Genomic DNA, 65,000 nt, shown 5'->3' with positions numbered 1-65,000 from the left:
CATCTTTTGATACCAGTTTGGTTTACCTTGCTTCAAGGTCAAGGTCACAGGAGCTCTTCAAAGTTGGATTGTATACATATTTTGAAGTGACCTTGACCCTGAACTATGGAAGATAACTGTTTCAAACTTAAAAATTATGTGGGGCACATGTTATGCTTTCATCATGAGACACATTTGGTCACATATGATCAAGGTCAAGGTCACTTTGACCCTTATGAAATGTGACCAAAATAAGGTAGTGAACCACTAAAAGTGACCATATCTCACGGTAGAAAGAGCCAATAAGCACCATTGTACTTCCTATGTCTTGAATGAACAGCTTTGTGTTGCATGACCTTGGATGACCTTCACCTTGGGTCAAGGTCACATTGTATTTTGGTAGGAAAAATGTCTAAAGCAGTTCTTAGTGTATGATGTCATTACTAGGTTTAGTTATTTGACCTTGACCCTGAAGGTCAAGGTCATGTAAAGGTCAAGGTCAAGCATGTGAGTCGTATGGGCTTTGCCCTTCTTGTTTTTGTTTTGTTTTAATAAACTGAGAGAGTAAGAAAAAGACAAAAAGAGAGACAGAGCTAGAAATACAGAGAGACAGACAGAGAGACGGACCGACCGACAGAATTAGTGCGAGATAGAGATAGAGAGACACACAAACAGGGACAGACAGACAGAGACCGACATTTTGAGAAGAATGAAGAGAAAACCAGCAGTATTATATGCATAGTCTTAAGCTGTGTTTCCATATCGCGACGCGATGGCAGCACGATAGTTGCGGCGAGGTGGCGGCAGCGTCAAAACCGATCGCAACAGTAATATCAAAGAACGCATGTTTCCATATGTGCGACGCGACGGATGCTTCATCTGGGGATTTAATCAAGTTTGAGTGAATCCTTCTTGAAGGTTTTTCTTTGTATTCATAAATTATGAGTAATCTAAGCTTAATTAGTTTGGACAACATTTTGGATGAAATTATTGCTGCTGCAGGAACATTGAATTGGCAAGTCTGTAACAGTAATCGTCTCTCTGACCCCCCCCCCCCCCCCTTGCTTGCTGAAAAATAAAATTAACTCTCTTCCCGTCCTCTGTCACATCCTCTGATTCTTTTGCTGTATCTTTTCCTCTTTTTTTGGTAAAAATTGTATCTTGTCTGTCTTACATTTATAACAAGGGGATAAGCGATTCTCTGACCTTGACATAACGTGAAATAATAATTCCTATCTAGATGTACATATTTATAACCACATTTAATATAAGCTTAGCTTATTGTGTGGTTACAAATGTTTATATCGCATATATATGCAAGTTATCCAAAGAATGAAATTGTTTTGAGACCTATAGCACCGTTAGTTTGTCAGAACAGGAGGTGGTCCATATCAGGCAGTTGTCCATGTTAGGCTATTTTCCCTTACGATCAGGGTGTGCTTATTGCGTGTCTTATGAGAAACAGACCGCGTGCAGAAACACACACACACTATGATGTGTTGTCGTATTATTTTTGCTTTGGTCAATCGTAGGACCCTATTCTGAGGTCTCAATATTTTCCCACGGTCTTCCCAACGCATGCGATGTCACTTTCCATTGAGCGTTTTTGCCACCATTTGGCAAGGAGTTATCAGCTGAGATAAAACGACTGTAAGTAGAACGCGAAAATCACACCTGGACTCGATCCGACCGACTGGTTCTTGTATACGCAAGAGCACTTGATAGTCTCTGCCGCGGATCATAAAATCGTATAATCTGCTGATTTTCGCATCCCGAATCTACTCAGCTTCGTCCCAATAGGCCCACTTAAAACATCACACGCGGAATTTAAATTAGCTAAGATGGACAACTGGACACCACATGTGAGAACCACGCACCAAGACATTGTCAGCATTGAGAGAATGTTTTCACGGAATTGTTTCACGATTCTGTGACACTGTTATATTGCGGGGTTATGATATTTTCTTCGTTTCTGATTTGAATTCATGTAAATGAAATCAAGTTAAAATTAAACACTATTGTTTTTTTAGAAACCAATGCGGACCCTGAAAGAAATAACGTTTCACTCAGATAAATTTTATCCAGCCTGTCACGTTTTTCATTTATACATTTTGACAGAAAAAAGAAAATAACAAAAGAAAAATTAACACATCTGTGTGGGATTAAAATCAAACGTCGATTTGTGTTACTAAAGTTACTGACCACCATGTGCATGCGAACATTTGCTGCCCCCCCCCCCCCTCCACATCGTAATCGTATCGGCTCTGTCTCATTTTGCCCACCACCCCTCCACCTCTCCCCAGGACCCCCCCCCCCCCCCACCTTCCTTTTCAGTAAATAGCCCTTCAGTCGGAGCGGCAGTTGTCGCCACGCATCAGACTTTTTTTGAATAATTATGTGCGGTTTTTAGTATCTCCTTTACAAAGCTGATCTGATAATTAACTATCTTTTTTTTTGCAAGCAAACGACAAATTCGCCTCAAAAAATGTTATTGACAGTGCATATAGAAAAGGTAGCAAAAAAACTTGCGGGGACAAAGTGGGCGAGGGAGAGCCTGGGTGGTCAAACGGGGGCTGTGCCATGCCATATGTCACCTGCTGGTTAAACGAAAGGTTTAAAGGAACAGATATCGCAAACAATATTTTGATCTTTTGATCAGTCAACCATCAATTTTGTACATCAACCCCAACAGTGTTGTTGTCCAAAAATAAAAGAATTGCATTCTGTCCTCAAACTGAACGGTAGTTCAAAGTTAAAGGGATATTGACCAAAGTGCTTTTGAGGAACAATAAAACACTCTCCCCAAAATAAACACGCAAAAAAACACCCCACACAAATAAATAAATAAAGAAAGAAGCAAAACAGATTTACAAGGAAATTAATTATGTTCATGGTATGCTAGCGCTGTTTTTATTTTATTGTATAATAAGCATGCTGATACCGGGATGCAGTATACGTTAAATGTAAATGATATAATGCTGACTATCTAAATGTGAATCAAAAAACAAGAAAGGTAGGTTTTTTAATTTTTTTTTTAATTTAAATGTGAACCAGAAAAGATGCATTTCTTTTAAATTGATGGCGCCGTCAAAAACAAAAACTAAATTCTTGGTTACAAAATCAAATGAATCTTAGTAGTCGATAGTTTAGTACTATTTGTCACTTTATTAGAGGTGGTTTGACTGAGTTGCCGACTTCTCCGCTTTAATTCCTTTTCAGTTTTATCTGTACACTCTTTGTTTTCATGCGATACGTGTAACACTTTTCCCGACCTCGCACATGATGGACAGCATTCATTGGAGCGATATGTTTTCACCGGGTTTTCGCAAAATTGTATTTCATGCCACGCTATTATCGATTACCTCAAATTAAAAAAGAAACAAAGAAAAACTCCGGACAAGCGCACAAGGTAGAACCAGCGGTCAGTGCATGGGACTGCAAAAGTGCACGTGTGCGTATGCGTGTGAATACTTTTTTTTTTAAACTAGTTAGTGTCAATATCGATCGAATGTCATTTCGATCACGTTTCAGTTTAGCGGACAAGCGTAATCAGATTCAACATACGCATACACACTCACATAGTCGGAAGAGTCGTCGAACAGGGAAAAAAATGACAAAGTAAAATATTGTAAATTGAAAAATGTTTGTGTAATTTTGCGATGAGACAGAGACAATCTGGGAAGGAAGTTTATACCCAAGTAATACTATCGAACGGGTTAGTCCGTAAGCTGCGGACAAATATTCTTACTCAAAGAGAAAAATGAAACAGGATTTTTTCAGTAAATGTAAGCTTACAGGGCTGCCGATGGGGAAAGACTGAACCACCTAAACAAATAGCAGTTCACATCGGTTGATGATTCTTCAGTCCCACAGAACTTCGGTCCATTAGGAAGTAGCCCTGTTGATTTGCTAGATTAACATCACATCGCTACCCGAACCGATTTTTATTGAAAATAAACACTTTTTTAAGCTCAGATATAATTTATCTGTAAGTTACATCACGTCTACAGTCGTTGACACAATCTAAAAACTCTATCAAATTACTCCGCCAAAGTTCCGACAAACTTACTACACATATATGCGTCGTCTGCATGTGTTGCGCGCGCAGTCCGGGGCGTGGCTTATTAAAAAAAAAAATAAAAAAAAACCGTATTAGTCTTTTTTTTTTTTAAGAGTTAAATTCAGATAGCACTTCATTTGGACAGCCTTGAGAAAACGGCCGTACAATACGTGTATATCTTCTTTTATCGAGAAGGAGATTAACAGCGGTGGGGTTTCAGTCATGCTTTCTAACGCCAGCTTCAATTTCAGATAATGTTAGGAGATTTCAAAATGCAAGGGGGTGGGGGTATAGAGTGGGTGGGGGGGGGGTATTTTCTCTGAATCGTTTATAAGGAAGGAATGTGTTTTTTAGACCCCAATCGTCAATGTTGAAGGTCCGGTATTAAAACTTGCCCAGTGTCTGACAAAATTAGACTCAGTTTAAAATTACCCTTGACAATTTGTGCGTGAGACAGACTGATTGCTGAACGGAAAATGGAATCACTCATGTGGCGCAGTGAAGTGTAGCCAAGTACCTGCTATGTCCTTCAGCAGAAGTGGCGGAGTGCCTGTCATCTGTTTCTCATTTAGTGGCCTCACAGTGGCCGAAGATTGGATTTGATGTGACTTTTAGTACACACTTGTGAGCGTGATCTGGTAATTTCCCTTCGCTTGCGTCTGACTTTCCCGTCTTAAGCTAACATACGAGAACAAACATAATATGCAAAATTGCAAGGATCGACCTCCTTGCATGAAAAGTCAACAACACTTTGTTATTTTCTCATTGTATAGAAACCTAAAATGTGACAGCAGCCCACAGGGTTATCTGTGTTCGTACACGCCGAAGTCTGTTCACTCGAAATCGTTCCGACAATTATGTTTTATGTTCAAAGATATGTTTAAATTCAAATTCCAACGACAAAAAAAAGAGAGATAGAGAGAGAGAGAGAGAGAGAGAGAGAGAGAGAGAGACAGACAGACAGACAGACAGACAGAGAGAGAGACAGACAGACAGACAGACAGAGAGACAGACAGACAGACAGACAGACAGACAGACAGACAGACAGACAGACAGACACAGACAGACACAGACAGAGAGAGACAGAATCAAATGTAAAGCGAACTGTTTAAACCTGTTGCGATAATTAATGTACAGTACTGTAAAAATAAACTGTACTCTTAGTGCCCGACCCGACTCCCCAAACCTACGTCGCGGTTATCTGACGCTCTCTCTACGTCGTGCCTCTGCGTGCCTCCACTACAGAGAAATGGAAGGTGAAAATCTTTGTGTCAGTTTGACTCTTGATTTTAAACAAGTCGCGTAAGGCGAAAATACAACATTTAGTCAAGCTGTCGAACTCACAGAATGAAACTGAACGCTATGCAATTTTTCAGCAATTTACACTTCGTTATGATCACTGTAGCAGTATGTGTGATCGAGTCCAAATGTGAAAATTGCCTGAAAGACCCAAGAAACAAAATACTAGCTGCGAGCTTGATTGCTGTATGATCACTGTAGCGATACGCGATATATGTGTTTGAGTCCAGATGTGTAAATTGCCTGAAAGATCCAAGAAACGAAATGCTAGCTGTGAGTGGGTTAGGGGGAAGAATTTACCCGATGCTCCCCAGCATGTCGTAAGAGGCGACTAACGGATTCTGTTTCTCCTTTTACCCTTGTTAAGTGTTTCTTGTATAGAATATAGTCAAATGTTTGTAAAGATTTTAGTCAAGCAGTATGTAAGAAATGTTAAGTCCTTTGTACTGGAAACTTGCATTCTCCCAGTAAGGTTATATATATTGTACTACGTTGCAAGTCCCTGGAGCAATTTTTTGATTAGTGCTTTTGTGAACAAGAAACAATTAACAAGTGGCTCTATCCCATCTCCCCCCTTTCCCCGTCGCGATATAACCTTGAACGGTTGAAAACGACGTTAAACACCAAATAAAGAAAGAAAGCTGTGACCTTGATTGCTGTATGATCACTGTAGCAATATGTGTGTTGAGTCCAGATGTGTAAATTGCCCAAAAGACCCAAGAAACAAAATACTAGATGCGAGCTTGATTGCTGCATGATCACTGTAGCAGTATGTGTGTTGAGTCCAGATGTGTAAATTGCCCGAAAGACCCAAGAAACAAAATACTAGATGCGAACTTGATTGCTGCATGATCACTGTAGCAGTATGTGTGTTGAGTCCAGATGTGAGAATTGCCTGAAAGACCTAAGAAACAAAATACTAGTTGCGAACTTGATTGCTGCATGATCACTGTAGCAGTATGTGTGTTGAGTCCAGATGTGTAAATTGCCCGAAAGACCCAAGAAACAAAATACTAGATGCGAACTTGATTGCTGCATGATCACTGTAGCAGTATGTGTGTTGAGTCCAGATGTGAGAATTGCCTGGAAGACCTAAGAAACAAAATACTGGATGCGAACTTGATTGCTGCATGATCACTGTAGCAGTATGTGTGTTTGAGTCCAGATGTGAGAATTGCCTGAAAGATCCAAGAAACTTCTCTTCTTCTTCTTCTTGGCGTTCGCAGAGGTTACACAATCAGTCCAGCACTGGTGATAAATGTTGTCGTTTACTCCAACTCCTGTCGACTGCCGTATAGTTTGGTCTGCAAGGGAGTTGGTGACGGCCACACTTCTTTTCGTTCCTCATCTAGTAAGGGACATCGCTGTAAGATGTGTTCCGCTGTTTATCCAAGAAACAAAATATTAGCTGCGAGCTTGATTGCTGCATGATCACAGTAGCAGTATGTGTGTTTGAGTCCAGATGTGAAAATTGCCTGAAAGAAACAAAATACTAGCTGCGAGCTTGATTGCTGCATGATCACTGTAGCAGTATGTGTGTTTGAGTCCAGATGTCATGAAATGCCTGAAAGACCCAAGAAACAAAATACTAGCTGCGAGCTTGATTGCTGCATGATCACTGCAGCAGTATGTGTGTTTGAGTCCAGATGTGTAAATTGCCTGAAAGACCCAAGAAACAACATACTAGCTGCGAGCTTGATTGCTGCATGATCACTGTAGCGATGTGTGTGTTCGAGTCCAAATGTGAGAACTGCTGAAAAGATGTTAGAATAAGAAGCAAAACAGAGAAAGGTCCGACTAATTTTACTGGATCTGTGAACTTGACTGTATGATCACTGTAACAATGTGTGTGTTCCGAGTACTAATGTGAGAATTGCCTCAAAGTGGAAGAAAAAAGAACAAGAGAAAGTGTTGTCCACAAAAAAAAAAAGAGGAAAAAAAGCAAATTGCGAAAGTTGCCATGGATAATAATATGTTGACACTTGAACATGTCGCTTTACGGGTAGAAGTGTGCATGTTGTTGAGACAGAGAATATAATACATCTGTCTTGTTTGTGTAAGTGTCATGGGTTTTGTAAGACCAGAGATAAGAGGATCTAAGTTGCTGAGAGTGAGCTAAAAGTTGTTGTGATATGTTCAGAGGGGGTGGGATCCCCTACCCAGTTGTGTGTGTGTGAATTATATGTCCTAATGTATCCCTCGTTGCAAGAAAAAAAAGCACTAACAGAGAAAAGTATGTACCTTGCTGCAGAAGAACCAAAATGCTTGTTTTGGAGTGAAAACTATTTTTATAAGTTGGTAGGGGTAAAGGGAGGTGCTCATATGAACTTAAATGAAGTGAAGTGGTTCCAAGTATTTGGACGTTTTTGGATTTGTTGCATTTGCTATCACAACATGTTCATATACATCATTCCATTTTCAGAAATTCCCGCAGTGGGGCACTGCGGTTATGAAATTAAAGGCCCCTCCTGTTTTTGGAACCGCAGGAGCTTTCTAGTTTGCTGTTAGGTAGATTTTTGGTTCCTCTTTCCTGTCATGCTCTCTTTTTCTTCATGAATTCTTTTCTTTTTTCTGCCTTCTTGCTCATTCACCTGTATTTTTTCCAAAAATCTCTTCTCTTGCCGCTTGTCTCGCGATTCATGTATAGTTTAATCTGTTAGTGTTCTGATGTAAGTCCAGCAGTAGATAGGTTAAGCCTATTTTAACATACTGGAAACTGGTAATCTTCCAGTAGGTATTAATTTAGTTTTACTAAAGCCTGCTGGGACACAAGTAATGGGTTAGTGCATTTGTAAACAGGAATCGCTTGACAAGTGGCCCCCTTCATCCCCCCCTTCCTCGTCCTGATATGGCTCTGCGTAGTCGGCTGGACGTTAAGCAACAAATAAACAAACAAACTTCTCTTGCCGCTTGTCTCGCGATTCATGTATAGTTTAATCTGTTAGTGTTCTGATGTAAGTCCAGCAGTAGATAGGTTAAGCCTATTTTAACATACTGGAAACTGGTAATCTTCCAGTAGGTATTAATTTAGTTTTACTAAAGCCTGCTGGGACACAAGTAATGGGTTAGTGCATTTGTAAACAGGAATCGCTTGACAAGTGGCCCCCTTCATCCCCCCCCTTCCTCGTCCTGATATGGCTCTGCGTAGTCGGCTGGACGTTAAGCAACAAATAAACAAACAATTTTCAGAAATGCATGTAATTGCCTTTTGAAGTACAGTAGAGGATAGATAGCTTTTTCATCACAGGATTTGCAGTACTTCAGGCAAACAATTGCTTATAATATATTACAGAGCAGTGATGTAAGTAGTGATCTGATGTGTTCCATGTTAAGATTGTCTTGTTTTTAAACTTCCTCGTAAGATGTTCAAAGTTGTGTGAAGGATGTTTGTATTGTCATTATTATGTGCTGTCTATTTTAACTGGCAATATACACAAAGATTTGCATCATTTCCATCAATAATAGAATATAACCATTAGGTGTAGAATTTTGCTGAAGGCACAAGTAAAAATGTGGTAGGAGCTTATTCAATGTGCAGCACATAGTAATGTGTGTGTATTTGTTTAGCACAAGGTCTGCAAATCTTTCTTTTTTGCCATAAAGAAGTTATAAAAAATAAAAAACACACAAGCAAGACAAAAAAACTAGAAAAAAGTAAAAATTCTTATGTTGCAATGGAGAAAGTACGTGTAAATGCGACATTGTTGTGAAAATGGTTTTTTTTATGTGTACAACATGTATATTTTCACCAGTTATGACATTGTCAAGTAACCTTGAACGGTTGAAAACGACGTTAAACACCAAATAAAGAAAGAAAGAACATTGTCAAGTTGTATTTATAAACATATCTGACTGATTTTTATATGAACTGCATGCATCTGATTTTTTTCCCCTTTTGTTTTGTGAATGCTTGTTATGGATGAATTTTTGGCAATATTGTGAACATGTGAGATTAGTTTGTGCTTGGACATTGGTATGTAATATATATATATTATATTGATTGGTGTATACATGTCTGATACTTGTGTATATGGTTCAAGACGTCTAATATCTTGTGTATGTATGAATGTGTGGTTTGAGTATGGTAAAAGAAAAAAGAAAGAAAGGAACCAAACAGAGAGAGGGGAGAATTGGAACTGTGATAATGACAAATCGATTGACGTGAACAAATCGCGTCATTACATTTGAATAAAATAAAACAAGAAAAAAGCTTCAGAATGTTGGTTTGTTTGTTAGTGTGTCTCTCTGCGGGTGCATGTGTGCTTGTTTGGGATGAGATGATGTTGCGTGCAGGAGACATATCTTCATAAAAAGCCTTCTTGATGATGCATTATACCTTCCATCCCATGTGCCCTATCCTTGAAACCTCTACATATCTCACCCTATGCGTGTACCCCCAATTTAAAACTCCCTCCATCAGACCTTATTTTTTCAGAATATTTGTCCATAACCTCTGTAAATGTACCTCCGATTTTCTCAGATTGTTGGTGTCTACTGTACATGGGCCGAGTGAACCACTGGGACGCACACAAAAGCAACATCCCGTTGTAACACGAGAAAATTACTCCCACGAGATTTTTACTCCCTTTACGAAAAAACTACTCTCCCATAACACCAGAAAATTATTTCCAAGGACAGGTGTGTTCCGAGTCAACATATAGGTCGAAAATGTTACTCCCCTGACGAATAAATTATTCGTATACAGGCATGGTACTCTTCCGCCGATCGGCGGAAATCCGCCGAAAACGAAAATCCGGAAAAAAAAGAAAAAAAAAATCTGCTGATTGACTTGAGATTATTATTTTTTCTTACTCAAGCCTTGTTAATGTTATCTTTCACTTATATCCCTCTCAGCTTCAAGGAGAGGGCACTAAACACATTTGAATTAGTAAAAAGTCGTCAGCTTCAGGGGGCGTTGCCCCCTGACCCCCACAAGGGGCGCTGCCCCTTCACCCCGCCAGGGTCCCTGAGCGGCCCCCTGGACCCCCGGCTTTATTTCAGCTGAAATTGCCATTCCTTCAGTACCATGCCTGGTATAATAATAATTTGTATAATAATTATTCGTATAATAATCCTGGGAGGATCCAGGAGGGGGGGGGGGGGGGGGTCCGAAACCCCCCCCTCCCCTAGCCTAACAATTTTTTCAAGAAAATGAAGAAAACAAATAATATAACAAAAATAATAAAAGAAAGAAAGAAATTTGAAAGTAAAAAAAATAATGGCTCAGATTGCACCAGACTGCTCCATTTTCCTTGTTTTTATCCAAATTCGGGCTTCGCGTCGTCGATCTGGCCCGAAAAGAAATTTGGAATACACTTGCTCGATTGCTGCTTTGATCATTAACAACTTAAGTCTTAAAATGGGGGTAAATTAACAAAGTTTATGATAGGAAAATCTGAGAAAACAGGGTCTAAAAGGGAGGGAGGGAGTCTGATTGGGGGGCTCCACTGTACCTGCATTTGCACGGGGTTGACTTGACGGGGCTGGGCCGCTATTGCGCGGGGCCGCTATTGCGCGAATCTAACCCTTACCCTAACCCTAACCCTAACCCTAAAGATTCGCGCAATAGCGGCCCGCGCAATAGCGGGCCGACCCCGGCTTGACAGTGTTATGGATGTTAACACTGCCACTGAATAAATAACTCCATGAACAGACTCGGGGAATACAATGCAGAAGACCTTGTCGGTAGCCAATCGTTATTTGATTTATGTTGATTCAGGAGATTAGTATTGTTGCACACACGCACGCACACCACCACACACCCACCACCATCTGGGGTTTTGTCTGAAGTGACACACATGCCGGTCTGTTTTTAGGGGACAAACAGGAAAACGGGCGCTGTTCCTGGGGGTTAGCGGATGTGAAACCAAACGAACTTTTCCTTGGTGTTTCACCCAGGATGTTTCTTTCATAACAACATACGGCTTTGTGGCCGAATCATAATTAAAAGCAAACACAGTGAGAGCTTCGTCAAGTCTGCCTATTAACTTAACTCCACCCACCCACCTTACCCTCAACTGCCAACGACAAACACTATGGACACCGCTTGTATGGCGTTGATCACATCAGAAATGAGATTGAGCCGTCGAAAAGCCTAACATATTATGACCCCGTCTTTCCTGTGCAGGCCATTCTGCATGATGTACATCTATGTCGAACATACTCAAACCTGTCTATAACGATCGACAACCCAAGGTACCGACCACAAATGGTGGCTATAAACAGATGGTCGCTATGGGAAGTAAATCATATTATATAGAAAATATTAAGATTAACATTGTATAGAAAAAATTATTTGGTATGGTCGTTAAGGGCAGGTGGTCGTTGTGGGGAGGTGGTCGCCAGGGTAGATTCAACTGTATAACCGAAAGCTCAAAGCTAGGCCACGACTGCATGGCGACAGCCGTTGTCGATTTTTTCTCACCCTTTTCAACTTTGTCTTTACGCACATCTGTTCAATCAAGCCGTTGGAGGCGTGGTAAGGGCCAAGTTATACCTGCGCAGAGTCAGCGGCACAGACGACGCACTGCAGATTATTGATGCCGCGGTAGGGATTATGACGAGTAGGGGAAGGGCTCGTAATATGGACCACTTTTTGTTTCACGCTGATAACTAGCTTGTTTTCTTGCGAAGAAGTTTCATTCTGTGTTTGGTAGTCCGTCTCTCTTAGGTTAACCGTTAGGCCTAATTAGAGTGAAATAGCTTTGATAGATATTCAGCAAAAATTAAATACAGAAAAAAACACAAATGGTCCATATTAGGAGCCTGGGCTCCTAGTATGGACCACTGAAGCGGACTTCTCGAATCACTGTAAAAAGCCCCCTATACTTCAAAATAACATGATACAACTTAGTTTGCAAGTCAGACTAATCAAAATATGCTTTAGACTTATCTGTTTCGGGTTGATGAGAGCATTATTTGAAGCACACCAGGAAACTAAAGAAGCTTATCAAAAACAGAGTGAAAATAAGTGAAATTATCAACTTCCACGAAAAGAAGACTATTTGTGATATTTTTTTTAATTCTCGAAGGCTAGTTGTAGGTTATTTCCAGCAAGCTTCTGAATGAATTAATGAAAATAGCATTTAACTTTTATTTTCTTCGATTTGTTGAAGGTGGTCCATATTAGGGGACTCACACATACTTTGAGATTTTGCAATTATTTTTTGTTTGCAGTAGAAACTCGGGGTCAACACTGCTAAAATGTAACAAATACGGTCTTAGCTGTCATATGTAGCAATTTTTGTGTGATAAAAACTTTGACTGGCGACAGAAACGAGTCCGTTTTAGGCGGCAAATTTAGAGTGAACCCTGCCAAAAGTGAAAAAAAAGAGAAAAAGCCTAACGGTTTTGAGGTTTGTGTTTCTGCAACTGTTTTGACATGTGAAAGTTATCCAGAGAGGGTGAATACAGCGAATGAAATTGTTTTGAGCGCTCTAGCGCCGTTAGTTTGTCAGAACAGGAGGTGGTCCATATTAGGAGCCGGTCCATATTAGGAGCCCTTCCCCTACTTGGCCTGTTTTCCTTTCCGCCCCGTGATCGGGAGGTCGTGGGTTCGAACCCCGGCCGGGTCATACCTAAGACTTTAAAATTGGCAATCTAGTGGCTGCTCCGCCTGGCGTCTGGCACTACGGGGTTAGTGCTAGGACTGGTTGGTCCGGTGTCAGAATAGTCGAAAGCCGCTAGCGCAGTGTCGTTCTCGGCAGGCGTCCCAGTAAGTAGGCTACAGAGACAGATCTAGATCTAGTGTCTCCCACTCTTGCACCGTGTCCCCTATGCTTACTGTGTGTGTGTATGTGTGACGGAGTGAATGAGTTTGTGTTACTGTTTGTCGATTTCTTACGGGAGCCTTGAAGGCTTCGCCTCTTGTTTTTACATTTAGTCAAGTTTTGACTAAATGTTTTAACATAGAGGGGGGAATCGAGACGAGGGTCGTGGTGTATGTGTGTGTGTGTGTGTGTGTGTGTGTGTGTGTGTCTGTGTGTGTGTGTGTAGAGCGATTCAGACTAAACAACTGGGCCGATCTTTATGAAATTTGACATGAGAGTTCCTGGGTATGATATCCCCGGACGTTTTTATCATTTTTTTCGATAAATACCTTTGATGACGTCATATCCGGCTTTTTGTAAAAGTTAAGGCGGCACTGTCACACCCTCATTTTTCAATTAAATTGATTGAAATGTTGGCAGAGCAATTTTCGACGAAGGCCGGGGTTTGGTATTGCATTTCAGCTTGGTGGCTTAAAAACTAATGAGTCAGTTTGGTCATTAAAAATCGGAAACTTGTAATTAAAATTATTTTTTTATTAAACGATCCAAAAACATTTCATCTTATTCTTCAACATTTTCTGATTCCAAAAACATATACATATGTTATATTTGGATTAAAAACAATCTCTGAAAATTAAAAATATAAAAATTATGATCAAAATTAAATTTCCGAAATCGATTTAAAAACTATTTCATCTTATTCCTTGTCGGTTCCTGATTCCAAAAACATATAGATATGATATGTTTGGATTAAAAACACGCTCAGAAAGTTAAAACGAAGAGAGGTACAGTAAAGCGTGCTATGAAGCACAGCGCAACCGCTGCCGCGCCAAACAGGCTCGTCACTTTCACTGCCTTTTGCACTAGCGGCGGACTACGTTCAGTTTCATTCTGTGAGTTCCACAGCTTGACTAAATGTAGTAATTTCGCCTTACGCGACTTGTTTAAGCAATATGGATGACTGAATGTAAAAACTACCAGTTGAATGACGCCGTCTGTCATGCAGAAACAAGGGAACTAGCTTTGCGCATGAATTTAGTGACATGACTTTCGTCCGCGGAAGCTTTCGACAAATAGAAAACAGGCTACAGCAAGTTTGAATGAAAAAAAAAGGTAGTGTTTTTAATAAAAACGTCGTGGTCATTTAGGGATAATTAGATATAACACATCGTCCTGCATACCTTGCATATTTTTCCTTGGGTAGATTTTCTGGTATTACCTCACCAGAAACAGATGTTGTTCAAGGGATATGATCAACCTTTATTGTTCCATTAACATTCGGTCAGGTAAAACTGACTACATGTACACTTTTCATCACATTGGTGTAATTGGTTCACATGTGATTTGTCAACATTAATAATATACGGTCTTTACTGACTTGTTGAAGACCTGGGATAATAAACACACACTACAGCGGTTGACCCCCAAAATCGATTTCACTTATATTTTGCTAATATCATGTTTTGTCGGTGATATTTGCAGAATGTGTTGAAACATGTGTGAACAAATTATAGAAATCGACTAATTTTATGATACAGAATGTTGAACTTGATGACATGCCAAGAATCGTATAAACAAATGTTGGGTAATTGAATGGGGTGCTTGACTGATCAATTACAATCACATGGCCTAAGTTGTAAGTGGTGTTAGTCCCTGGTTCACGTTAGTTGTAATGATATTGAATGTATTGTATTGTATAAAGATGTTGTACATAGAGAATACTACATGGCTTAATTCCTAAGTGATACCAGTTTTTCACGAGTTGTGTTTTTCAATATTGAACTGCGAGCGAAAGCGAGGGATACCGCTTACTACCATGTTTAACACTTACCACCATGCTTACCACTTACCACCATGTTTACCACTTACCACCATCCTTACCACTTACCACCATGTTTACCCCCCGCGGGTTAGGGGGAGTCCCATATTGGTTGGGACGAGAAAGAATTTACCCGATGCTCCCCAGCACGTCGTAAGAGGCGACTAACGGATTCTGTTTCTCCTTTTACCCTTGTTAAGTGTTTCTTGTATAGAATATAGTCCATTTTTGTAAAGATTTTAGTCAAGCAGTATGTGTGAACAGCTCAGATCATGGGTCAATGAAGTGTTGCACAGACGTCAAAAACAAAGTACAAGATATTGCACTGTAAGTGGTACCACACTGTTGCTTAGTGTCTGTAGGAAGCTACACGGTGAAAATAGAAAAAGAAAAACACGATTCTTGACTTTGATGGGCTTTTTCTGCTCGTAAGCACACATTCTTCTACTCATCACAGCATGCCCCATTATTGAGTTTAAAACACCAATTAAAATTGTTTTGAATAAAACTCACAATTTTACAATAAGAATTTAGAGACCTGAATCAATTAGGTATATCCTACTTAGTTTGACTTTTGCAAAACTAAGTAATTACACATTTAATTGAATCAGTCAGACAGACGGAGACATAGAGAGACAGACAGAGGGCAAACAGAAATCTGAGAAAGAAACCCCTTTAAAAATGTTACCATGTTTGAAATGAAACATCGCAAGGTGAAGCCATAATTCATCACCTTTCAGTATGACGTCATGAGCGTGTTCCACACTTGAAATGACGTGTTTTTATCATGTTGTCAGGTGCACGGAGCTTGGAAGTATAATTTCCATTCAACGATCCGAGTTTGTTAAGTTTTAGCCTATTTTCAACGTCAAACACCATGAAACTATATATATTTGGAATCAGAAAATGGTAAGGAATAGATAGAAGTTGTTTTTAAGTGTCTTTTTTCATAAATAAAGATAGTGGTTATTTATCGGTTTTCTTCATTTTCAAGCATAATTATCAATACAAAACAACAAAACTATATAGTTTTAGATACAGGACGCAATAGGGAATACACCAATATAAATTTTTTGTTTCAAATATTAGTTTTTAAAAATTTGAAAAAAATGACATATTTCGAACAAACATTTCAATAACAAAACTTTAAGTGACCAAACTGAAATGCAATCCCATAATCCGGCCTAGATCTGAGATTGTGTGATAAGAGATTCGATCAAATTGATGAAAAACTGTAACTGTGAAAGTGCTGCCTCGACCTTTTGGCAAACGGTAAAATATGACGTCATCAAACTGTCCTATCAATAAACGGAAAAACCTTCTATGAGAAAATCCAGTCAAAAATATCCATATCAAATTTCATAAAGATCCACTCCGTAGTTTTTGAGATATGATCTGCAGTGTGAAAAAACGCCCATAACGCCCAAAACGCAAACGAATTTGTCATGATTTGGTCGTGTTCTGCTGATACTATAATGTTTTTCTTTCCTAAAACACACTATAATAGTAGCCTTTCCCAATGTCTATGCTAAAACTGACTTGTCTGTGTTGTCAATGATTTTGCTACAGTGTGAGAGCGCAATCTCACGCCCATAACGCTGTGACACGAAAACTCATTTGGTCGTGTTCTGCCGATACTGTAATGTTTTTCTTTCTTAAAACACACTATAATAGTAGCCCTTCCCAAATGCAATGCTAAAAATGACTGGTCTGTGTTGTCAATGATTTTCTGCGAGAATGCGATCTATCTGTTTGTCGCAAAGACCGTGTGACACGAAAGTTATGAGCGGAAGACAAATCTGCTGAGTGCAATTACGTTTCAGAAGATAGTTGGTTAAAACAGTTTATCACTCAGACACGCAAAGGAACACTATAACTTTATTATTCAGGCCATATTTGCTTTCCTTTGTCATGTATGAAAGTACTGGCCTTGGTTGAAGAAAGTGACCTGTCGCTGTGCAACAAATTTGTCGCCATTTTCCGCCGTGTTTTGTACATAAAACGTGTTTACTACCCACACATACAAAACGATGCTGTTGGTTCTTTTTATTTTCTTATTGTTTGATTCATGCTTAGCAGTTTAGTATGCTTTGTTTTCTTCTCAATTCAATGGATGGCTATAAAATAAGCATTTAAATGTGAAGGTGTTAAAATTACCCATGATCTGAGCTGTTCACATGTAAGAAATGTTAAGTCCTTTGTACTGGAAACTTGCATTCTCCCAGTAAGGTCATATATTGTACTACGTTGCAAGCCCCTGGAGCAAATTTTTGATTAGTGCTTTTGTGAACAAGAAACAATTCACAAGTGGCTCTATCCCATCTCCCCCCTTTTTCCCCGTCGCAATATAACCTTCGTAGTTAGAAACGACGTAAAACACCAAATAAAGAAAGAAAGAAAGAAACCACCATGTTTAACACTTACCACCATGCTTACCACTTACCACCATGCTCACCACTTACCACCATGCTTACCACTTACCACCATGCTCACCACTTACCACCATGCTCACCACTTACCACCATGCTTACCACTTGCCACCATGCTTACCACTTACCACCAGGCTTACCACGTACCACCATGTTTAACACTTACCACCATGCTCACCACTTACCACCATGCTCACCACTTACCACCATGCTTACCACTTACCACCATGCTTACCACTTACCACCAGGCTTACCACGTACCCCCATGTTTAACACTTACCACCATACTTACCACCAGGCTTACCACTTACCACCATACTTATCACTTACCATCATGCTTACAGCTTACCGCCAGGCTAATCACTTACCACCATCCTTACCACTAAACTATTTCTCTGATAACGTTTTGGCAAAATAGATTTGGGCTGTTCGGTTGAGACGGTTATGAAGCAGACAGATTACTTTGATTGAAAAAGAATCAATGGCAAATCAACTAAACTTGGCCAAACAATTATTGCAACAAATTTCGCACCCAAATTAAAGCATTAATTCCCGTATAATTTCATTAAAACTTCATATGCCAGTTAAGGCCGTTCACTTGCAAAGCAGCTGAATTGAAAAGAAAAAGAAGCGTTCAGAAAGATGTTTGAGTTTTGCAAGACTTTCTGAACAAGAGGCGAAGCCTTCAAGGCTCACGTAAGAAATCGACAAACTCAATCACTCCGTCACACATACACACACACACACACACACACACACACACACACACACACACACACACACACACACACACACACACACACACACACACACACACACACACACACACACACACACACACACACAGTAAGCATAGGTGAAACTGTGCAAGAAAGCGAGACCCTGGATCTGCCAAGTAGTCTCGGCCCGCTCACAATAACAATGACCGAGACTTTCAGTAATTCCTTTGCGTGACGTCTAACCCTCTTACGTCATAATGTGACGTCTTCAAATAGTTTCTATCACACATGTCAAACACTTTTGACCGAGACGTAATCTTCTTATGCGAGCTTTATCCATAGACTCGGAAATGTTCACACACACACACACACACGCACGCACGCACGCACGCACGCACAGACAGACAAAGTTTATCATCGCATAGGCTACACTTACGTGAGCCAAAAACGAATCCTCCCTTAAAGGCAGACTAAGCCTCCCGTAAACCATCACAGATACGGTCAGGCTTTTACACACAGTACAAACACCATTTCATTTAAACACTCACCAATTGAGAACATCCTAGGTGCCCTCCGTAAAGAGCGAGCAATTTTCAAAGAATTTATTTTTGCGTGGTTTATCTTACCCCTGAGCCATCGTGAACCCGTGTGATCCAGTTTTCCCTTTTCACAATGCAGTCGTCATAGTTAGTCATTTGAATGCGACTCGACGTGAGCTTATCTACAATAGCACGTTTTTTTATGCACGAAACAACGGCTGTGGTTCACAAGAACTCTAGCGATGGCTTTTGACTGTTGAGAGGAACGGCGATTTGCACTGATAAACCGGCCGTCGTCTGCTACGACCCTTGCGTGACCCTGCTTCCGGGCTTTTCTTTTTTTTAAACTTTCACAACTTCGAATTGTTCTGATCTTGTCTTGATGAAAAACGAATTCTTTTATGATTAAAGAATGTTTGTGTAACAAGCTGTCAATTTATTATTTAGATTTTAAAAGTTAGGTCTAGCGCAAAAACGAGGCGCCGTTGTTGTTAACGGAACAAGTCTACGAAAATAAATTCTTTGAAAATGTCTCACGCTCGACAGAAAGCAGCCAGGATGTTCCCGTTCGGTGAGCGTTCAAATGGAAGTATGCTTGTACTGTATTTAGACGCTCGGGGAGCTCTGTGATGGTTTACGGGAGGCTTACTGTGCCTTTAAAAGAAAATAAAGATGTCTGCGTGTCGTCTTGCTTTGAAGCTAGGGCGATTTTGAAACAATCAAGTCAAAACGCAAGTCGCGTTGATAAGCTTTTTGTTGCTATTCTTTCTTTGAAATACAAACTTGCAAAAAATGTGGATCTTTTGCTACGGAACTGCAACATCGATATGCCCAAACAAATAATTCTACCACAAAACCCAAAATGTGGCTGGAGCTGGTGCCATATTTTTTTTCATGGGTTTGGAAGAACAACTTTTAATTTTCATTGCACTCCGACCTTGTTGTTTTTTTTGTAACACCCCCTAAAACCGTTTATTTTTTCGCGTCACAGCAGTATTTTGCAAAGTGAGTTGAGTATGGTCTTTTATGTTCTCTTCCACACATTCACGTCTCCCGCAACTGTGAACACGCACACACCTCTGCTCACATCCCACGCCACGCACATACACCCCCCCCCCCCCCCTCGCAGCCCATCACACGTTCAACCACCACGCTGACTCTCTAACACAAGCACACGCAGTCATGCACGCACTTGCAACACGCTTTCTTGCGGTGCATATTTAACAACGCATTTTCTGTCTTCAGAAAGCAAACAAACACACACATAAATCACACACACACACACACACACACACACACAGAGACACACACACACACACACAGACACACACACTCACACACACACACACTCACACACACACACACACAGACACACACACACACACAGACACACACACAGAGACATACACACTCAGACACACACACACAGACACACACACTCACACACACACACACACACACACAGACACGCACACTCACACACACACACACACACACACACACACACACGTGGGCGCTCTTTCAGAAACACGTGACATCCACTTGGCGTTCAACATGCGCAGCGTTCCCTGTATAAATCTCCACACAGTCAGGGCCCAACAATCGTCTTCCGAGATCGTCCTGCTCAACACTTCTTCTTGTGAGTTTGCCTTGTTTGTTGGTGTATGACATTTACAATTTTCCTGAACATTTAAAAAAAAATTGAAAAAATAAAAAAACCTCTTTTTGTGGAGTTTTTTTATTTTTTAATTTTTTAAACATGTATAGGCTTTTACATTACATTACATCACATAGACAAGAGGACAATTACAACACACAGGGGGTGGGGGTGGTCATGGCTTGGTGGTCGCATTCCTGAACATTTTAGTGAAATTGTACCTGTACTGTTACCCTCCGCGGGTTAGGGGGAAGAATTTACCCGATGCTCCCCAGCATGTCGTAAGAGGCGACTAACGGATTCTGTTTCTCCTTTTACCCTTGTTAAGTGTTTCTTGTATAGAATATAGTCAATTTTTGTAAAGATTTTAGTCAAGCAGTATGTAAGAAATGTTAAGTCCTTTGTACTGGAAACTTGCATTCTCCCAGTAAGGTCATATATTGTACTACGTTGCAAGCCCCTGGAGCAAATTTTTGATTAGTGCTTTTGTGAACAAGAAACAATTGACAAGTGGCTCTATCCCATCTCCCCCCTTTTTCCCCGTCGCGATATAACCTTCGTGGTTGAAAACGACGTTAAACACCAAATAAAGAAAGAAAGAAAGACCTGTTCTGTTCTACTCGGGGATGTTGTTGATTTACTAAAAGAAATAATGTTTAGAACCATTTCCTGAATTTTGTATGCTGTTTTCTTTAATGAATTTACAGAAATGGCAAAACGGCTTCAGTTATTTTTTAAATTCTTCCGAGTCATAGATAATTTGTAAATTTCCTAAATTTTTCATGCTGTGTCTTTGATAAATTTACCTAATTGGAAAAACGGTTTTGTTAAATTTTTTAATTTCTTTATATTTTTACGAAATTGCTCAATTGTCCAAATTTTGATTTTGTTTTATGAATTTAGTAAACAAGAAGTTTGTTGTTAATAAAGTTGTCAATTTTTAAAGACTCGTCAATAACATTAACACATCAAAACGTTCATGACTAACATCAACGAGCAATATTAAATCTCCTTCTCAATTTTTCTCTCAGGAAAAACTATACATATATAGAGTGTCTCAAAAAAAGTACCCCAAAAGACATTGAAACATCAGTACCGAGAAATGGAAAAACTAATATGTAAGCTAATTCGCTAATATGTACCCCAGACCAAGAAACCTACAACAACTGAAGGCAAACATTCTCAGAGAAATCCAGAACATCCCACAGGAAACATTCCCCAATGTAATGAACAATATGGGAATGAGGATGCAGTCTGTCATTGGAAAACGGGGTGGCTACATTGGTCACGTGGTGTGAAGAAATAGACGATCTCAACAGAAAACTGTGAACTGGGGACAAAACTTCTATGAACTGACTACAATATCACGCAAAAATGATTTCAATAAAGTTACTGACTTGTCTGTGGTATTGAAAGAAAATCGGGTACTTTTGTTTGAAACACCGTGTATACACACAACAATGGACCAAGGAACCAATCTACTAAACTTCATCTACTCTCTCCTGCGCTCACTCTTTCTCAAGGACCTCCTTGCAATATCATAATCAATTAAATAATACATGTATTTTAGCATCGCGTTGACTTCCAAGGATCTCAGAATCAATAAATGGTTTCCACTCAATCTAAAGAGCACTCATTTTCTATGAAATATGTTTTCAGTAAATGTACAATATTCTTACCCCTTCAAATTAGTGAAAGAGTAAACTTATTCATTTTCTAATTTCATTTTAGGACATTTGTCAATTTGCTGATTTTGTAAATTTACTATAACATACATACAAGGTTGGGAAGTTGTTACAATTGGAAACTGGTTGATGGAGAATTTCAAAACAAGGGTTGACAGGATGGATCGGATCACGGACACGGACAATTTTGATAGCTTGTAGAGACTGGTCAGCTGTCGTTGGGGTTGCCCTACAAGTTTGCTGGCCGTCGCAACAATGCGGTGCAGTTTAGCCTTGTTTCATAATACCCATGTAATACGCATAATAATCACCTCCTCAGCTAACAGAGACAAAGAGGTAGGTCAGGGGATAAAGACTGGTACACAGATTAGGATATCATCACACTGTCAGATAAAAACGAATCTTAAACAAGTGAGGCAGAGCGTTGTTAAGAGATCTCAATCAATCAATCAATCAATCAATCAATCAATCAATATGAGGCTTATATCGCGCGTAGTCCGTGGGTACAGTTCTAAGCGCAGGGATTTAAAAAAAAAATTTTTTATGCAATTTATATCGCGCACATATTTCAAGGCGCAGGGATTTATTTATGCCGTGTGAGATGGAATTTTTTTACACAATACATCACGCATTCACATCGGCCAGCAGATCGCAGCCATTTCGGCGCATATTCTACTTTTCACGGCCTATTATTCCAAGTCACACGGGTATTTTGGTGGACATTTTTATCTATGCCTGTACAATTTTGCCAGGAAAGACCCTTTTGTCAATCGTGGGATCTTTAACGTGCACACCCCAATGTAGTGTACACGAAGGGACCTCGGTTTTTCGTCTCATCCGAAAGACTAGCACTTGAACCCACCACCTAGGTTGGGAAAGGGGGGAGAAAATTGCTATCGCCCTGACCCAGGGTCGAACTCGCAACCCCTCGCTTCCGAGCGCAAGTGCGTTACCACTCGGCCACCCAGTCCCGTTACCACTCGGCTACCCAGTCCTGTTACCACTCGGCCACCCAGTCCCGTTACCACTCGGCTACCCAGTCCCGTTACCACTCGGCTACCCAGTCCCGTTACCACTCGGCTACGCAGTCCCGTTACCACTCGGCTACCCAGTCCCGTTACCACTCGGCCACCCAGTCCCGTTACCACTCGGCTACCCAGTCCCGTTACCACTCTGCCACCCAGTCCCGTTACCACTCGGCTACCCAGTCCCGTTACCACTCGGCCACCCAGTCCCGTTACCACTCGGCCACCCAGATCTGATAAACAAAGGGAAGTAAGCGGTCTATAGAGAATACTACATGGCTTGCTGTGTCGTACCAGATTTACACGAGTTGTTTTTTTAAATATTGAACTGCGAGCGAAAGCGAGCTGTTCACTATTTGAAAAAGCAACGAGTGTAAATCTGATACGGAACAGCAAGCCATGTAGTATTCTGTTTATCCTACATACTGTACTTACGTGTATTTCACTGAAAATGTCCTGCATTCGAGGCAGCTAAATTGAAGACGCTTATTTTAGAACCTCGATCTCTTCTAAAGCCTCGTGCAATCTATTACGTCAAAGCAAAGAAACGTCACTCTGAAAGTGTGGCGTGACGTGTTAGTTCTAAAGATTCATCGCGGGTAATTAGCGAGCGCAATTTGTGTTTCTATAATGACGTTTGTCTCGGTGACTTTGGCATCATAAGCAGTGGAAAAACAGGTCCCTGCCAGACTTGCTTGACATGACCTCATTTACATGATATACACACGTGTGATTTGAACGATTATTATCTCACGGGTGTCTCTCTCACGTATGTAGGATAAAAATGCATACGACATGTGTAAAAGAGCAAGTGAAGATGAAAGTAGCTTGTTCATTTAAATGCTTGTTATTCTCTCAGGTGCCAAGAGACTGGTTCCGAATAACTCTCGCTCACTCTTTTGCACATGTCGTATGTATTTAGACCGCTTTACGGCTCTTTGATTATTAGATCTATGAAAACGCATGTTTTCTTAAAAAGATCTACCAAAGGTGGAATAAATAGGCTAGATACAAATCATATCAGTGGATATTACAAGTTTGTTCGGCGAAGTCCGCATGCAGTTTTCATAATCGACCAATATTGTTAATATCTACAGAGACTCGGTGTGTAACCTCTACAACTATTTATCTATGTACTGTTTTCTATTCAGCATCAACCAGATCCAACCAAGCAGACGACAATGTCATCGCTGACCCTACTGACCGCTACCGTAGTCCGCAGTTTTCATAATCGACCAATATTGTTAATATCTACATAGACTCGGTGTGTAACCTCTACAACAATTTATCTATGTACTGTTTTGTATCCAGCATCAACCAGATCCAACCAAGCAGACGACAATCTCATCGCTGACCCTACTGACCGCTACCGTAGTCCGCAGTTTTTACAATCGACCAATATTGTTAATATCTTCAGAGACTCGTTGTGTAACCTCCACAACTATTTATCTATGAATGGTTTTCTATCCAGCATCAACCAGATCCAACCAAGCAGACGACAATGTCATCGCTGACCCTACTGACCGCTACTGCAGTTCGCAGTTTTCATAATCGACCAATATTGTATTACAATATTACAATTAATCTTTACAATTAATAATATAATAATATAATACAATATAATATAGTAATTGTAATAATACAATTGTATTACAAGACTCGGTGTGTAACAACTAATTATCTATGTATCGCATATCGTCGTTTTCTATCCAGCATCAACCAGATCCAACCAAGCAGACGACAATGTCATCGCTGACCCTACTGACCGCTACCGTAGTGGTGCTGGGACTGTGGTGCTGGGTGCCCACTGGGGGTGTTAACAACCCGCGGATGCTGCAGTGCAACATGACCACCATGCCCGTCGTTGCTCTCAACACGCCGCATCTATTGGAAGGTTAGTCTGGCTGAGAGGCAGTGGTCGACGTTTTCTAATTAATTAAATAAAATCAAAATTTCTACGTCATTCATTTCATCATACAATCATTCATTCGCTCGGCTTCTTGACGAGTGGACGTAAACTGATTCTATCAAGATAAGTTTTGTGTGAATATTTGTTTGTCTGTTCACTTAAAAGACCGTTGGGTCGAAATATCTGTGAATGTATTGTTTTGTCAATAACAAACGTTCCAACAACCTACCTTTCTTGTTTTTTAATGATTCTAAATTTGGAACGTTGGCAGTCTCTTTGTTATATTTAGTCAAGTTATGACTAAATATTTTAACATCGAGGGGGGAATCGAGACGAGGGTCGTGGTGTATGTGTGTGTGTGTGTGTGTATGTGTGTGTGTGTGTGTGCGTGCGTGTAGAGCGATTCAGACCAAACTACTGGACCGATCTTTATGAAATTTGACATGAAAGTTCCTGGGTATGATATCCCCATACCTTTTTTTCATTTTTTTGATAAATGTCTTTGATGACGTCATATCCGGCTTTTCCTGAAAGTTGAGGCGGCACTGTCACGCCCTCATTTTTCAACCAAATTGGTTCAAATTTTGGTCAAGTTATCTTCGACAAAGCCCGGGGTTCGGTATTGCATTTCAGCTTGGTGGCTTAAAAATTAATTAATGACTTTGGTCATTAAAAATCGGAAAATTGTAAAAAAAAAATAAACATTTATAAAACGATCCAAATTTACGTTTATCTTATTTTCCATCATTTGCTGATTCCAAAAACATATAAATATGTTATATTCGGATTAAAAACAAGCTCTGAAAATTAAATATATAAAAATTATTATCAAAATTAAATTGTCCAAATCAATTTAAAAACACTTTCATCTTATTCCTTGTCGGTTCCTGATTCCAAAAACATATAGATATGATATGTTTGGATTAAAAACACGCTCAGAAAGTTAAAACAAAGAGAGGTACAGAAAAGCGTGCTATCCTTCTTAGCGCAACTACTACCCCGCTCTTCTTGTCAATTTCACTGCCTTTGCCATGAGCGGTGGACTGACGATGCTACGAGTATACGGTCTTGCTGAAAAATGGCAGCTACTTGACTAAATATTGTATTTTCGCCTTACGCGACTTGTTTTTGGATTTAAAGAAAACCAAGCAACTTTTTTAATATTTCCTGAGAAGAAAGTTGTTCAGAAAAATGAGTACTATCTTCTGGTAAAACGGCTTCTTTACAGCTTTCGCGGTTTGAGCCCGGTACACGTACATTATCACACCCCAAGGAAGGAAATATCGCCCAAAATACACCCGAAAAGAGCCCCACGCTCGACATCACATCTTAATATATTTGTTTGAACTCGTGCATCTTAACTGCCAAAAGACAGAACCTTTTTTTCCCCCCTGGAATTGCTCTGCACATACATACACACAAAGTTAAAATTTAAAACGGGGTCGGTTGGGTTGCCCTAATCCTACATTTGTTGTTGTTGTTGTTGTTGTTGTTGTTGTTGTTGTTGTTGTTGTTGTTGTTGTTGTTGTTGTTGTTGTTGTTGTTGTTGTTTGTTTGTTTGTTTGTTTGTTTGTTTGTTTAGTTGGTTGTATTTGTGGGTTTCTTTTGTGTGTGTTTTTCTCCAAAAGTTTGGAAATGAATGGCAATCGCCACTGCTTTGTAGGGAGGTGGTACGTGAGTCACCACACGATTTGCCAGGGGGAACGTTACAAATACAATGGGAAAATCCATGACGTCAAGCTATCCATTCCACTCGCGCGGGATGCCAATGGGGTAGGTGTTTGTCAGTGTACAGAGAGGTAGGTGTTTGTCAGTGTACAGAGAGGTAGGTGTTTGTCACTGTACAGAGAGGTAGGTGTTTTGTCACTGCACTACAGAATAGTAGGTGTTTGTCACTGTATAGAGAGGTAGGTGTTTGTCACTGTACAGAGAGGTAGGTGTTTGTCACTGTACAGAGAGGTAGGTGTTTGTCAGTGTACAGAGAGGTAGGTGTTTGTCAGTGTACAGAGAGGTAGGGGTTTGTCAAAGTACAGAGAGGTAGGTGTTTGTCAGTGTACAGAGAGGTAGGTGTTTGTCACTGCACTACAGAATAGTGGGTGTTTGTCACTGTACAGAGAGGCAGGTGTATGTCACTGTACAGAGAGGTAGGTGTTTGTCAGTGTACAGAGAGGTAGGTGTTTGTCACTGTACACAGAGGTAGGTGTTTGTCAGTGTACAGAGAGGTAGGTGTTTGTCAGTGTACAGAGAGGTAGGTGTTTGTCACTGTACACAGAGGTAGGTGTTTGTCACTGTGTAGAGAGGTAGGTGTTTGTCACTGTACACAGAGGTAGGTGTTTGTCACTGTGTAGAGAGTTAGGTAGAACTGTACACACAAGTGTGTTGTTCAAGAAACGTATGATGTAACTGGCCTCCGCGCTATGCAAGTGTGTTGTATACTGCAGCAAGAGAAGCGGAACTTCTTAGCGATAACGACTACAGCAACAACGCCCACAAGCAATCATTGTATAAAGGAACACTGTCTGGACCAGATCATCGGCAACAAGTTTTCCAGCGACTACAGGATCTCTACTGCTGGCTACATCTACTACTTCAACACCTACGTGCTAGCTACAGACTACGTTTCGTGAGTACAGCTAAGCCAACATCCGCCCCAATCTCCGACATAACCCTCACCCCCCCCCCCCCCAACACACACACTTTCAACACCCACTCACCCACCTCCTTCATCTTAAACGGAATAAAGGGTCTCATTACCTCGCCCCAACCCCGACCACCACCACTACCACAATCATCATCATCTTCTCTGTATGTTCCTCTATGCCCGTCGGTATGCCCCTAGGCCCTTTGTACGTTCCTGTGTATGTTCCTGTGTATGTTCCTGTGTATGTTCCTGTGTATGTTCCTGTGTATGTTCCTGTGTATGTTCCTGTGTATGCTCCTGTGTATGTTTCTCTGTATGTTCCTGTGTATGTTCCTCTGTATGTTCCTCTGTATGTTCCTGTTTATGTTTCTCTGTATGTTCCTGTGTATGTTCCTCTGTATGCTCCTGTGTATGTTCCTGTGTGTGTTTCTCTGTATGTTCCTGTGTATGTTCCTGTGTATGTTCCTGTGTATGTTCCTGTGTATGTTCCTGTGTATGTTCCTGTGTATGTTTCTCTGTATGTTCCTGTGTATGTTCCTCTTTGTTTGGTCCTCTGTATGTTCCTCTGTATGTTCTTCTGTATGTTCATATGTATGTTCATATGTATGTTCCTCTTTGTTTGTTCTTCTGTATGTTCCTTTGTATGTTCATATGTATGTTTCTCTGTATGTTCCTGTGTATGTTCCTGTGTATGTTCCTGTGTATGTTCCTGTGTATGTTCCTGTGTATGTTCCTGTGTATGTTTCTCTGTATGTTCCTCTGTATGTTCCTCTTTGTTTGGTCCTCTGTATGTTCCTCTGTATGTTCTTCTGTATGTTCATATGTATGTTCATATGTATGTTCCTCTTTGTTTGTTCTTCTGTATGTTCCTTTGTATGTTCATATGTATGTTCCTCTGTATGTTCCTTTGTATGTTCCTTTGTATGTTCCTCTGTATGTTCCTCTTTGTTTGTTCCTCTGTATGTTCCTTTGTATGTTTCTCTGTATGTTCATCTGTATGTTCCTTTGTATGTTCCCGTCTGTATGTTCCTTTTTGTTTGGTCCTCTGTATGTTCTTCTGTATGTTCATATGTATGTTCATATGTATGTTCCTCTTTGTTTGTTCTTCTGTATGTTCCTTTGTATGTTCCTTTGTATGTTCATCTGTATGTTCCTCTGTATGTTCTTCTGTATGTTCCTCTTTGTTTGTTCCTCTGTATGTTCCTTTGTATGTTTCTCTGTATGTTCCTTTGTATGTTTCTCTGTATGTTCATCTGTATGTTCCTCTGTATGTTCTTCTGTATGTTCCTCTTTGTTTGTTCTTCTGTATGTTCCTTTGTATGTTCCTTTGTATGTTCATCTGTATGTTCCTTTGTTTGTTCCTCTGTATGTTCCTCTTTGTTTATTCCTCTGTATGTTCCTCTGTATGTTCCTCTTTGTTTGTTCCTCTGTATGTTCCTCTGTATGTTCATCTGTTTGTTCCTCTGTATGTTCCTCTGTATGTTCATCTGTTTGTTCCTCTGTATGTTCCTCTGTATGTTCCTCTGTATGTTCATCTGTATGTTCCTCTGTATGTTCATCTGTTTGTTCCTTTGTATGTTCATCTGTATGTTCCTCTGTATGCTCCTCTCTGTGTGTTCCTCTCTGTGTGTTCCTCTGTATGTTCCTCTTTGTTTGTTCATCTCCGTGTTCCTCTGTATGTTCCTCTCTGTGTGTTCCTCTGTATGTTCCTCTTTGTTTATCTCCATGTTCCTCTGTATGTTCCTCTCTGTGTGTTCCTCTCTGTGTGTTCCTATGTATGTTCCTCTTTGTTTGTTCATCTGCATGTTCCTTTGTATGTTCCTCTGTATGTTACTCTCTGCAGAACCAGTGTGATATTTACGGAGATGATCTTCAACGCACATCGTAACATCACTCGTGCTGTAATCAAGGTTATGGTGAGGGATCCCGCAATCCCTCCTGACGCCGATGTGGTGGACGCCGCACTTAACGGTTTCTGCAAGGGCGACTTCCTCGATCTGTCTTCCGACCACTACGTGCAAATCCCCAACAACAATAATCTCAAGTGCTTTGCTGCGCCATCATTTACGACATAGATAATAAACAAAACTTGGACAGTGTTTCTAGGCTAAGGTCATTGTCTGTATCATAAGAGTGTGTCTATTTGTCCATTTTAAAGCCCTGTGGGTCGAAAAGCCTCTGATTAATCAATAGACTGCGCATTTCATCACTCAACCTTATTCTGTTTGAATCCTAAACGAAATGAGGCAGAGCGTTGTTAAGATATCAAATAACCAAAGGGAAGTAATCGCTCTTTATGCATACGCCATGTGTAATAGAGTAAGCGAGAGTTGTACGGAACCTTTTTCCTGGCACCTGAGAGAATAACAAGCATTGAAATGAACAAGCGACTTTCATCCTCCTGTGTGTGTGTGTGTGTGTGTGTGTGTGTGTGTGTGTGTGTGTGTGTGTGTGTGTGTGTGTGTGTGTGTGTGAGAGAGAGAGAGAGAGAGAGCGTGTGTGCGTGCGTGTGTGTGTAAGAGCGTAAGAGGATGAACGTCGCTTGTTCAATTCAATGCTTGTTATTCTCTCAGGTGTCAGGAGAAAGGTTCCGTACAACTCTCGCTTACTCTATTACACATGTCGTATGCATAAAGAGCGATTACTTCCCTTTGGTTATTTGATATCTTATTCGGTTTGGCAAATTATTTCTGTCTTGTCCAGGAAAGATAAACTACAATTCAGCTGTTACTATAGTAAAGCAAGCGACTGAATGCCACTTTGTGACTGCTCTAGCTCGAACTTGGTGAATTGAGGGAATGAACCATACGCTTCTGGTCGTGATATGCTGTGTTCCGCGGAATTCCTGTGATCATTTGCATTATCAAGGCGGGAAGTAGAGCTTGTGTCTTGATACAGACAAAAGATTGAATAAAGCCTTGAAGATTGACCTTGCCTTGAAAAGATTGTGTTCAGACGTGTTTTTGTTTCCAGAGCTCTCTGTCTGTCCATGTGTCGGTCTGTTTGTCTATCTGTCTGCCTGTCTGTCTGGCTCACCGCCCTGATATGGCCCTTCGTGGTCGGCTGGGCGTTAAGCAAACAAACAAACAAACAAACAAACAAACAAACAAACAAACACACTGTCTGGCTGTCTGTCTGTCCGTCTGTCTGTCTGTCTGTCTGACTCTCTCTCTCTTTCTCTCTCTCTCTTTCTCTCTCTCTGTGGTGATCGCGCGTGTGGTTGTGTGTGTGTGTGTGTGTGTGTGTGTGTGCGTGTGTGTGTATGTGTGTGTGTATGTGAGTGTGTATGTGTGGTAATATTTTTTACCAAATTAGGTACGTTATTTTAGTGCACTTAACTGCTCCAAATTCGAAAAATGGTCATCGTTCACACACACACACACACACACTGCACACACACACACACACACACACACACACACACACACACACACACACACACACACACACACACACACACACACACACACACACACACACACACACACCACCCATTGCACCTCGCTCATAGCGGTTACAAAGTATGTTTGAATACAGGCTGGACAGCCGTGTGAGAAGGGTACTTTGTACTCGGAGAACGTACTCTGAGCAGGCTGTGTAGCTGTCTTCGGGTTGCTTTGCGATGATAGGCCCCTGTAGCCGCGCTGAAAACGGCTATATATAGCGATGGATGCTGCGGTTCCGCACTGCCGCCGTTCGGATAACTCAGTGAATGGAGCCAAATCGAAAATAAAGCCAAACTAGCAAAACATACAGTTTACATTTTGCTCATTTGAGTTTTTGTGTCTTTCGGATCCCGTTTTTTGTTTCATCGATCGTTTACTATTAATTTCCAATCAAGAATTTACGTCGCCATTACCGGACGCGATTTCCGGTGATGAAAAAAGCTTGACGTGATAATGCCGCGCGCGAAGAGATTCGAAGCAGATCCGTCTGTCAAAATTAAGGTTCTCACTGGAAAACGAGGACCTCCTAAAACTGGTTGAACTTGACTCAAAGCGAAGACGGCATCATGACAATGAAAGCCCGATGGACAATTTGGAATCAACTAACTTGTTCTCTGGCTTGGGGGGTGCGGGGAGCAGTTTACTTTAATCTTACACTGATTACCAGTGCTAAGTACACGGAAGAACTGACACGTAACACGGTTACCCAACCGCAACGGACAGTTTCGCGCCCAACAATCACCCCCACAATAACTCCGCCCACCAAGCCAAAGGCTAAGAGCCCCACTACACCAATCGCTGACGCCACCCCCAACCACAGGGACGTTGAGTGACACACACTTATCCCCTAATTACACGAAGCAGCCAACCCATGAGCGGGAACTGTTACCCGCCAATAAGACCTCAGATCAACTCTGACCAAACTATCTACTTAAACACGCAGAGTCAACTACTTGCCAGTGGGAACGCTCAGTCCCCACTATCACAGCTACTGTGATCAAAACTCTCCGAATTTGTGAGGTACACATACAACGAAACCCTCAATTGCTGAGAGGTGTTTCAACTCAATCTGCCTCACATTAAGAGAGCAACAGCCCAACCAAGGGCAATATATACGATCTTCTCATCACCGACAGGCAAAACAGCCTTGACTACCGATCTCTACAATACGTTCACCTTCATTGGGAACGCTCAGCCCCTACTATCAAAGCTACTGTGATCATAACCCTCAGAATTTGTGAGGTACACATACAACGAAATCCTCAATCACTGAGAGGTACTTCAACTTAATCTGCCTCACATTAGGAGAGCAACAGCCCAACCAAGGGCAATATATATGACCTTCTCATCACCGACAGGCAAAACAGCTTTGACTACCGATCTCTACAATACGTTTACCTTCATTGGAAACGCTCAGCCTCTACTATCAAAGCTACTGTGATTATAACACTCAGATCTTATGAGGTACACTACAAATCATACATAAATGATTATCTGTTTGTGGAGAAACAAAATAATGAGATGGGTTGAACAAACAACTACACCACTCCCCATATCTACCTGTACCATTAGTACACATAAAAGAACGGAATAAACCCGTTAAAGAAACAGTGACATTTATAATCACTGAGCCTCATATAAGCCTCAATCACTGAGAGAACATTTGGGTAATCAACCACCAGTACATGCAAGTACACCCCAACAAGGGAAATGAATAATAGTCATCTATAAAATTAAATGATTATTCTCAATCGAGAAACAAGATGATGAGGATATGGGTTTGAATAGTTGTCCCCTGACGAGGCTACCTTTCAGTTTCCCCAAAAAAAACCTCTATAAAATCACATGTTCAAAGAAGTTGTCCTAACAGCTTGAAACTGTAAATCTTGCCGAAAAGTACCATCTTTGGGAGAGGTACTTAGGGATCTCTGGGCTGCCTACTGCATTTGCCGGGTTTGGCGGACCCTTGATTTTTACCGCCCAGCTGACGAAGTAAAATTCTGAGATTTGGCCAACCCCAGTAAAGCATGTGATAACTGATATTTTCTGAGAACTGCTAGACTCTGAACTAAGGCAAAAAAAAAAAAAATAGGTGTGGTTAAGGTAACATAGTCAAAACAAATAGGGTAGGAAGGTAGGCAATCATTTTTTTTGTTTTACTTTTTTTTCTAATGTGTACAAATTAAACCTACTTGACAGGGAAATAATCAATCAATCAATCAATGAGGCTTATATCGCGCATATTCCGTGGGTACAGTTCTAGGCGCTCTGCGGTGATGCCGTGTGAGATGAAATTTTATACGGCCAGTAGATTGCAGCCATTTTGGCGCATATTTACCTTTCGCAGCCTATTATTCCAAGTCACACGGGTATAGGTAGACAATTATTAACTGTGCCTACAAGCAATTTTGCCAGGAAAGACCCTTTTGTCAATCGTGGGATCTTTAACGTGCACACCCAATGTAGTGTACACGGGGGGAGGGTTCGGACACCGAAGAGATTGAGTGTGCGACTTGAGCGCTTTCGCTTTCATTGCGTTTTCTGCACTCGTTTTTTTTCTTATTTTTTTTTTTTTTACAAAATAAAAAGTTATTGGGTCGGCCCCTAAAAATAGGGTAGGTCGGGTTACCGTAACCACACCTATTTTATTTTTTTAGGCCTAATAGTTCAAATCATGCCTCTGAAGTCTCAATCAATAAATGGTGCTTCATGTGACATGTCCCACAGGTACTTTGCCTATTAGGGGCTAGAGAATATTGTTCGATACCGTGCGTGTTTAAAAGACAACAACAAAAACACACATATATACAACACAGTTCGTTTCGCGAGATATGGTGCATGTATGACATATACCTTAAAAAGTTTAATTAAATATGACGAGTAAGACATTCATCTATGACTGGTGTTTTTGTGTGCGTTGGCACGCAACCACACATAATTTAATTAAAAGGAAAAAAAATGTTTGTGCATTCAATCGCGGTTACGGTAGTTAACTCCCTTGCGTCGTCTTTTCACTGGAAAACCATTACAAAACATTGCATATTAAAATGTTTTGCCCCAGCAGAAGAAATGTAACGGTATATCCCTTTTAAATAGTATACGTATATGTTCATGCTAAACATGTCTCACTCTTGTTTTGGTTTTTCTTGATTTGCCTGCAAACAAAAGGAACTGGGCGGCACAATTATTTCGGCAACTTGCCGCCCTGGCGCACGCGCGGAGTTGGCGATCCTGTCTAATATAATGATCTGACAAAGAGTAACTTTGTTTTGCTTTTTTTTGTAGGACGGACGGTGGAAAGGGGAGGGGGGGGGAATGTCGTCAAGGGGGCGTGTCAGTTGCTCTGCCGCAGACGCTCTGCAGTTTTTGATTGGCTGCGAGTGTCGGAGGCTGTCAGCTGGACCAGAGTCCACTTTCAAAGTGCATTGTAGAGACGAGATGTGCGAGCCGGTAGGCGGATGCTCCGCAGACAGCCCGGCCAAGGTACACTTTCGAAGTATCGAAGTATACTTACCCACGGCTACTCAGCCGTGTATTTGACATACTTTCAATCCGCTATGAGCGAGGTGCAATACCTCCACACACACACACACACACACACACACACACACACACACACAGAGGGGATCAGCGAGCAAAATAATGGGCGGTTCTGGTGAGGTTATGCCCCTTCTTTCTTTCGGCAGGTAACAGGCGGAACCTCGCGGCAAGATCACACGAGAAAGGAAAAAAACGTGCATTGGTCTGAAATAGCATGTCGCTTTGGTAACAGTTCGTGTGTAAGTCGTGCATTTTATACAGAAAAAAACCAATGGTAACAGGCGGAACCTCGCGGCAAGATCACAGGAGTTGTCTCGCGTTATCACCCCAGAAGCGCTCATTGGTTCGTCAAAGCGATATTATGAGTTATTTCTAATATGCTGACTGTTAGCAAGTGATAACGGACATGTCGAGAAAAAAAGATATCAAGCATGAGCCTTTTAGGCGAATGCTGATATTGTTTGTGAGACATGTCTGTTATTTGCTAACAGTCAGCATATTAGAAATAACGGTTTTATTACCGTTTAATTCGACCACAGGCGGAAGGTATCGTCCACTGGACTACTACTATCACAGAAAGACTACAAGGTACGTCACTCACCTTCGAGTCTTCTGTGTTCTTGGAGTCGCTTCCTGGGGAAAAATATTGTTCAAGACGGTTTGCCTCTTCCTACAGTCTGTGTAAGGTCCAATAAATACAGTTGAATGATTGTTTGAACTGTATGTAACTTTAACGTTGAAGAATTTGTAAAGAGAAGAAACGATAACAGCAGGAGAAATAAAAGTTGTGTGTGCATTTTGGGGCTTTTGGAGGGACGTGTTCGAGTTTGAATCCGTTCTTGCACATGCTCCAAAGCGTGTAACATACAATCTTGCACACGTTTGCTTTAGTAGTGGCAAAGAAGGAAAGCGTGTGACATTATATGATGTTATATGAAGTCTTATATCGCGCACATATCTCCAGACTCGGACTCAAGGCGCAGGGATCTATTTATGCCGTGTGGGATGGAATTTTTTACACAATACATCACGCATTCACATCGACCAGCAGATCGCAGCCATTTCGGCACATATCCTACTTTTCACGGCCTATTATTCTAAGTCACACGGGTATTTTGGTGGACATTTTTTATTCTATGCCTATACAGTTTTGCCAGGAAAGACCCTTTTGTCAATCGTGGGATCTTTAACGTGCACACCCCAATGTAGTGTACACATGAAGCGTTTACACTACCAAACTTTTGAAACCATGCCGAACAATGCTGTACATCACTGCATGCTTTTGCAGGGATTTGGGGTCTACACTTTGGTTGAAGCATACAGTCTCATCAAGGCAGTTTGTTTTCATATTTTGTAGCGCTGGGCATGGAGCAGGAGATACCGGACTACGACCTGGACTCGGAAGACGAAAGCTGGCTGCAGGAACAGAGCAAAAAGATGGAGATCACTCCCATCAAGTTTGAGGAGATGATGGACCGTCTAGAAAAAGGCTCTGGGCAGCAGGTATGATTTGCTGTGAAAAATAATGATAAGGCCAAAAAAAAAAAATAGGTCTGTTTACGGTAACATAGGCCCAAAAAATAGGGTCGGTAGGTCGTGATTTTTTTTTTAATTTCTCCAAAAAAACATATTTTTACGTTATTTTGCTACAAAAGATTTTTTTTCCCCAAATGCCAAAAAAAAGTCTAGGGTCGCGCGAAAAAAATAGGGTCGGTCGGGTTACCGTAAACAGACCTCTTTTTTTTTGGCCTAAACACTAACCGCCCAATAATCCTTGAAAAGCAGATGCTGAGGTTACACTTCTTAGGTGGGGGCATTTTTCTGGGCCTGTTGGGAGCTTCAGGGATCTTTCCTGAGATCCCCAGACTGCAAGATTTTGTATCATGTCTTTGGCTAATTTCCTAGGAGGAGGGAGGATTTTGTGTGTACCATTGTCATTATCTCATGCCTGTTTCTACTATGTTTGTGTCCCGCAGTGGGGCACTGCGGTTATGAAATTAAAGGCCCCTCCTGTTTTTGGAACCGCAGGAGCTTTCTAGTTTGCTGTTAGGTAGATTTTTGGTTCCTCTTTCCTGTCATGCTCTCTTTTTCTTCATGAATTCTTTTCTTTTTTCTGCCTTCTTGCTCATTCACCTGTATTTTTTCCAAAAATCTCTTCTCTTGCCGCTTGTCTCACGATTCATGTATAGTTTAATCTGTTAGTGTTCTGATGTAAGTCCCAGACATGGGATTCTTCCGTAAAATTACGGAATTCCGTAAATTTTTAGGGTCCAGGGATCATTCTTGAGATTCGTGCAAATCCGCTGAGAAAATGTTGGGGTATATGTAGGTAAAGACCCAAGTTTTTCGGCCGGTCCGCTGATCGCGACGCTCCATTCCATACTATTCTTGAACGGTTGGTTCCTAAAACGGTCAGACTGTTGCTGGTCGATCCGTATGGGAACGCGCTCTGTGTCTTTGTCTCCTACAGTCACCGTTTCAACGTAGCTATCGGGGATTCAGTATAAGCTAAAGCATACCGTATGAGAATGATTCGGCGCCATTTTTACATCGCTTCGAGCCACTTGCCAAAATGATGAGGAAGCTAAAGCGAGACGAAACCGTTCTATCCCGGGAAATTGACCAGCAGAAGTACAAGAAAAATCTCTGGAGATTCGACTGGCTCGATGAAGTTGTATCATTGAGCTGGAAATACGAGAAAGGCCAGAAGACACAAGACGTGAAACTGAAAGTTGGCGATGCTTTTGCTAAAATCAACTTGCCGGGAAAAGCTTATAGTGCACTTTGTGCAACGATGTTAATGTTATCAACTACGGTTCCAATGGAAAGACTGCCCTCAAAAGCCACTTGAAAAGCAACAAGCACCTGACTATCCTGAAAACCCAGTCGTGTAATCAGTCACTGGGGTCGTTTGGCACCGACAAGGTAAGAACATTGAAACCACACCGTCACACGCCACCACCCCCCCCCCCATCCCCGCCTCTCTCTCTCTCTCTCTCTCTCTCTCTCTCTCTCTCTCTCTCTCTCTCTCTCTCTCTCTCTCTCTTTCTCCTCCTTAGTTTTAGTCTTAGCGTAAAATTAATTTGAAAAACATGGGAAGGAAGAGAAAGGGAGGGGGGGGGGGGGGGCTATGATTAAGCTGAAATATGCATTTCAGGGCCATTTTTGTGTGTCTAAAATACTAAAAACCCTCAGCTTCTGGGGGCTTCGCCCCCAGACCCCGACCAGGGGCGTTGCCCCTGGACCCTACTGGGGGCCTTCTGCGGCCCCCAGACCCCCACTTTTTTTTTTCCTTAATTATCACTTTTTCTGAATCCCATGTCTGAAGTCCAGCAGTAGATAGGTTAAGCCTATTTTAACATACTGGAAACTGGTAATCTTCCAGTAGGTATTAATTTAGTTTTACTAAAGCCTGCTGGGACACAAGTAATGGGTTAGTGCATTTGTAAACAGGAATCGCTTGACAAGTGGCCCCCTTCATCCCCCCCTTCCTCGTCCTGATATGGCTCTGCGTAGTCGGCTGGACGTTAAGCAACAAATAAACAAACAAACAAACAAACTATGTTTGTGTGTGTAGCAATACTACCATGGCAAGGGAATTTCTTGAAAGCTGTGAGAAGTCCAGTTCCCTACTTAGAAAACATCCTAGTACGTATATGACCTGAAGATAATCAGAATTGTGCTGTCCTTTTTTTCTCTCTGTGGTTGAGGTCGGAGTGGTGTTGTAAAACCAGTTCTTACTGTCGGTGATGTTGTGACGTCGTTTTTTCTGTTGCACTTGCAGGTTGTGACACTTCCTGAGGCCAAACTGCTGCTGAAGGAAGATGATGATCTGATTATTGCAGTCTATGACTACTGGCTCAACAAACGCCTTCGTCTGGTGAGTTTTCTGTTTGTTTGGCTCTGAGGGGATGAGTTTTTGAGTCATCTGATGAAATTCTCAGTATAAGAAATGGCCAGCTGCATATTGAAAAAAAATTATGTTGATGTTCTTTTGAATGTTGCTGAAGCTAGAATTGCTTCATTGTAAAGCATTTCTTGGGTTTGATGGCCTCCAGTCATGACACAAGTCTGATTGATCCTCACCAGCTGAAATGCCTTCTTTCGTGAAAATTGTTCTCTTTGAAAAGGTCCAGAAACTGAAAACTGTGCGTTTTATTGCACAGGTTTTATTCTGTTGTTAGTGTGTGCAGTTTGTTGATACTGTGTGTTTTGATTTGCAGGAGATGCCACTGATCCAGCAAGTCAAGTCAGAAAAGCGCGATGGCACGACAACCAACAACCCATATGTTGCTTTCCGCAGACGAACAGAGAAGATGCAGACAAGAAAGGTAATTCTTCTCAGAAGTTAAACTGTTTCAAATCAAAAACCTGTCTTCAAGGGGGTGTATTTTCCCTCGATATGGGTGTATGCTGCCTGAATTGCGGGGTGAAAAGGTCATAACGTACAAATCCTCTTGTGCATAAACATGAGTGATTGCAGAATATTTTACCATGGGTAGCCATGGAATAGAAAAAGAAGAAATTTGATATTGTTGAGTAATTTCACCGCTGTTTAGGATATATGGTAGTTACACATAGCTGCGTCATGATGCTTTCAGGGAATCAACATTTTTAAAAAGTTGATATTCCCATTTGACCAAGATGCTGAGAGAAAAGTGAGGTATCTTTAGGCCCCCCCCAAAAATAGGTCTGTTTACGGTAACATAGGCCCAAAAAATAGGGTCGGTAGGTCGGGATTTTTTAATTTTTTTTTTTTTCCCCCAAATGCCAAAAAAAAAGTCTAGGGTCGCGCGAAAAAAATAGGGTCGGTCAGGTTACCGTAAACAGACTATTTTTTTTTTTTGTGCCTTATATTAGTTTTTTCTTTTCAGAACCGGAAGAACGACGAAGTTTCTTATGAGAGGATGTTGAAGTTGAAGCGAGACATGGTGAAAGCCAGGTAAACTTGCACTTTTTCTATTGTGCTGTATGCTATTTGTACCACAATTCTGAGAGGAATTATATCATGTGAAAATAAAAGTTTTGATTAATTAGCCTGACCTTCGTCAATTATGGCATGCTGATAGTTGTACATTGTTGCGAGTGTTAGCTGTATTTTGATTATAAAATTATCGCGTAATAGATTATTTCTTTTCATCCTCTGGGATAAGTACACTTTATGTTGTCCTTTGACTTTGAAAATAGTGGGAAAAGAAGTGACTATTTTGCAGTTGAACTTCAGACATTGTGAGCCCTACAAAGAAAGTGTGTTACTTGAATTGATATGCTGCTTGATTCTGTTTCAGCACTCTTACACAGTTTCTCAAGAGGCGAGAAAAGAGCAAAAAAGAAATTGTGCAGCTCACCATTGAAATCATGGAAAAACGGTGAGTGTTTCTGGTTACTGTTAAATGGTTAGACTCTGTTCTTCTGTGGTTTCAGGAAATCATTTAGTCGTGTCTAAAACCGATCAAACCCTGAAACCACAACTACTGCCATGCACACAGATGCACATGCAAATAAAAACAACAACAAAACACTCATATACACATTGTTTTTCTTAGACGAAGAGAACAAAAGGTCAGTTGGCCCTAGAACGACAATATGTACAGGTCGAAATGTGCTAGGTTAAAAAAAAAGTTACGTCAGAAGAGATCCTGCATCAAACAGTGGACTGGCCAGGGATCAGAACAATATGTCAGATTAAAAAAAAGTTTGCATCAGTGACCTAAGGCTGAGGCCTGTGAACATTACTGCACGCACACAAAACAGCAGTGCACAGTCACGTTCAGTAGACATTTCTTGGGAGATTTGTGTTTGCAGGTCTCAAGCCAGGCATTGGTGATAATTCAGTGATGAGTTCAAGGTTCGAAGCAACAGTTTATTCTGAATTACCATCAGATTTTTGGTATTTACTGTTTTCTTTTTTTACTTTCAGCTTCCAGATGGAGGACTTCAGTGGGGCCTTGCTTGAAGAGGCGGAGGCTGAGAGAGAAAAGATGCCGTCTTTCATCCCCCCATATATGTTCAACAGCAATGGTCAGGCAGTATCCGCTTACAATGGGGTATGTGGCTTTTTGTTAGACATGGTGGTTCTGTTGTTGTTTTTTAAGTAAGAATAATATTAGTGGATTCAGAAGCCTTTGGGAAAACGAGTCTGAAAAAAACAATGATCCGAAGCAAAGGAGAGTTATGATCTTCGCATAGTATCGGGCGCACAAAGAAATGTTCCTGCGTGTTTTGTACTTCATGTGTATTTCTGGGTAGAGTTGATGCGAAGGCAGTACAAAGATTTATGGGACTTGAACCGATCAAACAGATATTATGGAGAAGATCAAGATGATTATGGGTTGTTAGATTGTGAACATGAATTTATTAAGACATAAATGTACACCTTTCTTTTGATCAGACTGTTGTATCACAATTCTTGGCACAAACCGGCGCATAACATTTTACAGTACCTTGTGCAAACAGCAAGGCATAAAGTGAAACCGCCCTTTTTTGACTCACATGCGAAGCAAAAGTGAGTCTATGTACTCACCCGAGTCGTCCGTCCGGAAAACTTTAACGTTGGATATTTCTTGGACACTATTCAGTCTATCAGTACCAAATTTGGCAAGATGGTGTATGATGACAAGGCCCCAAAAAACATACATAGCATTTTGACCTTGCTTCAAGGTCAAGGTCGCAGGGGCCATAAATGTTGTCTAAAAAACAGCTATTTTTCACATTTTTCCCATTTTCTCTGAAGTTTTTGAGATTGAATACCTCACCTATATATGATATATAGGGCAAAGTAAGCCCCATCTTTTGATACCAGTTTGGTTTACCTTGCGTCAAGGTCACAGGATCCCGCAGTGGGGCACTGCGGTTATGAAATTAAAGGCCCCTCCTGTTTTTGGAACCGCAGGAGCTTTCTAGTTTGCTGTTAGGTAGATTTTTGGTTCCTCTTTCCTGTCATGCTCTCTTTTTCTTCATGAATTCTTTTCTTTTTTCTGCCTTCTTGCTCATTCACCTGTATTTTTTCCAAAAATCTCTTCTCTTGCCGCTTGTCTCGCGATTCATGTATAGTTTAATCTGTTAGTGTTCTGATGTAAGTCCAGCAGTAGATAGGTTAAGCCTATTTTAACATACTGGAAACTGGTAATCTTCCAGTAGGTATTAATTTAGTTTTACTAAAGCCTGCTGGGACACAAGTAATGGGTTAGTGCATTTGTAAACAGGAATCGCTTGACAAGTGGCCCCCTTCATCCCCCCGTTCCTCGTCCTGATATGGCTCTGCGTAGTCGGCTGGACGTTAAGCAACAAATAAACAAACAAACAAGGTCACAGGAGCTCTTCAAAGTTGGATTGTATACATATTTTGAAGTGACCTTGACCCTGAACTATGGAAGATAACTGTTTCAAACTTAAAAATTATGTGGGGCACATGTTATGCTTTCATCATGAGACACATTTGGTCACATATGATCAAGGTCAAGGTCACTTTGACCCTTATGAAATGTGACCAAAATAAGGTAGTGAACCACTAAAAGTGACCATATCTCATGGTAGAAAGAGCCAATAAGCACCATTGTACTTCCTATGTCTTGAATTAACAGCTTTGTGTTGCATGACCTTGGATGACCTTGACCTTGGGTCAAGGTCACATGTATTTTGGTAGGAAAAATGTGTAAAGCCGTTCTTAGTGTATGATGTCATTGCTAGGTTTAGTTATTTGACCTTGACCCTGAAGGTCAAAGTCATGTCAAGGTCAAGCATGTGAGTCGTATGGGCTTTGCCCTTCTTGTTTACTTTTGGGAGGAACGGCATGCTTCTGTGTAGAACTGTTGAATTTTCTTTTGTAGTTTTCGCTTTCGTATAACTGATATTTTGGTTCAGTTTTGTACCAACCTTTTTCCACAGGATGAGGTGGCCCCAGTGCGGAAGAAGCGTCAGTACAAACGTCGGCAGAAACAGTCACAACAGTCCAACCACCCCCACGCCACTGCCGCTGCCATCGCTACTGCTGCCTCCTTCGGTGACGTTGACATCTTGCACCACGACTTGGACAGCTCCGAGGAGGATATTATGTCACCTGTAAGTATCTCACATGATTGGAAGGATTATTGCAGGGATGAGAATTCCCATATGTATTTTAAGAACGTTTTGCAAATAAATGTGGATTAGTGCATATAGTGGCTCCGGATATTATCAGAAATCTTTTTTTTCAACTTTCATCCCTGTCATTTGAATCTCTTGGCAACCAGTGAGGTACCGTATTTGACGGACTACAAGCCGCGACTTTTTTTTTTTTAAATCGCATTGCTGCTTATAAAAAGATGCGGCTAAAACGTTACCTAAACTTGAAATCATTCACCTAATGGAAGTCGCCGCGGATTTTCATTTCGCTCGATTAGCGATTACCGGTACTTTATTAGCTCTCTTCTCAAGACTCGGCTCTCCCCCCCTTCCCCCGTCGCGATATAACCTTGAATGGTTGAAAACGACATTAAACACCAAAGAAAGAAAGAAAGAAAGACAAGACTCGGCGCTTTTCTCTTTCTTTCGCGAATCTTCGTTTGTCAACAAGTCGTTGTGACAAGATAGCGTACAGAGAAACACCGGATGTATCAGGATCTCGCGCGCGCGAGATTTCGTTTTTTTGACTCACATGCGAAGCAAAAGTGAGTCTATGTACTCACCCGAGTCGTCCGTCCGTCCGTCCGGAAAACTTTAACGTTGGATATTTCTTGGACACTATTCAGTCTATCAGTACCAAATTTGGCAAGATGGTGTATGATGACAAGGCCCCAAAAAACATACATAGCATCTTGACCTTGCTTCAAGGTCAAGGTCGCAGGGGCCATAAATGTTGCCTAAAAAACAGCTATTTTTCACATTTTTTCCATTTTCTCTGAAGTTTTTGAGATTCAATACCTCACCTATATATGATATATAGGGCAAAGTAAGCCCCATCTTTTGATACCAGTTTGGTTTACCTTGCTTCAAGGTCAAGGTCACAGGAGCTCTTCAAAGTTGGATTGTATACATATTTTGAAGTGACCTTGACCCTGAACTATGGAAGATAACTGTTTCAAACTTAAAAATTATGTGGGGCACATGTTATGCTTTCATCATGAGACACATTTGGTCACATATGATCAAGGTCAAGGTCACTTTGACCCTTATGAAATGTGACCAAAATAAGGTAGTGAACCACTAAAAGTGACCATATCTCATGGTAGAAAGAGCCAATAAGCACCATTGTACTTCCTATGTCTTGAATTAACAGCTTTGTGTTGCATGACCTTGGATGACCTTGACCTTGGGTCAAGGTCACATGTATTTTGGTAGGAAAAATGTGTAAAGCATGTGAGTCGTATGGGCTTTGCCCTTCTTGTTGTGTCTCGCGATAGTTGGAGGAGCGAGAGCAGCCATGTTGTGTTTTCATCTGCTCGAAATGTGCGCAAAAGTCGTAAATCATCCAAAAAAAGCTTATTCCGGGCGGGACTACATGTGTGTGTTGGTTACAAATTGTGTGTGTGATATTTTTCTTCAAACTTTTTCACTTTTCTTCTTTGTTTCACTTGTTTATTCTCAGAGCCGATTTCGCCAAATACCGTACTTTCGTTTGCCTGGTTGTTTTGATTGATTGACACGATCTGATTATATTTTTTTCGACGGCGGCTAATATAGTGACGCGGCCTATACGTGGCTCGTCCCAATTTTTTTTTTTAAAGTCCGGGGTGCGGCTTATAAAACGGTGCGTCTTGTAATCCGTCAAATACGGTACTTCTTGTTCAGCTTCATCTTGCCATTTGATTGTATACCGTATTAGCTGCAATGACAAGGCACTTTTAGGGCCGACATTGTAGGCGGCCTATGATGACGGCTACATTTTTGTCAGCATAATTAAGGAAATTATTACACTAGGCAAGCTAAATTGGTAGGTGTCTGTTCATTAAAAAGGCAGGTACATCGCAGGTACGATTGATTGGTTCTAATGGCCAAAAAAGAGGGCAAAGTAATGGGTTCCATACCAAATATTGAGTTGGCAAGTAAACATGGAACACTGTCCACCATACAGGGATTGGCTTGGGCGTCGGTCATCGGTCTTTTGCCATGTTAAATTCGGAAAAGACCGACACACATGGGTCTCAATCCGTCAACTGACCGATAGACATGCAGCAGAGTCAGTCAGCTCGTCTTATTTTTGTCTGCCGTCTTGTTCTTTCTTTTTTTCCCCCTTCCTTACTTAATTGAAATAAATAAGGTAACTGTGTCCTCAGACCTTTTATTCCTCTTCATGTAAGACCATTGGAAAATAAACAAGAAAATGAAGAAATGAATTGAACTTTCCTCTCATTTGTACATAGTAAACAAACTTTCAGAAGTTTCTCCTCACTGCCGTAATGCACAATCGCGGCTGTCCCGTGGTGGAAGGAAAGTTTTTTTTCTTGACTGTTTGGTTTGCAAAATGACTGATTGATTTGTGGCTGAGTCAGTCAATGGACCTCTTGTGGACAAAACCCAAGCCAATCCCTGCCATATGCAATGCCCCGAATGGCCTTGTCGGGAGTGTGTAAAACTTGGTTCTTTCTAATACATGTACACCTTGCAGTTTGTTGAATTCCCTCTCCTGTTTTGCAGGCAATGTCGCCATCTGACCATGAGGATGAAAACGATCCTGACGGTGCCTACGCATTCAAGAGACGAAAGTCTTGCAACTACTTCCCAGTGAGTGTTTGGAACTGATACTAATACCTTGTCAAACAGCAGTAGAATACTGTCGTTATTCTGAGGAGGAGATGATTATAGCCATGATATAGAAAGACAAGCAGATGTAGAGGTTTAAAGATTCTTGAAATATGTTTAGGTAAGCATGCCAGATTATGGTGGGGTTGTGGAGAGTTTTCTTTGTGTGTGTGTGTGTGTGTGTGCAATGAGGAATGGAAGTACCTACCCCTGAAGTGTTGTGCATGAAGGGAGAAATATTATTGCTTATCAGGCAGTGTTTACTTCCCTTACACTGTAAACTAATCACCACTGAATATGTCTGTAATGTCATAATTGTTTGGGTGACTGGTCGGAATGTGCTTTCTTGGGGCATTCAAAAAGGAGGGAATGTGAGACAGACTGAAATCTATGATCATAGAATGTTGTTTGATTACTCAACTTCATTAATTTTAGCTTACATGATAATCATATGTACAGCAAGATGCTTATCAGCTCTATTGTTACTTTCAGCCATTATGTGATCGCCTTGGCAACTGGCCGTGGTGTGATCCGGAAGAAGGTGGAAAGGGAGACAAGCGCCACTGCTTCTCACTCACCACCCTTCCAGGTGGTCGCTGTGTCGGTTTCGCTCGTCGCCGAGTCGGCAGAGGTGGAAGGTAAAGAGCTTTTTGCTAAGAAGACTCTGTAGATTGTGAAGATTGTATTCTCTTTTGAAAACTTGTATGGTTCCGCCAGTTGCTGAAGTTTTTAAATTTCCAGATTGCATGATTTTGCTCTTCTTTTGTCAAGAGTGGGTTTTTTTTTTTGGGGGGTGGGGTGGGGGGTCATGCTTTTAGGCTTTTTCGTTTTTTTACAATTTCATACTCTTGTGTCATAGAGAGCTTTGCGATAATTTTAGCAAGTTCAATTTTCAAACGCCCAAACAACATTTATATCAAAATTTGTGATGACTTTAGTTTTTGATTTTATAAGAAGTCATGAGCGTGGGGTAGCCTCTTTTGGGTTTAGAGTGAGTAGTCAGTGATGTTGAAGTCAATTTTGCATTGATTATAGTGAAGGAATTTTTCTTTTGCAGAGTAATACTGGACCGAGGAGTTTCACCTTGGGACGATGCTCTCGAAAAGCTGGATCTGGCTTCTGGCCAGTCCTACTCTGGTCGACTCGGAGAATACATTACATATATTCGTGAAAAGAAAATGTGAGTGGGTTGGGCATTTCTCTGTTTTATGATTGATGAGATCGTTTGTGATGAAGAGCTTCTGTCTGTGACATTGAGAAATGTACGCTTGACTATGAAAAAGAATATGAAATTGGTAGAATGAGATGTTCAAAGGGGTGGATGACTGCACAGTTCTATTGCTATAACAACTTGTGTTTTTTTAGGGGAAACTTGCAGAAATAAGGTATTCTGAGTCAGAAGTAATGTGGTCAGCGTTCTTATCTAAGACTAAGGTTAAGGAAGAGTATATGGACCTCAATATCGACATGTGAATTTCAGGCGATGTTCGGAAGTAACTTTCTGGTTTGTATGGGTTGTGAAAGAGTTGTTCCTCTTGAAAACTGAGGCTTTCCCATGTGACATTATAATTCATACTGTTAAATTTGTTGACATTATCACTGACAGCTGTGTGGGTTTTTTTTGTTTTTGTTTGCGTATCTAAGATGATTTTTGTTTTGCCATGATCTTTGCACGGATTTTCATCTCTCTCTCTCTCTTTCTGCCCTTGGAATGCAGTCCATACTACAGACCTCAGACCCCTCCCCCGGAAGAAGACACCTCCTTGCGGGACAACGGCCGCTCCCTGCCACGCTCGCTCTTCAACTCCAAATCCTCCTCCTCTCCGTCCAGCCAGGAGTTCAACCTGGAACTCTTCAACTGCCACCGAGAACAGCTGCTGGAGATGCATCGAGAGCAGGAAGCTCGCCTTCTCAACCAGGAGGTCTTCACCGTCACCCCTAGCAACCAGCTGGGCAGCCCCGACCTTCAAAGGTCGTTCTCCTCGCAGCCTACCTCCCGCTTCACCCTGGACTCAGCCAGTGCTCAGTTTGCCGTCAGTGCTGTGATAGACTCGTCCCAGTTGGAAACGAACGGTGTGCTGAAAGGAAGCGAAGGAGTCAACGGTGTTGGCAGTATCGGTGGGGGTGGTAGTGTCCCTGCTGCAGGCTGTGTCAACGCTGGTGGGGATGCAGGCCAGCCTGCCAGCATTGTCGTGGTTTCTGACGCTGCTGTGACGATACCATCAACCTCTTTGGTTTCTTCTCTATCTTCAGTCACCTCGTCAGTAGCTCTGGCACCGGTCACTTTCTCACCTCAGCCCTCCATCATGGCTACCAAGACTGCTGGCACGGCCTCTGCCCCTTCCGCCGTGCAATCCCATCACACCCCTCTGTCGTCATTGACGTTGCCCCTGTCCACTGCTTCTCTGCTTTCATTGTCAGCGCATTCAGTCAGTTTAGCCACGCAGAATCCCCACGTCACATCCAACGGCCCTGTTGCTGTGTCCTCTGTTTCTGCCATCTCTGGTGTTATGCATGGTGGGTATTACTTTTGGTTCTTGTCAGTTCACAGTTTTCATCACAGAAAAACCTTAACATTGTCTTTTGGTGTTTTATTTGGTGTTAACATTTTAACTACTTTTTGCCAGCTTTTTACTTGCACGCTTGATTAAGACTGTCAGTTCTTGCAGGCTGATTTCTGATAAATTTGTACATTTATGACTGACTGCTGCAGCTATTGTAAGAAAACAAAGATGTATACATGTTCATTAGAATTTACCTGTTATATCAAGTTTTTAAAAAAACGTAACCATTTCTGTTTGTTTTGCAGGTAAAACACCAGGGTTAGCTCCGGCAGGATCCATTCTACATCTCCATCTCCCCATCACAACAGCCACAGTTCCCCGAGCTGTGGTGGCTGCCCCCTCTGTAACCCCCTCAGCCACTCCCACCATCCCCGCCCCTGTCCCCACCCCCATCCCCGTGTGTGCAAGCTCCGCCCCTGGGCCGGGAAAGATCAACAGTAAACAGGTGCCTGCAGGGGTGGGGGCATCGGGAATGTGCAATCTGGCGACATCTTCGCCTATGAATATTCTCAAGTGAGTTCTTTGTGTTTTCTTTAGTTTGGATTCTGTTCCGAGCTGGCTTACCAATAGACCCTATCGGTATTCCAAGCTCTCGTAATCTCTCGCAAACTTCAGAGCATAGCAAAGCATGCGGTACAGCGATCTCGTGCGAGCTGCACAAGCCAAGGTTCGAAGTTCTCGCGATGTTCAAAGCATAACAAAGAGCGAGTCTCGCGAGAGCTGCTCAGATACCGAAAAGGTCTATTAAAGAAAGGATGACAGAAGAAAGAATGAGTATTTGATTTAAGAAATGAAGAAGAACAAATGATGAAACAAAGTCAAACTGTTTGAAAAGAGTAGCACTTGGCAGGGTTTTGCAGAAATGCTTTGCGCTCTCTCATTTTGCTTCTTCTCTGGACTTTGCTTTTCATTAAAAACATAGTAGTAAAAAAAAATGTAAATGGTATTTGATCCAGGAAGAGTGAAAGTAGAAGGGAAATGAGTAAATATAAAGCTTGTGTAGAAATGGCTTTATTTTTGTAAGGCTTGATAGGAAAGGAAATTCTGAGCTGTTTAATTTTTCTGTGGGTTTACCCCTGCATGATATAGTCCGTTGAACTTAGTCGGCCCAACAGTACTATAAGTCTTGTCTTCAGAGGAAGATATGGTTTTTTATTTTTTTTTAATTTTTTTTTTATTTTTTTTAAATTTGCCAAGCACATCATTGTGGGGCTTTTAATCAAAAAAATATTCAAGCATCCGTCTACAACGTATCCTCATTCATCCTTCAACATTTACACAATACTGAAATATCTCAATGCTAATTCATATCCTAACATCACATTCAAATCAATAGGTCTACCATATCTATACTTACTGATACACATTTTTGAAATGAGCAAAATATGATTAATAATTTTGTTTATGGGGGTTTGCACTTCTGGAGAGTATCCAAACAATACATCTTTTTCTGTTAATATAATATTTTCTCCCGTATTAACAAATATACATCTTCTAACATTTTCCCAAAACAATTTCATTTTACTACATTTCCAAAAGAAGTGTTCAATATAATCAATTTCATTACAAAGACTACATAAACTATTTTCTTTTAACTTCATTTTATGCAATAAAATATTTGTGGGATAAATATTATGTAAAATTTTCCATTGGAGTAACTTTAATCTTTCTTCGCTTGTACATGCACTTGCCAGGACCCAATACTTGTCGTCAATGCAAATGTTATATTTGTGGGACCAAAATTTTACAGCGCAGGGTTCACTGGCTTTGGATTGCGTTAATATCGCACGAAATTTCTTCGGGGAAGGGTTATTTAGCATGCCCTGAAAACAGGTCGCAGGATGCTCGTCACCCGCGTCTGTGTTGTCCCGCAGTGCTCGCGCGCAGAGGGCCGTGTGCAAAGCGTTGTACTCAAACAGCCTTGTGGCGCTATATCCGACAATGGCACAAATATGTTGAAATGACACAATATTTTCGTCTATCCATACATCACGTACACAATTCACACCGGCTTCAATCCATTTATCAAAACACAACACATTCTTTCTAAAAATAATATCTGCATTATTCCACAAACATTGATCAAGAATACTTTCTTTTTGAACAGGAAATAAATATCTGTTCTCAATCCATATTTTTAAAACTTGTTGCCAAAATTTTGATTTAACTCTGGTCAGACCAATAAACTGTTTTGTTTTGGCAGTTGATTTAAAGCAGCACAGCTGGCTTCCGAGAACCTCATAATAATGTCTTGGGATCAATTGCCAATTTGCAAAATCGGTTTGTTGTAACCTGGCTGCCCAACATAACAAAAAGGATGTCTGCATATCATGCATATTTATCATGTTAATACCGCCTATTTCTATGTTACTACATACAACTGTTCGTTTCACCTTTTCAAAAGCTTTACTATTTGAGTACTTCCGTTTCCACAAAAATTTAAAAAGGATAGTATTTAATCTATCAAGCACTTTTGTCGGTGCAGAGAGTGCCTGCAAAACATATACAAACTGGGATATCAAAAAAGTTTTAATGATACACAATTTACCACTAATGCTTAAATTTCGTTTTGACCACATTCCAACAATTCTTTCAATTCTATCAAACCGTACTGACCAATTCTCTTCAATGTCAGAAGCAGCGATATCGTTTCTAAATATTATACCCAAAATTTTTAACTGTTTTTTCCATCTTATATTACAGTATTGCTCAAGACTGTTCTTCATGGATCCTAGCCACATTGCCTCTGTTTTATTTTCATTCAGATGTAAATTTGAAATACATGAAAACTGTTTTACTATTAACAGTACTTGTTGGAGATCGTGTTTATCTTTAAGGAACATTGTTACGTCGTCTGCATACATTGCCAATTTTAAAATATATTCCAAATTGGTTTTTAAATGAAATGACGGGAATTTTAATCCTTTTATATTCGGGTCACTGCGTATCTTAATGGCTAAAAGTTCAAGGCCAAGGACAAAGGCCATCGGTGAAAAATTACATCCCTGACGAATTCCGGTTAATACATCGAATTCCTCAGAGATCCATCCCATGTAATTGATGCAACTTGTGGTATTATTCGTTAACATTTTTACGGAATTCAAAAAGTTATCACCGAAACCAAATTTTTTAAATGCCCAATACATATAATCTTTAGAAATTGAGTCAAAAGCACGTGAAAAGTCAAGGGCAAGTAAAATGCCTGGTTCGTTTTTCTGATTCATAAGATCTGTTACGTCATCAATCAATCGAATAACATCGCTTGATTTTCTCCCTTTAATAAAACCGACTTGATCTTCTGAGATAATATCAGTAATGACAGATGCGAGGCGAATTGCTAAACACTTTGCAATTATTTTGTAGTCAGTATTTGTTAGCGAAATTGGTCTCCAATTGATTAGGCTGTCCCGTGGTAAATCTTTTCCTTTGTGGAGTAAGGAAATAACTGCTCTTTTTTTGTGTAGTCGACATCTCACCGACTTGAAAGGATGTTTGTAGAGAATTGAAAACCATCGTCTTTAGGCTCGGCCAAAAAAACTTCACGAAACTAGCTGTAAGCCCGTCCAAACCTGGTGATGATCCGTTCCTTAATAACTGTAATGCTCTGCCAATTTCTTCAATAGTAAATTCACGGTCCATGTCAACTTTCTGTTCTTGTGTTAACTGTGGAATATTTAATCCATCAACTTCACGTTCAGCTTTATTTTCGTCAAAATCAATATTTTTTCCAAATACATCGTGGTAAAATTTTGTTTGTTCTTTCATTATTTCTTCTTGTGATGTAATCATATTCCCGGAATCATCCATTAATTTGTCCATTATCTTAACGTTTGCTCTTACCTTTTCGAGATTCAAGAAGTAGCGAGTGTTTTTCTCACCCTGTTCAATAAATCTTTCTCGAGATCTTACTTGTGCACTCTTTGCTTCTTGAATATTGAATATTTCAAGTTTGCGCTTTAAATTTTCTCTTTGTGTTAACAGATCCTGATTTTTTGTATCAACTGACAATTTCTTGTCTGTTTCGTTAAGTTGATTTTGCAACATAGATTTATTATCAATGTTTTGCTTATGTTTATTTTTACTAAATCGTATGCAGAATTCCCTTATCTGAATTTTACAGAAATCCCATTTGTCGTGGGGGTTGTCCTCGGAATGATCATTTATATATTGTTCCAAAAACACATTCATTTGGTCAACAAACTCAGAATCACGCAAAAGGCTGTCATTAAATTTCCAATACGAAGGACCTCTTACTATATGTGTTAAATTATAATACATAACTACCATTCTGTGGTCGGTTTGTGCAACTGATTGTATTTTACAATTATTAGAACGGTTCAATACGGCATCACATGCTAAAATATAATCGAGTCTCCTCGCAATAAAAGGTGTCTTGCGAGACCACGTAAACTCTTTATCTTCTGCATGAAACAAACGCCATACATCATTCAAACCTTGTTCATTCAATAAACTCTTAAAATTGTTTACGTCTATTTCACAATGTTTTCCTCCACTTATAATGTCCAAATTATTGTCCAGCACACAATTAAAATCTCCGCAAACTATTTTTCTAACATCGTTTTTTCCATTCATATAATTCATGAGAAACTTATAAAATGTTCTTCTTTCATTAACAGTTGTCGGACTGTAAACATTGATAATATACAGAATTTCATCATCCAAGTGAACCTTAAGTTCCTGTACTCTTTTAGATTTCTCAACACACGTAACATCATACGGAAAATTCTTTCGGACCAAAATCATTTGGCCCAGGCTGTGGTTCGTTGCAGATGAATAAAATAATTTCCCTCCCCATTCTCTTTCCCATTGATCAACATCTGCCTCTGTAACATACGTCTCTTGTAAACAGACGATATCAATTTGTTGTTTTCTTAAATTATAAAAAAAAGTTTTTCGCTTTGTTTTGTTTCGTAAACCATGAATGTTTACAGAAGAAATAGATAAGGCCGCCATGGCAAACACGAGCTAGCATTGCAAGTAAATTCGTCGTCTGTCAGTCGTAAAGTCCGTGGGGCATCGCAGGGTCAGAGGAAGATATGTTGTCTAACTTGCTCTACCTGAATCTGGACTGATTTTTGTAAGCGTCCAAGCTTGATAAGGCTGTGAATTTGCTGTTCATTCTGTTACAGGACAAGCCACGAGGAAGGGAATAGCTCCGTACACATATTCAACGCAGATACACCAATGCCAATGGACGTTTCCTGACAGTCTGTTGGTGATCGTCGTGGAAACATCACACTGTCACTCTCATACAGCCAGATTCCTGGCAGAGACCGCTAGTCAAATCTGGCGGAAGCAAAAAGACATGAGGTCAGCTCCGGTTGGTGAACGCCGCTTGGTAACTGGCTATGATAAACATTTTTGGGACGCAAGGGAGAAGAGAGAGAGTCGTGAGCTACGATTCCATACCATCAAAATTTCTCCGCCCCCAAAAGGCATCCTGGTAGTGGATGCGCTGCATGTATGTTGCGTTGCTGCTGGAAAAGCTGAAAGGTTTAAGATTGTAGAAAACTTGTTCTTTGCTATCTGTCACATTTTGTGGGAGATCAGACTGGTTGGGTTGAAGGACAGGTATAGACAGTAATGTATGCAGTTGAGAGAAATGCTTGAGAAGTTTGGTATTCTTATTATTTAGGTTGGTGGCGTCATCTTTACCTTATGCTTTGGTTTGTGTTGACAGTCATTTGGTTCTCTATGGGTAGTTCGACCTGAGTAAATGCAGGCAGTAGTTGGGTAATCAAAACAAAAAAAGCTGGTACCTAATATAAAAAAAAGATAAAAAATTACATATAAAATAAAAGAAGAAAAAAGGAAAAAAATAAAGCCTTTGTACCACTCAGTAGGTTGTCAAATCTGGTATAAGATCATTTGACAAAATTCAAGTGTAATGTTTCTGAGTTTCTCTGTTGATGTCCAGCAGTTTGGTTACTTCCCTTGAACAGGAAATTGAAATGATTAATATGAGCTGAATTTCAAGCCAGGCTGCCTCAACATGTCTAGTTCAGTTGCACAAAGAAAAACCTGCCAGATTTTGAGACGTAACTTGATGCATTCTCCATGAGTTTAAAACGCAGTGCTTGAAAAGTTTTGTAAAGTAACAAGAGAGAGAAATATGATCCTTATTATTGATTGACACGATTCAGCAAACCTGCGTTTGGAAAAAAATTCTCACATGGAGTAGTAGTGCTAAATAGTCTGTCTGGAGATGTACGTGCACTTGGAGCAAATACAGGTTATGGGTGTAACTGCAAGGAATGTGCTCTGCATATGAAAACGCCAGATGCAGATTAATTAAGAGGAAAAAACTGCAGTACCAATGAACGAGGTGCTTTTTTTTTTTTTTCATTTTTTTTTTTTTTCATTCAAAGGTCACATATCTTGAGTGAAGGTGTGGCTGTACCGTCTTTGCAAGAAAGATGTGGAACAACAGTTTTATAGATTCAAAATGTCTGCATGCTTATTTATAAGTAGTTCCTGTGTTGTAATCTATATCTATGGAAGAACTGAACAAAGGAACTGAAGGGAAGATTGCTTTCTGCTTAGTTTTGTGAATCCTGCTTCAAAATCAGAGACAAAACCTGACTTAGGGCATGGAAATCATCACAATTACGTTTGTGAGATATTGCAGCTAAATGCATGAGTTCTTCTAATGTGAAGACAGAAATTACCAATACACGAGTTTGGAATTTTCAATGTTTTGTTTACCAGAAGCAACGATTTTTTTCCCCTCACTATTTTGAACCACCTTCATTTTTAAGGTTTATTGCTCCCTTTGTAATGGAAGCAGGGGGCCTCGGGGGGAAAAAAACTTAAGAAGTGAAACCACCGGAACGTGTTCAATTAATGGCAGCCTTGAAAATGTATTCCACCTTATTGTTTCACTCCTTTTCTTCCCTTTTATGTGTGTGTTTTTTGTGTGTTTTTTAAGTTACCTCATGAGAGACTTGAAACAAGTGTTAAAAAAAGAAAACTGTTAAGTGAGTGTGTGCAATACATGTGATTATGTCGGTGAATTCTTGCTGTAAACTCTTTTCCTTCTTCTTTCGGTCTTTTTATGTAGTATTGATACTGAGTGCAAAATCTCTAATAGTATTCATAACTGAGAAATGTTCACAATTTTTGTTGGAACGAAATATTCAGAGAGGCACGCAAACATGACTTGGGAATATCTGTTGAAAAACGAGTAATTATGTGCACTTTTTGTGTTTGTGTGTGTGTGTAAACTAAAGTGTTTGCTGAATTCAAAGCAATTATGAATTTGTGACATCTGGAAAGAGAATGGTAGTGCTTTTTATTTTTTTTAAATCCTAAACATAATAGTGGGTAGAAGGTGTGTCTTTAGTGCCAGTGCATTGTGACTGCAAATACCGCTGTGGATGTTTCGTGATCTTTTTGTTTAGACTTGCTGAAGGAACCAAATGAATAATCTTGTACATCGCTTTCTGCAAACTCTGTAAAAATTTGCTTTGTACAGTATAGAGTATGTTCATGTGCGTTGTACATGTATTACTTTAGAACAATGATTCAAGTTTTCTTCATTACGATGAAATTGAAATGAAAAGCTGTACGCGCAGCAGGACCCCCCCTCCCTTTTTCTTTTTTTTTGTTTGAAAAAATGTATGGACAAAGTATTCTGAGCTGTTAAGATTTTATAAGCCTATCTAGAGGTAAAAAAATTTAAAAACATAAAAAAGAGAAATGTTGGACAAGTGCTCGAGTAAAGTGATGTGGGTAACATAGGCCCAAAAAATAGGGTCGGTAGTTCGGGATTTTTTTTTTTTTTTTTTTTTTCTCCTCCCAAAAACCATTATTTTTAAGTTATTTTGCCTAAAAACAGACTCCCCCCCCCCCCCCCCCAATGCCCAAAATGAGTCTAGGGTCGCGCGGAGAAAAAAAATAGGGTGGGTCGGGATACCGTAAACAGACTTTTTTGTTTTTGTTTTTTGCCTAATGATCAGTGAAACGGTTGTACCATTGTATACATGTTCCCACTTTGCATTTCTTCCTACTTTTTATGTCCAGATTATTTTTACGTTGGTCTCAGCTGGGCTTCCCAAACTGCATCCCTGCATACTATACGCACTAGACGCCACACAAAATGTACCACAACTCTTGGAGGTGTTCCCGCACTGCACTAAACTCAAATAGAGCGGGTCCCGGAACGCACTTAATTGGAGTTATAAATTATGCATACTGTCAGTGGAGATTTTCAGACTTGAATAGTCTGCTAGTTTTCATACAGAATGGATTATGGCTGGATTTCTAAGACGAGAACGTTTTCTGCTTCATCTATACCAACGCAAATGTACGGAATAAATTTAACCCTAATGACAAATGATGCTTTTTTGTGAAGGTCTCACAGGCCTTCCTAGAATCTGTCTGGTCTTGGGACCCTAAAGTTCTTCTGAGGACCCCTTAAATATTGGGGGTCCCAGGACCCTTTAGTTAGAGTGTCTGTGGGGAGTTCCTGCATAAATGTGAGCATAAGAAAAACTCTTCCGACATCCTTGATGCATGTGGATGAAGATGCGGATGTGGATGAAATGTGGATGAAGTGCCAAAACTTCAACAGAGAAATGTAGTACTTCTAGCTCTGTGAGCTCCACTCCTCTGTATGATGACGGTCGTAGTGCATGTTCAAGTCCAAATGTGTAAATTGCATGAAAGACCCAAGAAACAAAGTCAGCTGTGAACTTCCGTATGATCACTATAGCAGTATGTGTGTTCGTGTCCAAATGTGGCATGACATGCCTAGCCCCTGGAGCAATTTTTTTATTAGTGCTTTTGTGAACAAGAAACAATTAAGAAGTGGCTCTATCTCATCTCTCCCCTTTCCCCGTCGCGATATAACCTTCGTGGTTGAAAACGACGTTAAACACCAAATAAAGAAAGAAAGATGACATGCCTAAAAGACCCAAGAAAAAAAGTCGTAGCATCGTCAGTCCACCGCTCATGGCAAAGGCACTGAAATTGACAAGAAGAGCGGGGTAGTTGTTGCGCTGAGAAGGATAGCACGCTTTTCTGTACCTCTCTTCGTTTTAACTTTCTGAGCGTGTTTTTAATCCAAACATATCATATCTATATGTTTTTGGAATCAGGAACCGACAAGGAATAAGATGAAAGTGTTTTTAAATTGATTTCGAAAATTTAATTTTGATCATAATTTTTGTAATTTTAATTTTCAGAGCTTGTTTTTAATCCAAATATAACATATTTATATGTTTTTTTAATCAGAAAATGATGAAGAATCAGATGAACGTAAATTTGAATCGTTTTATAAAAAAAAAAATAGGCCTATTTTTTTTTACAATTTTCAGATTTTTAATGACCAAAGTCATCAATTAATTTTTAAGCCACAAAGCTGAAATGCAATACCGAAGTCCGGGCTGTAAAAGTTGTTTCAATTTGTTTCCATTTAAAACGTCCGCTACTGGCACCTCAGTCGGACCATACATAACACTCTAAGAAGTAACCAAAGTGTTTTCTTTTAAAGTAATTTGTAACTCTCCGCTCCGCACGCCAACCAAAAACAATTCCTGGGAGACGCCTACATCGTTCGGAAAAAAAACCCACAAAAAACTGTTCCGAGCCAGGACTGAACTAGAAAGGGTTTCCATGACCACGGACGTAGCTTTGTGCCGAGGCTGATCACGTGGTCAGGTTGACCAATGGCAACGCGACCCTTTTACGGCCTCTCTATTGTCCAATGTGTGTACTCTATGACCCCTTGAAAACTTCAGCGATTGGTGTGAAGTGTACTCTTTAGAGAGGATGAGTTCAGCGGTTAATTGCTTTTAACATACTTACCTGAACAGGTTATAGGCCATTATCTCGAGATGCCTTGCTTTCGGCAACAGTTCTTTGAATCCCTCCCTCCCTCTCTCCATCTTCTCTCTACCAGTCTGTTTCTCTCTTTGTTTCTCTCTCTTTTTCACACTTTTCAACCATTAACTATTCATATTCATTTGCATAATGTAGAGCAGTCCCTAATTGGGCGACAGTTGGCTGTTAAAAGGAAAACACATAAAACAAACCAAAAAGAACACTTTTGTAAGCTTACTACATTACTTTTGAAAAAAACCATCATTGGGTTCATTTCGCGTCATTTTGCTTTCGTCAACAGGAAAGTTTTTGTAATGCCTCTCTCCACCTCCCCATATGCTCCCCTCCCCCATTTCTGTCTCTGTTTTTTACATTTAGTCAAGTTTTTGACTAAATGTGTTAACGTAGAGGGGGAATCGAGACGAGGGTCGTGGTGTATGTGCGTGCGTGCGTGTGTGCGTGTGTGTGTGTGTCTGTGTGTGTGTGTAGAGCGATTCAGACTAAACTACTGGACCGATCTTTATGAAATTTGACATGAGAGTTCCTGGGTAGGAAATCCCCAGACCTTTTTTTCCATTTTTTTTAATAAATGTCTTTTATGACGTCATATCCGGCTTTTCGTGAAAGTTGAGGCGGCACTGTCACGCTCTCATTTTTCAACCAAATTGGTTGAAAGTTTGGTCAAGTAGTCTTTGACAAAGCCCGGACTTCGGTATTGCATTTCAGCTGGTGGCTTAAAAATTAATTGATGACTTTTGGTCATTAAAAATCTGAAAATTGTAAAAAAAAAATAAAAATTTATAAAACGATCCACATTTACGTTCATCTTATTCTCCATCACTTTCTGATTCCAAAAACATATAAATATGTTATATTTGGATTAAAAAAAAGCTCTGAAAATTAAATATATAAAAATTATTATCAAAATTAAGTTGTCCAAATCAATGTAAAAACACTTTCACCTTATTCCTTGTCGGTTCCTGATTCCAAAAACATATAGATATGTTTGGATTAAAAACACGCTCAGAAAGTTAAAACAAAGAGAGGTACAGAAAAGCGTGCTATCCTTCTTAGCGCAACTACTACCCCGCTCTTCTTGTCAATTTCACTGACTTTGCCATGAGCGGTGGACTGACGATGCTACGAGTATACGGTCTTGCTGAAAAATGGCATTGCGTTCAGTTTCATTCTGTGAGTTCGACAGCTACTTGACTAAATGTTGTATTTTCGCCTTACGCGACTTGTTTACATTTAGTCAAGTTTTGACTAAATGTTTTAACGTAGAGGGGTAATCGAGACGAGGGTCGTGGTGTGTGGTGTGTGTGTGTGTGTGTGTCTGTGTCTGAGTCTGTATGTGCGTGTGTGTGTGTAGAGCGATTCAGACCAAACTACTGGACCGATCTTTATGAAATTTGACATGAGAGTTCCTGGGTAGGAAATCCCTGGACATTTTGTTCATTTTTTTTATAAATGTCTTTGATGACGTCATATCCGGCTTTTCCTGAAAGTTGAGGCGGCACTGTCACGCCCTCAGTTTTGGTTGAAATTTTGGTCAAGTAATGTTCGACAAAGCCCGGACTTCGGTATTGCATTTCAGCTTGGTGGCTAAAAAATTAATTAATGACTTTGGTCATTAAAAATCTGAAAATTGTAAACAAAATATTTTTTTTATAAAACGATCCAAATTTACGTTCATCTTATTCTCCATCATGTTCTGATTCCAAAAACATATAAATATGTTATATTCGGATTAAATACAAGCTCTGAAAATTAAATATATAAAATTTATTATCAAAATTATATTTTCGAAATCAATTTAAAACACTTTCATCTTATTCCTTGTCGGTTCCTCATTCCAAAAACATATAGATATGATATGTTTGGATTAAAAACACGCTCAGAAAGTTAAAACGAAGAGAGGTACAGAAAAGCGTGCTATCCTTCTCAGCGCAACTACTACCCCGCTCTTCTTGTCAATTTCACTGCCTTTGCCGTGAGCGGTGGACTGACGATGCTACGAGTATACGGTCTTGCTGCGTTGCATTGCGTTCAGTTTCATTCTGTGAGTTCGACAGCTACTTGACTAAATATTGTATTTTCGCCTTACGCGACTTGTTTTTCTTCTCGTGTCCCTTTGCTTGTTTGTAAGTTAGTTTGTTGATTTTCTGTTTGTTTTAATTACTGTTGATGAATTGTACGCTCTTTATATATGTTTTACGCGCAAAGTAAACATTTATTGCCGGCGTAAAATTGAAAATATTGATTACGCCTTCCTAGGCAAACCTGAGGTGGTGATCCAAATCATTGATACGTATTGGAAGGACTTCATTTACAAATAAAGAAATAAATAAGCCGTTTTAGTGATTTTTCCCCGGCGACATCCACCTTTCGAAGCCCAAGAGACATTCGCAGTGATGTAATTTGGAAACATCTGAAATAACTAACTGTAAAATGCTCCGTTACCGTTGCCGATTATTTCTTTTCATACAAACAGGATTTCACCTTCTGGCGATAATCTCTTTTGCGTTTGATTCTTGATTCTTTAAATTAATTTTTCAGTGCTATTTAGTTGTAATCCATTACCCAAGCAGATGAAACCCGTGTGAATAACTGAACACTTAGACACTGATGTTCAGATGGTACGTGTGTGGTTACATAATTACAATAACCAAAATTGCAACCCGAACTGTCCAGTGAAGTGCTTTTCCAAGTTGCATGTGAGTGTGTGATTGTGTCTGTTCGGAGCGCTTCTAAGAAATTGTAAAAGTTTATGCGTAAGCATTTGCGATTTTCCGGTCTTGTACTTTTTCGTCAGTTTTCAGCAAACTCAGTTATATCATGTCACATTAGTGTGTGTTTCTCTTTTCTTTTATTTTTTCGTGTGTGTGTGTGTGTGTGTGTGTGTGTGTGTGTGTAGTTAGTTGTGTTTTTTTTCAAAGATTTGTTTTTAGCCAAGTTGATAGAGCGCTTGGGCGACTTACTTAAAAAACAAAAACAAAACTTCCCTTTTTTTTCCAACTAAGATCCTTTATACTCGTTTTAGGAATGGGTATGCTAAGTACATTTTTCTTGGCGAATTGTTGTGTTAGCTAAGCAACATTACGTGAATCGTTAAAACATGTGGGTTTTGTTTTTTAAAGTATTCCCCGCTTAACGAATTAAGATTTCTATGCAAAACAACGTGTGTTAACCCCATGTACAAAAACAGTACATGTAGTACATGCTTGAAAGTGCAGAGTGCTGTTGCGTCCAAAGAATTGAGTATTTCAGTAATTATGTCGACTGGTGATAAACACACATACAAACACGCGCACGCATTAACAAATCATAGAGAAACAAGCAAACAATTCGCAGAACAAACGTATATTAATGTGTGTGCATGCGTGAACGCGTGCATTCGTTTGCTTGACTAACTGACAATGTCAATCACGCTTTTAGAAGAGAACCGCTGATTTCAACGTGGTATGGCTTTTACGCGGTCTTATGAGCCTTCTGTAAGACGGGCAGCGTTCGGCCTGTAACAAAACAGACCATCCAATAAACACCAGCGAAGATTTCATTGACGCGGCGGTCAAGTGTTTTGAGTGGAGTGGGCGGAGCGTTGGGTTTATCACATGACCATTTGGGCCAATGGATGAATGTATTTAGTATGTGCGCTACTTTACTGGCGGACCACGAAGCTCGAAGAAGGTGTCAACTTGATTTCTTCATGCAATAAATCGTTGGCAGAAAAAAATGTTGCCCTTGGTGGAACGGGAGCCGCTCAGAAGAGGCGTGATAGAACTTGTGCGCGGTTCATGCATACACAACAATCATTTTTCTTTCAAGGTTTTATTTAACACTATGTGTTCGTAAAAACCGTTGCTCAACAACAAAAATAAATTAATTAATATTTTTCATCCTATACATGCCGCTACAGAAGCACACAGGGAGAGGTAGACGCGGCGAGTCGTGTCGTCTGTGAGGTAACGATCGTGTCAAATCATAGTATCTGTTAACGACGCGCCGAACCAAGGTCAGGGGGTGGAGACAGGGGTAAAGAAGAAAAAATATGTGTATTCAGATTCATTCTTCTTTCAGTTGATCAGCTTACTTGACTTCTATTTCCCGAAAGTTTTTTTTGTTTTGTGCGCAAAATTATCGATTGTTGTCGTTGTGGTATAGTTGGTTGTCGATATTTTTTCTTCTCAACATCACTGGCTTGATTTGTTTAATGATATATGTAGCAGGCAGCACACGTCTGTTTCAGAAATCGTTTGAACGTCTGAATTCTGTTATGATACAACAATATAGATGATATACAACTTTTACATGAGAGAAGAAAGTCAAACATTATCTACCTAGAACATGTTGTCTTGTTAAGTTAGCATGCGTATTTTGTGTTCTATGCTATTCCTACTCATGCAGATGTCGAGTGCATTTGAGGTAGAAAAATAACAACAACCGGCAGTTTTGTCGCGACATTTCTCGCAATAATGTTTTGGTAAAGTTTACTTCCTCGTCCGGATTTTCATATGTAATTTTCCATGATGTTCGACCTGCAGCCGACTGCGAATTACTCTTAAATGTTTTGAAAGTTGCAACGCAAGTAAGCGTTTCTATCTTTCCATGAACTTTTGTTGTTGTAGTATATCATTATGACATATCTGGGCCCCGGCCGAGATTCGAACCCGCGACCCTAGGATCACAAGTCCACAACCTGAGCTACCCGGGCTCCCTTGAAGCCAATCGGTGTGTTTGAATCTTTAGTCCGATCGTGCAATCAAACCTGTCCAATGAAAGCTTGTCCACCACTTTGTCTATAACGACCACACGAAATATATATATATATATATATATGTTTTAACATATTGTAAAGTTTTGACTAAATGTTTTAACTTAGATGGGGAATCGTGACTAGGGTTGTGGTGTAGGGCCTACGTAGTACGTGTCTGTGGGTCTGTGGGTCTGTGTGTATGTATGTGTAGAGCCATTCAGAGAAAACTACTGGACTACTGGAGGATACGTTTCTTTGATGACGTAATATCTGGCATTTGTACAAGTTTTGGTGGCACTGTCACACCCTCATATTTGGATTCATTTGATTAAAATTCTGTAAAAGTAACTTTCGACAAAATCCGGACAACAGGATTGCATTTCAGGATTAAAGCTTGCAAATTATTTTTTGAGTTTGGCCATTAAAAGTCAGAAAATGTATTTAAAAATAAAATGTGATGAATCGATCCAAAAAGATGTAATCTTATTCTTGATCATTTTCTGATTCCATAAACAAATCTATGTGTATCGATTGAACACTGGATTTCCCTTCTTTGAGCTATGTGACGTCAGAGGCCGACAAAACGTCTGTTTAGGCGGCCAGCCGAGACTACAAAATAGTGCATGTTTGTGTGCGTTCAATCATAAAAACTACAAGAAATTCTACCCAGATACATAATTTTTATTTGTATTTTTTTACCAAAATATGACAATTTACACATATCTCGACAGTCGTTCACCTCGACCGCTAGCGCGGTCTCGGAGGAACACTGACTGTTTCGATCTGTGTAAAATGTCCTATTTTGGTCAAAAATACATACAACGTTTAATGTCCTGTTTGGATTAAAACAAGCTCGAAAAAAATGTGACCCTCCACCACGAAATGAGTCGCATGTCACCTCGCGCGGTTCTGCGCTAGGCTTGATATATAAGTCCGGAGAGTGTATGGTACAGTGTGAGGGTCACTTAGTCACAGGCGTATAACTCAAACAGTTTCCGCTCTTTTCTAAAAACGGTTTCACCACTGGATAGAGCATAACAAAACTCTTTAGGAAAATGTAAAAATATGAAAATCGCAAGGTGACATGCGACTCATTCCGTGTGGAGGGTACAAATATACAATAGAAAAAGCACAATTTCATAGAAGCGCTTTACACTACTGCGCTATACTGGCTTTCTGTGGCGTGAACGCGATAGCGGTCGCCGTCAGGTATGAAATCGACACAGGTATTGAGTTTTGTCTTCGTATTGTCTTTCATAATGTGAGTTCGAAGGGTTGACTGAATGTATTAATTTCGTCTACGCGACATGTTTTAAGATATTGCTTACTTGTCAACTGCGATCACATGTCTAAACGGACTGCGGCTGCCAGTTTCGGCCCAAACTAACGTTCACAACCTGTCTTTCACAACCTTTAAAATCATGTTTGTTTTAAATTTTTTTTTTTTAATTACATTGTACTATCTCTACATCACCAATACATAACATTCATACACTACCATCTCGCTATACCGACTGCTAAACGTATCAGACGGACGGGACGGCTCTCAGTTAGCCGAATGCAATCACGTTGTCTTCTGCGCTTGAGTGCACCCCATACACACCTCTTGACATACTCTTGACATACTCTTGAAAGCGATAAGACACCACCCGAGTAGCCAACGGCGGCTTTCTTTAATTGCGATAACAACTCGGGTAGACAGTTTCAAACTGTCGTTAAAGACAGGTCCAACTACACTTACTTTTAAGATGTTACATTATGGAGGTCAAAATGGCCAATTTTCTGTAGGTTTTTTTGGAAACAATCTATCCTGTTATTGTATTAAAAAAAGAAGCTTTAATTTTTCGGCACTATATTTGATTATGATGGACTCAGTGGAACTCATTCTGATAAGCATCGCTCCACGGCTATTGCCAGTTGTCTCTCTGACCGGACGCTACAGTCCTACGCGAATCTATATAAAAAAAAGAATACAGAGTTATCTCCCATATGTTTTTCGCGAGCACTCATCTAAATTTGAGATCAGTGTTCTCGCGAGACGAAAATGATTGCAGATTGGCCGACTTCGACAGTGATCTCCGTTCTGTTCTTCACAGTTATGATAAAGACATCGTTCTAAGGTCAAAACAAGTCGAAATTTTGGGACTGGGCGCGGAAGGAGACCGTAATATATGGTTTTCATCTCTGTCAACTGTTACAGAAAAAATCGTCTGCTCCAGTGAGCGCCGAAACCAAACGGTTGATTATCACGTGACACTTTTGTCATATTTAGAATTGTTTGCACAGTAAATACAGCCGCGAAAAATAGCTCGCTTGAAACTGTCTTACATTTCAATTCAATTTTAAAATGACAAAACACCATGAAAAATCATTATCGATGATCGCGAATCTGCTTATATCAATAATACATTACAAAAAGCTCTAAATATGCACACACACACACACAAATCGGTTTTCCTTGCCAGACAAGGAATCTCAGGCATCCTGTCAGGGAGAGAATGACCTGAACTCCTTTTGACCTGAGTTCAAGATGAGTGGAACTGTCCTAACATTCTCAGAGAATTATTTTCAAAGTTTATGTTTGTTTTAAACATTAATATGT

General features: G+C 40.3%; 2 protein-coding genes and 1 long non-coding RNA gene across 3 annotated transcripts; all 3 read left to right on the top strand.

The window, feature by feature from the left end:
* The first annotated feature begins 5,424 nt into the window (after positions 1 to 5,424).
* Positions 5,425 to 9,556, top strand: LOC138955757 (uncharacterized). The gene is made up of 2 exons (XR_011452357.1): positions 5,425 to 6,505; positions 6,889 to 9,556. It is a non-coding gene; the product is annotated as an uncharacterized lncRNA (long non-coding RNA).
* Positions 9,557 to 20,234: 10,678 nt separating this feature from the next.
* LOC138955756 (uncharacterized) lies at positions 20,235 to 30,459 on the top strand. Its single transcript, XM_070327296.1, has 5 exons — positions 20,235 to 20,252; positions 24,694 to 24,874; positions 26,553 to 26,662; positions 27,331 to 27,512; positions 29,374 to 30,459. Exons 2-5 carry the CDS (start codon positions 24,724 to 24,726, stop codon positions 29,603 to 29,605), a joined length of 675 nt encoding a protein of 224 aa, XP_070183397.1. The 5' UTR covers positions 20,235 to 20,252; positions 24,694 to 24,723; the 3' UTR covers positions 29,606 to 30,459.
* Positions 30,460 to 34,291: 3,832 nt separating this feature from the next.
* Positions 34,292 to 54,929, top strand: LOC138955755 (enhancer of polycomb homolog 1-like). The gene is made up of 15 exons (XM_070327295.1): positions 34,292 to 34,426; positions 34,798 to 34,859; positions 35,833 to 36,019; positions 38,301 to 38,396; positions 38,740 to 38,847; positions 39,391 to 39,458; positions 39,805 to 39,885; positions 40,437 to 40,563; positions 42,404 to 42,577; positions 45,131 to 45,217; positions 45,728 to 45,873; positions 46,293 to 46,415; positions 46,953 to 47,752; positions 48,045 to 48,312; positions 52,950 to 54,929. The coding sequence occupies exons 1-15, from the start codon at positions 34,292 to 34,294 to the stop codon at positions 53,023 to 53,025; spliced, it is 2,538 nt and encodes an 845-aa protein (XP_070183396.1). The 3' UTR covers positions 53,026 to 54,929.
* The last annotated feature ends 10,071 nt before the right edge of the window (positions 54,930 to 65,000 follow it).

Source organism: Littorina saxatilis, unplaced genomic scaffold (genome assembly GCF_037325665.1).
Source record: "Littorina saxatilis isolate snail1 unplaced genomic scaffold, US_GU_Lsax_2.0 scaffold_655, whole genome shotgun sequence".
Lineage (NCBI taxonomy): Eukaryota > Metazoa > Mollusca > Gastropoda > Littorinimorpha > Littorinidae > Littorina > Littorina saxatilis.
Note: the sequence above shows the minus strand (reverse complement) of the source record. Positions and strands in the feature narration are given on the sequence as shown.

Coding starts and splice junctions, on each gene's coding strand:
- LOC138955756 (XM_070327296.1), top strand. CDS start 24,724: ATGTCATCGCTGACCCTACTGACCGCTACCGTAGTGGTGCTGGGACTG. Junction 24,875..26,552: donor CACGCCGCATCTATTGGAAG/GTTAGTCTGGCT, acceptor ACTGCTTTGTAG/GGAGGTGGTACGTGAGTCAC. Junction 26,663..27,330: donor TCGCGCGGGATGCCAATGGG/GTAGGTGTTTGT, acceptor TGTATACTGCAG/CAAGAGAAGCGGAACTTCTT.
- LOC138955755 (XM_070327295.1), top strand. CDS start 34,292: ATGTCGTCAAGGGGGCGTGTCAGTTGCTCTGCCGCAGACGCTCTGCAG. Junction 34,860..35,832: donor CACCCCAGAAGCGCTCATTG/GTTCGTCAAAGC, acceptor CTTTGGTTGAAG/CATACAGTCTCATCAAGGCA. Junction 47,753..48,044: donor CATCTCTGGTGTTATGCATG/GTGGGTATTACT, acceptor TTTGTTTTGCAG/GTAAAACACCAGGGTTAGCT.